General features: G+C 35.0%; 6 protein-coding genes across 10 annotated transcripts; 4 read left to right on the forward strand and 2 right to left on the reverse strand.

Annotated features, from left to right (window-relative positions):
- Positions 1–851: 851 nt before the first annotated feature.
- LOC132635332 (sm-like protein LSM5) lies at positions 852–4,482 on the forward strand. Its single transcript, XM_060351667.1, has 4 exons — positions 852–986; positions 1,083–1,206; positions 3,967–4,039; positions 4,164–4,482. The coding sequence occupies exons 1-4, from the start codon at positions 950–952 to the stop codon at positions 4,194–4,196; spliced, it is 267 nt and encodes an 88-aa protein (XP_060207650.1). The 5' UTR covers positions 852–949; the 3' UTR covers positions 4,197–4,482.
- Positions 4,483–17,734: 13,252 nt separating this feature from the next.
- On the forward strand, positions 17,735–19,827 carry LOC132638227 (lysine-specific demethylase JMJ29-like). The gene is made up of 4 exons (XM_060355182.1): positions 17,735–18,406; positions 18,495–18,636; positions 18,903–18,966; positions 19,043–19,827. Exons 1-4 carry the CDS (start codon positions 18,317–18,319, stop codon positions 19,353–19,355), a joined length of 609 nt encoding a protein of 202 aa, XP_060211165.1. The 5' UTR covers positions 17,735–18,316; the 3' UTR covers positions 19,356–19,827.
- A 146-nt stretch (positions 19,828–19,973) lies between these two features.
- Positions 19,974–21,015, forward strand: LOC132637195 (mitogen-activated protein kinase kinase kinase 20-like). The gene has a single exon (XM_060354324.1). The coding sequence runs from the start codon at positions 20,044–20,046 to the stop codon at positions 21,013–21,015; it is 972 nt and encodes a 323-aa protein (XP_060210307.1). The 5' UTR covers positions 19,974–20,043.
- A 7,992-nt stretch (positions 21,016–29,007) lies between these two features.
- LOC132637196 (mitogen-activated protein kinase kinase kinase 20-like) lies at positions 29,008–29,976 on the forward strand. Its single transcript, XM_060354325.1, has one exon. The coding sequence runs from the start codon at positions 29,008–29,010 to the stop codon at positions 29,974–29,976; it is 969 nt and encodes a 322-aa protein (XP_060210308.1).
- Positions 29,977–30,434: 458 nt separating this feature from the next.
- On the reverse strand, positions 30,435–32,664 carry LOC132635333 (probable calcium-binding protein CML18). Of its 2 annotated transcripts, none has more exons than XM_060351668.1 (2): positions 31,772–32,664; positions 30,435–30,695 (listed from the first exon to the last, which is right to left on the reverse strand). In XM_060351668.1, the coding sequence occupies exon 1, from the start codon at positions 32,280–32,282 to the stop codon at positions 31,791–31,793; it is 492 nt and encodes a 163-aa protein (XP_060207651.1). In that variant the 5' UTR covers positions 32,283–32,664; the 3' UTR covers positions 30,435–30,695; positions 31,772–31,790. The 2 variants fall into 2 exon arrangements, with proteins under 2 accessions (XP_060207651.1, XP_060207652.1); XM_060351669.1 differs by having other exon boundaries at positions 30,435–30,698.
- Positions 32,665–39,073: 6,409 nt separating this feature from the next.
- On the reverse strand, positions 39,074–46,624 carry LOC132635334 (plastoglobulin-1, chloroplastic-like). 4 transcript variants are annotated; one of them, XM_060351670.1, is made up of 5 exons: positions 46,163–46,624; positions 45,580–45,787; positions 40,521–40,716; positions 39,999–40,312; positions 39,074–39,697 (listed from the first exon to the last, which is right to left on the reverse strand). In XM_060351670.1, the coding sequence occupies exons 1-4, from the start codon at positions 46,476–46,478 to the stop codon at positions 40,004–40,006; spliced, it is 1,029 nt and encodes a 342-aa protein (XP_060207653.1). In that variant the 5' UTR covers positions 46,479–46,624; the 3' UTR covers positions 39,074–39,697; positions 39,999–40,003. The 4 variants fall into 4 exon arrangements, with proteins under 4 accessions (XP_060207653.1, XP_060207655.1, XP_060207654.1 ...); XM_060351672.1 differs by having other exon boundaries at positions 39,074–39,771; XM_060351671.1 differs by lacking the exon at positions 39,074–39,697 and adding an exon at positions 39,710–39,847.
- Between the last annotated feature and the right edge of the window lie 8,211 nt (positions 46,625–54,835).

Raw genomic sequence — 54,835 nt, forward strand, 5'->3', positions numbered from 1 at the left:
GTATTGAAAGTGAAAAAGTGAAAACAAGGTTTTAGGTGTTTCTTAAATTCCAAATATAATTATTTGAAATTTTCAAGGCCAAACGCTGATTTCCAAAAAAAAGTGAATTTTCCCCAAAAAAGTGAAAAATTCTCATAGCTAAAGACCAGCCCATTTGAAGGAGAAAAATTATGGCAACTTACATAAATAACTACCTTTTAGGAGCAATTAACCATCCATAACAACTTTTTCATATTTACAATTCGCAACTACATTAGGCATTTTCGCTATATTTGATGTATTTCAATTTATTTGAATACACTGGTCAATTGTATCTGATGTCACATGTATTTGAATGTATTCGAGCTGTCACAAAATTGAATGTATTTATTGTATTTGAATGTATCTCATATGTCTTGTATCTCATATGTATTTGAGTTTCTGAGTCAAAATACATATGACGAAATACACTCAAATACACTCAGATACAAGGAGAAGAAGCTAGGAAAAATATGTAAGAAAAATAATGTGGTTGGTGGGTTCGAACCTAGGCGGGCAGGGGCAGAACCCATACCCAATAACCACTCCAGCCACAGGCGCTTGATGTATTTTGATATAGCTATGAACGATAATTTATAAAATTACTGTAGCTACTAAATATAAATAAATTAAAAGATAGTTATTATCAATAATTACCTTTTAGAGGTAGCAATGCCAAGTAATTATTTCAAAAATTAAAGACCAGGGCAAAATAGGGTCAAAAGTGCAAATGACCCAATTTCTTCGTTTCCCTAGCCCATTGGTCCGACATTGACAATCCAGGCCCAAAAGGCTCAACTCTCTCATAAAATAAACAAAAAACAGAAAGTATGTTGAAGCTTTTAGTCCCTAGACTCAAATTGTTCAATTTACCACCATTACAATTTTGTAAGCAAAACTTTGTGAAATCTGAGTCTTTATCATTGTAACTATGTCTTCAAACAACCCTTCTCAGCTACTTCCATCTGGTAAGTACAACTTTGACCCTTTTGATTTTTGGTGTTAGGTCTAAGTTTTATGTTTCTTGAGATGGGGTTTTTGAGTTTATGGATTTAATTTTGCAGAGTTGATTGATCGTTGCATTGGTTCAAAGATATGGGTAATAATGAAAGGTGATAAGGAACTTGTTGGTACACTTAGAGGCTTTGATGTTTATGTTAACATGGTTCTTGAAGATGTTACTGAATAGTAAGTCTTTTTTCTTCTTTCTTTTTTACTTTTACTGCTGTGTGCCACTTATTTTTGTTGTCAAAGATTTTAACTTTACGGTTTTAGAATGCTATAATTTTGCCATTGTTTTGTCAAAGATTGTTACTTTACGGTTTTAGAATGCTATAATTTTGCCATTGTTTTGTCAAAGACTGTAACTTTAGGGTTTTAGTATGCTATAATTTTGCTATTTTGTCAAAGATTTTAACTTCAGGGTTTTAGGATGCTATAATTTTGCCATTGTTTTGTCAAAGACTGTAACTTTAGGGTTTTAGTATGCTATAATTTTGCTATATTTTGTCAAAGATTTTAACTTTAGGGTTTTAGGATGCTATAATTTTGTCATTGTTTTGTCAAAGGTTGTAACTTTAGGATTTTAGAATGCTATAATTTTGCCATTGTTTTGTCAAAGATTGTAATTTTGGGGTTTTAGAATGCTAAAAGTTTCCATTGTGTTTGTCAAAGATTGTAACTTTAGGGTTTTAGAATGCTAAAGGATTTCAGCATGTTTTCAATTGTGTGCATTGGAGCAGAGATTGGTTAAGTACACCAGTTTTGTATAGTCTTAGGCACCCGTTCAAATTTGCCGAGTTTAGGATTGCAATCTGTGTGTACTAATAAGAGAATTGGGGTTTAGTGTCCTATGTTGTTAAAAGAAGTTTAAGAATAAAGTTGTCAATTTTTGGCGAAGTTCGACCAAATATACCAGTTTGTAATGTGGAATTGCGAAATTTTTAATATCGATGTCAAATCCATGTCCTTCTAGCGAGTTAAGTAATGCATGTTCTTTTTGATGCTCTTGTCCTAGTACATCATACTAGCCATTAGATTTTATAATCATGGAGCTGGCTCCACCATGTTCATGTTGTAAAGTAATATATGGTCAACTTGGTATATTTTTGCACTTAAAATCATCCGTTGGGATTGTGAGTTTAGTTTCATTACTTTAATCATCTTCTTCTAGTTAGCAAAAAACAAGAGCATCTTCTTCTTGCTGTGGTTATTTATATCAATGCCTGCAATAGTCTGACGTAAGTTGCAATAAGTCTTCATTATTGCAAGCTAGTTGACATATCATGAGTAAATTGATAGTACAGATCTATAATTAAGCTTCCCTAATTCTTTGGCTCCTTCATTTTGTATAAATAGTTGGATCTGTATCTATGCACCTTTTATGTGCATGAAGTCCTCGTTCATGAAAATGTAGCTTCTCCTACTTGGAACTTGGGTCTAAATTTACCATGTACTCTTCACGTCCACTTGTTTGAAACTTTTGTTTGTAGTAACTACTAAGTTCTACACAGAATCTTCTTTAATCTGTGAGTTCTGCACAGTTTCTGTCTCACATTCTTTTAGAGAGCATAGGTAGTTATTGAAATTTGAGGTTTTAGGCTGCTTTTGCGGTTTTGCCTGCTGTTTGACGGTTTTTGTAGAAATTTTGGTCTCAAGTTCTAGTTTAGCTCAAGCAGGCGAGAGTTATTCTTTGTAATTTTCCATGGTAGCTCTGGATAAACCTGCCTGCACACCATCATAGTTCTGCTATGAGCTATAGTTGAAACTTGGAAGGATACTCCACTGCTCAACAACTTTCCTATATTTATTTAACTGCCATTTATGTATCACAGCTTGGCAACTTGACGCCTGACCTCTTGCACTGGGGACTAAAATTTAGCTTTGGTATCTCTATTGTAGTGAGGATTTAATTTTATTTTAAAACAATTTCAGATGATAAGAGTTGAAAGTTCTCAGTCTGTCGTCATGATAAGTTCCTCATACAAAAAGAAAAAAAGAAGAAATTTTTAATGTTGTAATTTTTCATGGTCAAAGAAGAAGTAACTTTTAAAACATAGATATTGGATAATAGTAGTATTATTTTGGGGGGCCTGATTTATATTTCCCAAGTGCTGTCAGATAGTTGTCTGTGCCCAAGGTCAGATTATCGACATCGGCATCGGTATTGGGGTAGCAACAAGATGCATTAGCTGATAACATATCCATCGCCCTTCCTCGGTTTAAATTTTTAAACAGAATACTGAGAATGCATTTAAATTATGGGCCTCTTAACTCATCTTATCCACGTGGAGTGGAAGCAGCTGTTCTTTGGTATCACATGGATAAAAGATATAGATCTGGGGGGAGGCTGAATTCTCACGTTTGTTCTGCCTTGTTTTGTCTAGTTGTCCCATCGAAGGTGAATGAATTGAATGACCAGATTCTTATTTGCATGTTCTTTCTGACGAATCAAAAAGAGACTATTGTATTATAAAGTATTTTTTTCAGAAGTTGATACCTAAAACATGTTCCTGAGTGCAGTACTTTGCATTCCTTGTAGCTTCGTTGTTTGTCTTGCAATGTCTGATGCAGACAGATTCATTTCCACATTCTTTTAGGGAGCACTAATAAAAAATATTTCTCAAAAAGAATATAATTAGATATTGGAAATAGAGGTTTGAGGCTGCAGTGATCTGCTGTATTGATGAGTTAGTATAAAATGTGGTCTCTCTTTAAGTCTTCTTTGGCTCCATCAGGTTAAAGTCATCCACTATAATTTTCCAAGTTAGCTCTGCATAAAAGTTAGTAGTCCTGTATTTTTAATGGAGCAGCCTGTCTGTGCAATTTGAAAAGCTCAGTCTCCCCCACCCTCGGATGTAGAAAGGTTTATTTTTCCCTGTAATGAGCTATAGTTGAAACGAGCCTTTTATCAATCCTCTACTCAACAACTTCCCAATCATGTTGCAGTGAGATCACTTCTGAAGGGCGGCGGATAACAAAACTTGATCAGATATTGCTTAATGGAAACAATATTGCTATCGTGAGTATAATCTAGCGTTTCGGAATAAAATCTTTCTTCATTTGTGTCCTCTTTACTCTTTTTTTTCTTTGTTATTCTCCTATCTATCAATCCAGTAACAAACCCCTTTTTTCCCCAAATGCAGCTGGTTCCTGGTGGGTCACCACCTGATGAGTGATAATTGCGAGCAACTTGTGCTGCTTACTGAGACTAGTTGTTGAAGATCTCTGAGAGAAATCGAAAAGTCAAGCAATGTTCTCAATATGTATTTTCAGTTATTTCGTCGTATAATCTTATAATGAATCGGCATTGGCTAGGTTTTAGTAAATTATGAGTGTGTTCAGCTAGGCCCTACTTTATATAATGTAGTTGCATTATATTGAAAACGTTACGGTGATGTTGCAATGGTACTTTGACACTGATGTTGTTAAGCTGAATGGTAAAATCAATTGGATCTTTGACAATGTGCTCTTCATGAAACATTTCATTATTTGCAAGTTGAAGTTTGGCCATTTGTATTTGTCAATTTCTTCAACTTCAACTTGATATAGGGAGTTTGAAAGTTGAAAACTTGTTGGAGGGGTCGTTTCACTTACGAAATCACAAAATTTCAATTTTCCATTCAAGTTTAATTCATATCGGAATACAATTTCAACTTCCTAAGTACTTGTTTCTCGGGGTGGAGGTGATATTTTAAACAGTGAGGCAAATTTTGTGATCGGGATTTATGATTTTATTAGTTGCCAATTTCTCTACACCTTTTCAATATTTAATCTCAAAACTTAGGCCTCGTAATTTAGTCAAGCTTTCATTTGTAATACAACTGAGATCTTCTGCTCTTTAAAAAATTGTAAGACCTATGGGTAGTCTTAATAACAAAACGAGCAGGGGTATTAACATACACACAGACGTTTCATGTGATGCATATTGGCAATCAAATGAACCGACAAATTAATCAAATTGTAAAACGTGACAGACAATCAGAATATATGGATATTAATAACTTTCTCTATTTTGAATATTATGGAAGAGAGTTTGAATACGATTGTCATACAGTCACACAAGCGTGCATAAGAAGATTAAGTGGGCGTTTGGCCATAAAAATTATTCACTTTTTTCCGTATTTTTTTTTTACTTTTTTTACTTTTAACGTTTAGTCATAAAAATTATTCACTTTTTTCCGGAGTTGTACTCCGGAATACTAAAAACAAGAAAAACTTATTTTTTTTAAAATTTCAATTTTTTCCACTTTTTTATCCTACATTTCACTAAAAATTACAATTTTAAAAACTATGGTCAAATACAACTCCAACTTCAACTTTAAAAATTCCAAAAAAAGTAATTTTTTTTTTGATATTTATGGCCAAACGGGCCCTAAATTTACCTCGTAAGGCATGCTAGTACTTTATTGTAAAATCCCGCGCAAAAGGCTCTTATCTATAACTCTTTCACTCTACTTTGCATTGGGATTTGGAAGTAATAGAAGTGATGATAAGCTGAGAAGTTTCTTAGAGAAAGAGGAGAAAAAAAAAATGAAAAACAAGCAAAGAAAAAGAGAGGATATGATCCCAGTTGTGATCATAGAAAGTAGCAGTAGTGAGGAAGAAGAAGATAATGATGTTGATTATATTTGTGATGAAGATAGTTGTGGTAAGTCGAAGAAGAGGAAGAAAATGTGTAGCCAAACTAAAGGTGGAGAAAGCAGCAGGAAAAGGGAATCCAAAATGTGTCAGAGGAATGACAAAGGCAGAGTGGTGTGTTGTTCCAAATGTAAAGTTAAAAGATATTGCCTTCCTTGCATCACTCGATGGTAAGTGAGCATAAATGGCAATGGGGCATGGCAGGTCAAATGACTAGTTAAGCTCCCGTTTGGCCATAATTTTTTTCTCAGTAACAGTGTTTGGTTATAAAAAGTGACCAGTTTTTGGCCATTTTTTGAAGATGAATTATTCAAGTTTTAGAAAGTGGTTTAGACTAGTTTTTGTTGTTTTCTACTCACAAAACTTCAACTTCTTTTAAAATAAAATATATGTCCAAACAAAATTTTAACTTTCAAAATCATTTTTCATCTTATCTTCAAAAACTCTTTTTTCCGAGTTTCAACCAAATCTATATCCAAACGCTAGCTTAATGGGGCAGTGCAAAAAATTATTCAGGTCATGTCCGCCCAGTAGCCCACCTCACTTTTGAGAAGAGCAGCTTACACACATTGGAATTAATTACCAAATCTATGGTTGTGTGCTATAATGGGTAGTAGCTAGTGATATCAAAGAAGTGGCTTTTCTTGTTTGAATAGTTTTTCAATGTTTAAGAATGGTAGGTGTGTTATCAATGATTTTCATTTGCTTCTAAAGTGTCTGCAAATGATAATAGTTTCATCTCTCTACCTCTGTGTGTGTGCATCTGTGCTGCAAAGTCCTCAAAAAAAACTTTATCAAAAAGAAACTTATTATCTGCAAATGATGTTTTGGAGATCTTTTTTTGTGCTCATAATTTTTTCTTTTCGATATGTTAAGTGATCTAAATGGTACTTTGAAGATAGCTGCTTGTGGAAGTTGATGCCAAATCAGTTCTTAAAGTTGATGTGGAAGTAACACTTGGAAAAAGTTTTCACCTGAAGCTATGTGGTACAATGCTGATTTACGTTGTGAGCTAATGAGAATTGAGCTGTGTAACTTTATCGGTATAGCAAATTTGAGTTTAAAACATTTCTTAAGCACTGGTTGCTTATTTTCTAAGCTATTCTCTTTATAAGTGCTCATTTTCAGATTTTTCTAAGATATTCCTGGTACCATATGGTTATATTGTGTTAATTGTGCATGTAAAATCTGTGTTGGTGATATTGCAATGAAATTACAATTACAATTGAAAAATAAAAATGAAAAAATAAAATTTCTTCGGCTGAGGCGCGGATATCTCGCTCTCTTTAAGGAGATTCAAGCCCACTGCAGTAAATTTACTGGTCCAGCAGTAATCTTTCTGACTTGTCCCCTCCAGGATACAACAGCCCGAACACGTCGTATAACTCAACAAACTCTGGACAAGATGTTGAGTCCAAAGCTCCACCAAAGAAGAACACCTTCCTTCAACTAATAAACTCTTTTATTTTTACTTTCCTCACTTTTATGAATTCTCCAAAGGATATATATTTTCCTCTCTACTCTCACAAGTTAAGGATTGGTAACTTATTTTTTTTCTTCTTGTATCTAAATTGGTGGATAATAATTCATCCTTATATAATGGATGAAAAGGTATAGTAGTCACATTTTTTTTACCACAAAAACGTGAGAAACATTTGTACCAAATTTGTATCTTTGTGGCTGCTATCAATATGAAAAACATTGGCTGCTACCATGTGAAATGTATGGTCAAAGGAAGAAGAAAAATACTTTGAATAATATTAAAATGTTCAAAAGACACTTACAATCCCCCACTCATTTTAATATTAATCTAAGAGAGTTTATCAGCTGAAGGTAGATTAATATGCATAATGAAGGTGTGCTCTGCATTGAATCTCCACTTAGTAAAACAATAATCTTTACTCCAGAGCCGTAGTGGTCTCAGACTTGAACTATGACTGCTTTAGGGAAATAAAGAATTACTGCTTACACATAATAATTAAGGTGTTGACATGAGCTTAATAGCCAGCACATTACGGCCTTGTGCTATTCCAGTTTTCATGAGTGCTTTTGAGAACGAGCCCAATTCTCATAGAAAGCGGCCTATTTTCACACTCATATAGGTGAAATCTGTCAAAAGTGCTTCTGTAACTTAACACCCACTCATACGAGCTACAAAGTTTCATTAAGAGTTTATAAACTCAACCTCCACAAATTGTTACAGAATAATGCACTTACACCATAGGGAGGGAATAAATAAAATAGTGCATTTTTCTCAACAAGTCATCATATGATTCGTTTTTTCCCATTGAACCTGGTTATAGGATCTCTAGTCCCCAGGTTGGGTTTCCTCATATATGACTCATGAATTTATGGGCTTCAATCCCATCCCCCTCGATGGGCTCCAGACCTTTTCTCTTGCCAAGGCCTTGGTTAGTGGATTTGCAAGATTATCACAAGATTTGACATAATCAACATTAATTGTACCACTTGTCAAATATGATCTCACAGTACTGTTATAATAACGGTTTTGAACTCTACCAATTACCGTTATAATAACGGTTTTGAACTCTACCAATTGCAGCGATGCTATCACAATGAATTAAAATAGGAGGAATTGGTTTTTCAAAATAAGGAATTTGAAATAATAAATCTCTTAACCAATTCGCTTCTTCACTAGCTGAAGCTAAAGCAATTAGTTCAGCCTCCATGGTAGAGTTAGCAATAATAGTTTGTTTTTTTGATTTCCAACAAATAGCACCACCTGCCAACGTAAAAATATAACCAGTGGTAGAACAGGAATCACCAGATAAAGTGTTCCAATCTGCATCAGTAAAACCTTCAAGTACAGCAGGATATTTTTTATAAAACAAGTCATAGGTTTTTGTACCAACTAAATATTTCATAAATCTCGTTATGGCATGTCAATGTTCACTACCTGGCTTGCTTGTAAACCTGCTAAGTACTCCAACTGCATACACAATATCAGGCCTAGTGCAATCAGTCACATATCTCAAACTTCCAATTAAGCTAGCATATTCCTTTTGATTTATCACATCATTGTCACTTTGAACAGGAAACAAGTGAACACTTGAATCAAAAGGAGTTATAACATGCTTGCAATCAAGAAAGTTATATTTTTTCAAGATTTTCTCAACATAATGTGACTGGTCAAGGAATATTCCATCACATGTTTTAGAAATTTTTATTCCAAGAATTAAATTTGCCTCACCAAGATCTTTCATGTCAAAATGGCTTCTAAGAATATTTTTAGTTTCACCAATACCATTCATGTTAGAGCCAAAGATCAATAAATCATCAACATAGAGGCAAACAATAACATGTGAATTATTCCAAGACTTGTGATAGATGCACTTATCACATTCGTTTGTTTTAAAACCATTTTCAATCATGCAGGAATCAAATTTCTCATGCCATTGCTTTGGTGCCTGTTTCAAGCCATATAGGGATTTAGTAAGTTTACACACTTTGCTTTCTTGGCCTGCTTCAATAAAACCTTCGGGTTGTTCCATGAAAATTTCCTCATTTAGGTCCCCATTTAAAAAAGCAGTTTCTACATCCATTTGGTGAATATGCAAATCAAAAATTGCAGCAATAGCAATTAAAAGCCTTATGGATGTAATTCTGGTTACCGGAGAAAAAGTATCAAAAAATTCTAGGCCTTCTAGTTGTTTAAAACCTTTAGCAACTAGTCTAGCCTTATATTTATCAACAGAGCCATCCGGTTTTAACTTTTTTCTAAGGACCCATTTACACCAAATTGTTTTACAACCCGGTGGTAAATCAACTAACTTCCAAGTTTTATTGGAAATAAGTGATTCCATTTCATCATTTACAGCCTCTTTCCAAAAAATAGCATCATGTGAAGATAAAGCTTCTTGTAAATTGAGAGGGTCATCTCCAACATTAAAAACATAAAAATCAGGACCAAAATCTTTTTCTACTCTAGCTCTTTTACTTCTTCTTAACTCAAAATCATCACTTTCTTTATTTTTCAAAACAGAAGTAGAAGAGCTAGGTAGTGACAAAATATTTTCATTAGTCCTATGACCCCCACTATTTTTAGAATCAAATGGAAATTTATTTTCATGAAAAATAGCATCTCCTGATTCTATTATTATATTATCTTCAAGATTAAAAAATTTATAGGCTGTACTATTTGAAGCATAACCAAGAAAAGCACAAGTAGTAACTTTTTTTTACCCAATTTACTTATTTTGGGATCCATTAGCCTTACATAGGCTAGACAACCCCAAACTCTTAGATATCCCAAATTTGGCTTGTGACCTCTCCACAACTCAAATGGTGTTAATTTAGTCTTTTTATGAGGTACACGATTCAATACATAACAAGCAGTTAAAATAGCTTCACCCCAAAAATTTAAAGGTGCACTAGACTCAATAAGCATGGCATTTGTCAACTCAACCAAAGTTCTATTTTTTCTCTCCGCTACACCATTACATGCAGGAGAGTAAGGTGGAGTAGTTTCATGAATTATTCCCAATGATCTAACAAAAGAATTAAACTCGTTAGACTCATATTCACGGCCTCTATCACTTCTAATTCTTTTTATTTTTCTACCAAACTGATTTTCAACTTCATGGAGATAAATTTTAAAATTTTCGAAAGCATCACTTTTATTTTTCATCAAGAGAACATATGTATACTTGGAAAAATCATCAATAAAAGTAATAAAATATCTTTTTCCTCCACGAGTTAAAATTCCTCCAAGTTCACAAATATCAGTATGAATTAACTCTAATAATTCAGTTTTTCTTTCAACTTGAAAATGAGGCCTTTTTGTAATTTTGGCTTTACTACAAGCTTCACATTTTTCAAAATTCTTTTTTATCATTGGGATTAATCCTAAACTACTCATGATTCCCACATAACGATTATTAATATGACACAAACGAGCATGCCAAAAATTAGTGGAAGAAAGCATGTAAACAGAATTAGTAACTTTATTCATCTCAACATTCAACTTAAACATCCCATCACAAGCATACACCTTTCCCACAAAAATACCTTTTTTCACTATTACATATTGATTAGACTCAATAATTTGTTTGAAGCCTGCTTTATTAAGAAGAAAACTAGACATCAAATTTTTTCTCATGGAAGGAGTAAAAAGTACATCTTTTAGAGTTAACACCCTTCCTGAGGTAAAGCTCAACTCGACATCTCCCTTTCCAAGCACTTGAGTAGTGTGAAAATCACCAAGCATGATGGTTTTGGGCTCCTCAAATGGAGTATACACTTTGAACCAATCTTTGTCATAGCAGACATGACGGTTTGCACCAGAATCAGCCCACCATCCATCAACATTTTCAACCATATTTATGTCTGTTATCATCGCCACAAGTGGCTCTTCGGTAACGTTCGCCTGAGGTGTAGGACCACGTTTTCGAAACTTGCAAAATCGAGCAATATGCCCACTCTTGCCACAGACAAAGCATGGTCCTCTATTTTGTGTTTGTTGATTTTGTGCTTGGTTGATACCACCATTATTTTTCTTGGGAGGTCTACCATTATTTTTCTTGAATATTTTCTTCTTAGGCTTCATCGAAGTATTTTTGTTATCATTAGGAGCAGCATTATTTGAAGTAATTAAATTTACCTTATTTGTGACGGGTTGTAAGTTGCTCTCTTCCGTTTGCAAAAGTGCATCTTGGCCCCTTGCTTCTTCCTCCATGCGGATTCGCATAATCAACGTCTCAAGAGAGGTTTCCTTTTGTTTGTGGCGCATAGTTTTTTGAAACTCCTTCCATGAAGGTGGAAGTTTATCTATTATGCCACAAACAATAAGGTTATCTCCAATTTTTATATCCTCGGACCTGAGCTCTCCAACGATCATTATAAAATCTTGGGCTTGGTCTACCACTGATTTGTTGTCCACCATTTGGAAACGAAAAAATCTACTAGCAGCATATTTTTTCGCTCCAGCCTCCTCGGTATCATATTTACTCTGCAACGCTTTCCAAATTTTCTTTGCAGTAGAGTAAGTTCTATCATAATAATCATAAAAATTATCTGATAGACAATTAAGTAAATAATATCGACACTTGTATGAATCATCATCATACTTTTCTATTGTGAACTCAAAGAAAAACAGAAAGAAAGATGGAGTATTCTAAGGAACAGTTCTGGTGTTCCTGAACAAATACCCAATAGAGAGAAAATGAGAGAACAATGAATTCAGTTTGTTGATTTATGACTTCACCAGTGTGTACAAATGTATCTCAAACTCAGTCTTTATAATCAAGTAAGGACTGAACAGAATTTGGGAGGGAAATTCAGTTGCTAACTAACTCTGGGAACTGTTAACTGTCTAACTAATTCCCATGTGCTGTGCACATGACTATACTCTAACTACTTTAACTACTTGACAGCTAATTAACAGTGAATTACATGTAATTATTAGTAAAACTCATTTGTGATCATAACAATGCCTCCCCCTCAAGGAATCCTTGTCCTCAAGGATTAAAGTCTGGAAATCTGAGCTGAAAATCCTGCAGGTTCTCCCAAGTGCTATCCTCAGGAGCAGCATTGATCCATTTGACTAGAACTTGAGTGACAGCTCTGCCCCTCTTAGGAACCATCCTTCTATCCAAGATAGTTTCAGGTGCAAGCATGACATAACCAGACTCAGAATGTACCTCAGGAAGTAGTACAGAAGCAGTGTGAGTACCAATTTTCCTTTTCAACTGAGAGATGTGAAATGTGGGATGAATTTTAGAGTGGGAGGGTAATGCCAAGGTGTATGCAACCAATCCAACCTTAGCAATAATCTGAAAAGGACCAAAGAATCTTGCTGACAGCTTCTGAAAAGAGTGATCTTTGAGTGACATTTGCCTATAAGGCTGCAATTTAACATAAACCCAATCACCTATGTCATAAGATCTGTCCACCCTTTTTTTATCAGCCTGCACTTTCATTCTATTCTTTGCCTTCTCCAAATTGAATTTCAACCCTCTGATGGTAGCCTCCCTAGCCTGTAAGCTTCTATCCACAGTGTCAATAGCTGAATCAAAAGGCATATATGGTAAAAGAGGTGGTGGATTTTGACCATACACTACTTCATAAGGGGTCAAGTGTGTGGAAGAGTGGTATGATGTGTTATACCACCACTCAGCCAGTGGCAACCACTGAGGCCAGTGTTTTGGTCTCTCAAAAGTCATACATCTGAGATAACATTCAAGACACCTATTGACCACTTCAGTCTGACCATCTGTTTGTGGATGGTATGCTGTAGAGGTCAAAAGTGAAACTTTCTGCAACTTAAATAGTTCCTTCCAAAAAGTGCTAGTGAAAATGACATCTCTGTCAGATACAATGGTCTTGGGCATGCCATGGAGTTTAAAAACATTATCCATGAATATTTGAGCCACCTCCAAAGCAGTATAAGGGTGTTTCAAAGCCATGAAATGCGCAGCTTTACTTAGTCTATCCACCACCACAAAAATAACCTCTTTCCCCGCAACTTTAGGGAGTCCTTCAATAAAATCCATAGAAATGTCCTGCCATACTTTCTCAGGGATTGGAAGAGGTTGAAGCAATCCAGAGGGTGGAGTATTAACATTCTTACACCTTTGACAAGTGTCACATTCTTTAACAAAAGCATACACATCTTGCTTCATTTTCTTCCAGAAAAAATCTTGTTTGAGTCTCTTCAAAGTAGCAGAAATCCCTGAGTGACCCCCAACTGAGCTACCATGATAGAATGCCATCAATTTCTTCCTCACATCAGCATCATATCCCACCATCATCTTGCCCTTTCTGGTTAGAATACCCCGCTGGAAACTGTAGTAAGGTTTGTGATTCTGAGAAGTTTGAATATCTAGTATCAACTGCTGGAGGAGAGGATCCTGAATCCAGGTCTGCTTGACTTCCTCCAAGAGTGGAGTTTGAACCCCAGAAATGAGAAACAATTGGGTTGATTCTTCCTTCCTTGATAAAGCATCAGCTACAGTATTCTCCTTACCCTTTTTGTAGCTGATTTCATAGTCAAAGCCTAGTAACTTAACTAGCCACTTTTGCTGACTTAAAGTAGTAATTCTTTGTTCCAACAGGTACTTAAGACTGTGATGATCAGTCTTAATGATGAAATGCCTTCCAAGTAGGTATGGTCTCCATTTTTGTACAGCATTAACTAAAGCAAGCAGTTCTCTTTCATAAACTGAAAGTGCTTGACATTTGGTTGATAGCCCTTTACTATAATAAGCTATAGGTTTTCCATCTTGAACCAGGACAACACCAATTCCTTCACCTGATGCATCAGTTTCTACTACAAACTGTTTAGAAAAATCAGGCAGTGCTAAAATGAGAGCAGAAGTGATGGCCTTTTTCAACTGTTCAAATGCTGCAGTAGTTTCAATGTTCCATTGGACACTCCCCTTTTTCAATAGATCAGTCATTGGTCTTGCAATACTACCATACCCCTTAATAAACCTCCTGTAATAGCCTGTTAAACCCAAAAATCCTCTAAGGCCCTTGAGAGTTGTTGGCAATGGCCAACTGAGAACAGTTGCAATCTTGTCATCATCCATAGCAACACCATTAGCAGAAATCATGTGTCCCAAGTAGTCTATTTTTGTGACTCCAAAAACACATTTACTCTTTTTTACAAACAGTTTATTGGATCTTAATACCTTGAAAGCTTCCTCTAGATGTAGCAAATGCTCCTTCCAATCAGAACTATATATAAGAATATCATCAAAAAACACTAATATGAATTTTCTGAGATAAGGGTGAAAAATCTTATTCATCAGACTTTGGAATGTTGATGGAGCATTGGTCAATCCAAATGGCATGACCAAGAACTCATAATGCCCATGATGAGTTCTAAATGCTGTTTTGGGAATGTCATCCTCACACATCCTGATCTGATGGTAACCAGATCTCAAATCCAACTTAGAAAAATACACTGCACCATGTAACTCATCTAGCAACTCCTCAATCACAGGAATTGGAAATTTATCTTTCACTGTGGCATTGTTTAATTCCCTATAGTCAACACACATTCTCCATGTCCCATCCTTCTTTTTCACCATGACAATAGGGGAAGAGTAGGGGCTGGTACTGCATCTGATGACACCAGAGTTGAGTAACTCATCTACCATCTTTTCTATCTCATCTTTCTGAATTACAGGATATCTATATGGTCTGATATTTACTGGACTAGTACCCTCCTTCAAGATGATTTTGTGGTCATGTTGCCTGTTAGGTGGCAATTCCTTAGAGGTCTCAAATAACCCCTCATAGTTACTCAATACAGCTTGTAAATCCTTACTCCCTCCATCCTCAATCCCCATAGTCCACAAACTAGCATTTTCATCCAGAAGGGACTCCTTCAAAACACCTACTGACATCATGCATAACTCAGCAGGTTTGGCAAGCAATTTATCCATTTTACCTTGCTGGATCACTTTTACAGAAAGGGGTTGTATACCCCTTAAAGACACCTTCTGACCTATGATAGAAAATTCCATCTTAAGTTGCCTGAAATTCCAAGTGATGTTCCCAAGTGTGATCAACCACTGGATACCTAAAACCATGTGACACTCTCCAATAGGCAATATCAACATGTCTGATTCAAACACCACACCTTGCATTCTCCAAGTGAACCCCTTTCACACATAATTGCTGTTGACCTTACCCCCATCAGCCACAGACACAGCAAAAGGATGAATGCGAGACAATGCACACCCTAATCTCCTAGCTGTGTTGAGATCCAAGAAATTGTGTGTGCTTCCTGTGTCAATCAAGACTTGTATGGCTTTTCCCTTCACAGAAGTAGTTACTCTCATTGTTCTGAAATCATGGACACCATTCATAGCATGCACTGAGACATGGGGCAAGATTGACCCCTCATCATCAGTAGGGAAACCTTGAGCCCCCATAGCAAACATCTCAGCAGGGTCCATCAAACAACTATCCCCCATTTCTTGTTGCTCATCTAGTTCATCTAGCTCCAGGAAAAATAACTGTCTCTTGCTTTTACACACATGGCCTGGTGTAAATTTTTCATCACAATTGAAACATAGTCCTTTAGATCTCCTTTCCTCCATCTCAGCAGGACTCAAGAATTTTGGTTTGAAATTTTTTGGATTTGTGGTTGGTGGTGCTCTTGGGTAACTGGTTTTTGGGGCTGCATAGCTTGTAGTAGGTTGTGAAAAAGCACTATTTCTGAAACTGGTTCTGGGAAAAGAAAAATTTGAGTTTTGGGTGGATTTGGTGGATTGTTGGTTGAGTGTGATTTTTTGTTCCTGGATCCTGGCTAGACTAATGGCTTTTTGCAAGGATCTTGGTTCAAACATTTTGACAGTTAGGCCAATATCTGGGTGCAAACCTCTAATGAAACAACTCACCACATATTCATCTGCTAATTCTACCCTAGTGAGTAATTCATCAAATGTATCAACATAATCTTGCACAGAAGATACCTGTCTTAGATCCTTAAAATCACCCATGGGGTCATCAAAGAGTTCTGTGCCAAATCTGGAGTATAAACACCTCACATACTCTCCCCAACCTGGCCATTCTCTAGTGATTCTGCTTTTCATGAAGGTTTGGTGCCATTGTAGTGCCTTTCCTTCCATTCGACAAGAAGCAAGCTTAACCTTCGATGCTGCTGGGGTCTCATCCACATCAAAAAACTGTTCGCATTGATACAACCAATCCTTCAACCCAGATCCATCAAATTTTGGGAACTCAACCCTGTAATTTCTTGTAGGCAATTGATACTCATCATCCCTAATTCTTACAACTTCTGGTTCGCGCCTCCCATTTGCAGCTGGAGCTTCTGGTTGATTACCAGTCATCATCGTTTCAATCAACTTCTTGATGTCATCCATGGCATTAGCCGCCTTAGCATCGACCATTCTGCCCATTTCAGAAACTGAACCAACTACCCCTTCCATGGAATTCTTCAAAGTATCGATCTCTTTGCGTAACTCCTGTAATCTCGTGTTATGGTCACCCATTTTCACAGGTCGAAGAGCAGACTGCTCTGATACCAATGATGTGAACTCAAAGAAAAACAGAAAGAAAGATGGAGTATTCTAAGGAACAGTTCTGGTGTTCCTGAACAAATACCCAATAGAGAGAAAATGAGAGAACAATGAATTCAGTTTGTTGATTTATGACTTCACCAGTGTGTACAAATGTATCCCAAACTCAGTCTTTATAATCAAGTAAGGACTGAACAGAATTTGGGAGGGAAATTCAGTTGCTAACTAACTCTGGGAACTGTTAACTGTCTAACTAATTCCCATGTGCTGTGCACATGACTATACTCTAACTACTTTAACTACTTGACAACTAATTAACAGTGAATTACATGGAATTATTAGTAAAACTCATTTGTGATCATAACATTTTCAGTCTTTTTTTGAAGAGAAATAAGTTCTTCATCATTCATGGAAGAGTTGTCTACTTTATTTGGATTCTTCTCATTTAACACATAAGAAACATTGAGAAGACTTAAGTAGAAAATTATTTTACCCTTCCATCTCTTAAAATGAGTACCGTTGAACCGAAATGGCTTGTTAAGATCTCCTACTTTGACATCCGCCGATTTTTCAATTGTAGCCATTTGAATCTCCTTAAAATTGTTGGTGATATTGCAATGAAATTACAATTACAATTGAAAAATAAAAATGAAGAAATAAAATTTCTTCGGCTGAGGCGCGGGTATCTCGCTCTCTTTAAAGAGATTCAAGCCCACTGCAGCAAATTTACTGGTCCAGCAGTAATCTTTCTGACTTGTCTCCTCCAGGATACAACAGCCCGAACACGTCGTATAACTCAACAAACTCTGGACAAGATGTTGAGTCCAAAGCTCCACCAAAGAAGAACACCTTCCTTCAACTAATAAACTCTTTTATTTTTACTTTCCTCACTTTTATGAATTCTCCAAAGGATATATATTTTCCTCTCTACTCTCACAAGTTAAGGATTGGTAACTTATTTTTTTTCTTCTTGTATCTAAATTGGTGGATAATAATTCATCCTTATATAATGGATGAAAAGGTATAGTAGTCACATTTTTTTTACCACAAAAACGTGAGAAACATTTGTACCAAATTTGTATCTTTGTGGCTGCTACCAATGTGAAAAACATTGGTTGCTACCATGTGAAATGTATGGTCAAAGGAAGAAGAAAAATACTTTGAATAATATTAAAATGTTCAAAAGACACTTACAATCTGTAATCTGGTTAGAGATGAAAAAATAGTGCTCTTTTAGAGGAGGTAAAGAGGCTCAACAAATTCCAGTTTTCTCTTGCACACAAGTAACATTGAGACGGGCAACTTTTGGACAGTAAATTAGGTTTTGCTTTCTCCTGTCTCATATATTGTTTTTGCACTTGGTACAGAACAGCCACCCCGTTACGCCATAAAAGGATTTCTTGACATGTTCAACAGATGTGAAGGGTTTATGTAGCATCTTGCTTTGATGAATTAACATATTTATATGATCAATTTCAATCCAAGGCCTAGTTTAACTCTGTTAATAATTTTCCTTTACCCAGCCATTTTTAGCTTAGATACCTGTTAAAATTGAGTAATAAGACCTCCTTCTATCATGTTAATTGTTACATGTATAAAATATATATAATTTGTTTTCTATTTGTCCTCCATGTAGGTACCCCGGGATGTCTGAGGAGGACTTCCTAAAAGCTTGCCCTGTATGTCGTAACATTTGCAACTGCATAGCATGCTTGCGGTTAGATGGGTTAGCTAAAGTAGGATTCTTTCAATTCTTCTCTTTGTCTAATGCTCTAAAAACATTTAGTTATAGCAAATTGAGTGGTACCCTTGTTTGCAATACAGCATTTGATGTATGTAGAAGTGAAGTTCGGTGATGAAGAAAAACTCGAGTACGCTAAGCACATTGTACAAGCACTTTTGCCTGCTTTGGAACAATTTAATACCGAACAAATGATTGAAAAGCAGATTGAATATCAGATTCAAGGTATGAAATCTCTCTATTTGATGGTAAGATAGATTTATAAAGAGGTTGCGTCATTTAATAGGTTTTCATATACTGTTGGTAATACAAAATGTTGATGCGAGTGAGTGACTCAATGTGATTTGGCATATGCTGGCAGCATTTGGTGACTTAAGTTGAATTGTTTTCACTTTCCCTTTTTTAGATAAAAAGGCTGGTGATATGTGCATTTTATTCAATGACAAGAAAAAGATTGATTCATTGAGTACCATTTTTCTTTCTTTGGGCAGCATTGCCAGATTCAAAGGTTAATATACAAAAAGCAAAATATGAGAAGGATGAGCGCATTTATTGGTGAGCATTCACATTTACCTTAGACTGCAATTAGTTGATAAGTTCACTGAACACTGAATGTCACTGTTATTTGCAGCAACTATTGCAATGCTTTTATTGTTGATTTTCACCGGAGTTGTTCTATCTGTTCCTATGAACTTTGCCTTACTTGTTGCAAAGACTTAAGGTATGGCAACCTGCAAGCAGATGCATTCGAAGTGAGGATGCAGTATATTGACTATGGACCAGGTTATTTGCATGGTAAAGGTTGCAGCATAACTTCTTCAGCTAAGAACGGAACTACTGAAGCTAAAATAAGGGATCAAACAAAGGTGGTAATGGCATCTAAATGGAAACCCAAAGAAGATGGTACTATTCCTTGCCCACCCAAAATATATGGGAGGCTGTAAGGAACCTTAAATTTGAGACGTATATTTTTTGAGAATTGGATATCACAGCTGTTACTGAAAGCTAAAGAAATAGCAGAAAAATGTAAATTGAAGGAAATGCACAATGATTCAGAACTGCGCTTCTCCTGTTCAAAATCTAAGGGTGCAAATGGTGGCAAGCTACGTAAAGCAGCTGCTAGAGAAAATTCTGATTATAACTATGTATTCTGTCCAGCAGTTGTGGATACTCGGCGTGCAAATTTTACTCAGTAAATATTTCGGTAATATTCATTAAAATCTTTTGAGGTAACTTTTTTAACTACAATTAGTATACCATCTTTCCCTCAAAATAACAATAATAATAACAATGAAAGTAATAATACCGTTAACTAATCCTATCTAAATTATCATAGTTAAATTAACCCTTAGGTAAATAAAAATTGTATCAAGATTTAACTAGGGAAAAGTTAGATTAATGCCCAAGAAATTTAATTAGTGCATTTAGGAAATTACCCTCTCCATGTCAAATATGGATTGTCTTTTGGAAATAAGAAGTTGCCAAAAAACAATGCGGTGGCTAGTTTAGGAAACCTTCTCCAGATCAAATAAGGATTGGAGGATTTACTATAAGAAAGCAGCTACCGTTTGTTATTTTTCAGTCATTCAATTACAAAGTAATTAAGAAGAAAGTGAAAAGAGAAATATAATTATGGAGTGGAAGAAGCTTTACGTTCTTGGTGCGGGCTCTTATGGAAAAGTGTATTATGCTGTGAAGATCGATTCTTTTTCATTATCTGCTTCAGTTGCTGCTGTTAAATGCGCAGATATCAACCGTTCAATTTCACTTCAACAAGAAGCGCAAATCTTGACAACTCTAAATGGTTGTCCTCACGTTGTCCAGTTCTTTGGAGCAGACATAAGCATCGACGACAATAATATCCCAACTTACAATCTGTTTCTTGAATATGCATGTGGTGGATCGCTGCACGATTTGATCAATTCAAAGAGAGGAATAACAAAGATGTCTGAATTGGAAGTAGGTTGCTATGCTTATCAACTCTTGAAGGGTATTCAACATGTTCATAAGAAAGGGTGGGTTCATTGCGATATTAAACCCGCTAATGTTTTGGTTTTCGATAATGCTAATATTAATGAACGTGGTGGGATGCACAAGTTGAAGTTGGCCGACTTTGGATTGTCATTAAGAGTTGGTGATGGAATGGCATATATGACTGGAAGGACGTTGAGCAATCGGGGGACTCTTCTTTACGCGCCCCCAGAATCTTTGACGCATGGTTTTCATTCCAAAGCTTATGATATATGGTCGCTAGGGTGCACTGTGGCAGAGATGATGACTGGGAATCGCGTTTGGATTTATCGCAACAGTACTAAAGATTTGCAGTGGCAGATTATGAATGAAGACCCTATAATTCCAAATAATGTTTCTGAGATTGCTAGAGATTTTTTGTACAAGTGTTTCATAAAGGACCCTCGAAGAAGATGGACGTCCGAACAACTACTCCAACATCCTTTTATTCAGAGATCTTTATGCACTTCGACTAATTCGATGCCTGAAACTCAAGGCAGGACAGCAAGGGTTAATACTTTTGGTTGCCAAGTTCCCCTTCCCGAGAAGGACTTCATCAGTTTACTCTTCGAAAGTAGTTTAAGGATACAATGAAGCGAATAAGATTGCTAAAGCACTTATTGACTGCTGATGATGTATTACTATTATTTTACAGAACACAATTTTTCTGTAATACTACTTGGATATAGAGTTTCTTTCGATTAATAGTGTGTAATAGTTGCTTGCTACTAACTAGATTTAATTACGTTCTTTCTTTCTTTCTTTCTTTCTTTCTGATTAACTAAATTTAGTTATGCTGGGAAGAAAATGTTGTTACCTACGTTTCTGAAAACTTTAACTGAACGACGAGACACTGAATGAGCAGTAACCTTAGTGCTTTGCAGGTGGAATGATTATCGTTTGATCCAGCGTTGCGTGTGTGTGTTAAAGAACAAAATAGATTCCGAATTCCTAAATTAATATTTCTCTGAGGATAGTGCGTTAATATTTCAATAGGACTCAATACTGTGAAATATGCACTGGCTGTGGTTAATTGTGTATGATTAATTCAATTTCACACCGATGAAGGAGTATCTCTTTACAACTATAAATTTTGCCTTCGCAAAAAAGAAAGTACTAGGATCAATTGCAGATGTGTGTCTAAATCTGCCCAAAAGGAAAACATCGAACCACGGTTTAAACTGAAACATGTCCAATGAAAAAACTACTCTTAATGGAAGAACTGGAAATTAATTATCACCCAAACATTATTTAGTCCAAGAAAGTACTACGGTTGCTGCAAGCACGACTAAACGAACTCTGCATCTGAAATTCTGTTCTTCTTCATGGCCAACAAACTCATTTCCATAGGGGCCTGTTACAAGTAGATAATTGAGATTCATTGATCAGAATATATAGAACATAAATCAATCTATTTCCTATTTGAACATTATAAAATTTATTGCATATTAGTATTAAAAAGGAGAGTATAAATTTACTGGCTTGTGATTAGGTTGACAAAGAAGGCTTATTTATCCCTATGCCCACTGTCCAGACTGTTGCAATACATATTCCTTTCTGCTGCCAGAAAATGTTCATTCCATTCTAACTACGTCTTAATCCCATTTTAGTTATGTTGCTATTAGCAAGGACAGTATAAATTTCCTAGCTCGTCGTTAGCTTACCGCCCTTACATACATACTTCTGTCTGCTTCCAGATAACGTTCATTTCCATTACAACTACGTCTCAATCATATTCTGGTTCGGATCAGTTATATGAATCCTCTATATATAACTAGGCTGAACCAAGAGAGCTTAGAGAAAAAGCAAGAGTAATAAAAGTGCTTAGTGAAGTAAATTCCCTTTGAAAACCATTGCACATTGGCTGCTTACTGAGCAGTTAATCATAAATATAACTATTACTGTGCCAAATTACTAAAACGACTGATAAATATAGTCTTGACCCCATTTTCTGGGACAGTGTTTGATCACTTACTCGTGTTAAGCAAAGAATTTTATAACAAAACATTTCCCCCTTCCTATTGACAAATTCAATTTGTCAAAAGGTAAAAGAAACAACATCCAGGATCTAAGTTGTTCACATTTTCATGTTCGTTCAAAATCCAAATTCATCTAGTGAAATTTATATGCTTATTACTCAAATCACAAAATCTAGTAAAACTTAATATATATAAGCTCAAACCAATGGGACAAAAAGTCAGATAATAAGTTAATTTTGTATACGGTTAAAATATTACATTACACGTGGCGTGGGGGTGGAGTAGACTCATGGCAAATGAGAGCGAACAATCACATATTTCATGATAGAATCCGAAGGCAATAATTTCGTGTGAACCCGGTGAAAATATTACATTACCCGTGGCGTGGGGTGGAGTAGACACATGGCAAATGAGAGTGAACGATAACATATTTCATGATAGAACCCGAAGACAATAATTTCGTGTGAACCCGAAGTAAAGATTACAGAGCAATTCCCACAGATTATTTATGATCATCAGGCGTTACACAACCGTGCAAATATATAGCTAAACGTTACGCTTCTACAATTAAGTAGCATTTACTGATACAATTATTAATTATGAGACACAATTTACAACTTGTTGTTGATGATTATCACGTATAAAAGGAACCCAATATCATTGGTAGAGGACGCCCAATTCTAGCTTAACAATTCACATTTATACTTACAGACAAATTATATTTCTTCTGTCCACTTATTGTATTTCATAGTGTTCTTTAAGGCTGAGTGTTCATCAGGAGTTGTCTTCACCGAAGGAATTCCTCTGAGCTCATACGGCCCAGGATTATTTTATTACATTTTTATCTTATAATTACTTGATTTCATTACTTGTCGTTTGCAATCATTCTAATCGATGACAAATCAATTCACGTATCCTTTAAACCACTAAATAAATTAAATGGTACTCCCTCCATTCCATAATAAGTGACTCTTTTAGCTCATGCACACCCTTTAAGAAATTACTTACTCCTAAAAAAATTTTACTTACCCCTAATTAATGCTTAGAAAAAGAAAAGTTATTTAATGATTGTTGATTATAAATAAGGGCAACTTTGGAAGAATAGGATTAATTTCTTCTTGAAATCCTAAAGTGTCACTTATTTTAAAACTAAATAAAAAGCCTAAAAGGTTACTTAATATGGAATGGAGGGAGTACCTTTTTAGGGGAAAGAAATTTCACTAAGTTAAGTGACTTTTCGTGAAATTTACTCGGGAATAGGATCCTGGACTGGATACATACTTCACTCTATATGTGATTTTGCAAGTTTTGTTTATTAAATCCCATTGATGTATCAACACCTATTCAAATAAGATAAACCCATTTATTGGATTTTCATAAAACAAGTTAAATGAAAGAAGGTCAAACATAATATTATCTCCGTCCCACTTTGATACTATTTGATTTGGCGCAAAGTTTAAGAAAGAAAGGGATACTTTTAAAATTTGTGGTCTAAAGTAAATCTTAGATATTTGTGTGGTTATAAATCATTTCATTAAGAGTAAAAAGATGAATTTTAAATTTAAGTTATCCTAATTATAAAAATGTGACATTCTTTTTGTGACTGATTAAAAAGAAAAGAATGACACATAGATTGGAATAGAGAGAGTACACATTAATAGGTGCACATATTCATACATTACTAAATACACATCTACTTTCGTATAGATTCCAGTGTATATGTTGTTTACCCCGAATTTAGCTAATCAATTGAATTTGTAGGTGAGGTATAGGATATGTGGATAAACTTTAATCTATTTTGATTTTTCGTGGAATATATGTATATTATCATGTGCAATGGCTTGTATATATGAATATATGCTTTAATAACTTGACCAAATATGTTGCTATGGATGATCAAGTAAATGATGTTAGAAGAGTAAGCTAAAGACAATAAAATTCCACTGATTCGGGCCAAAGAAAATAATATTGCTATATATTACAATGCTCTAGATACCAAAAAGCTAACCCTTAAAAGTAGGAAAATGACTCCTTGTCACGACCCAACCCCGTAGGCCGTGACTAGTGCCCGATCTGGGCACCCGAACCCATCTATCAAATATTATCTCAAATTCTATCAACTCATTCTAGTATATGGTGGAAGCCGACAAGGCTTTATTTCAGATTTAAGTAATTTCCAGAAAAATTTCGGCAGAGTTTCCTTTGTTTTACGGACTATCCAATATACCCTGCACGCAGAAAATACCAACAAAAGCCACACAGGGCTAACCAAGCAAAATATAAACATATGCGGACCGGCCGCCTCGGCGTATAGGATCGCCCAAACAACATATGCGGACCGGCCGCCTCGGCGTATGGGATCGCCCAAACGACATGTACATACATCCATACAGAAAGACCCTAACCCACAAACACGTCCACAGACCTCTAAACAGACCGACAGAATCATATGGCGGGACAGGGCCCCGCCGTGCCCCTGAACAAATACATATATACATAGCGAACAAATGTATACCAAAATGTGTGCTCTGAAATGAGAAGAGCACTCCAAACAGCAGAAGAGGGTGTCCTAAATGGGTAGATCACCAAACTGTGCGTCTGTACCTGCGGGCATGAAACGCAGCCCCCGAAGAAAGGGGGTCAGTACGAAATATGTACTGAGTATGCAAAGCAGAATATACAGAAAGCAAATCTGAGACATAAACGAAATGGAAGTACCAAACATAAGTGCAAATCCAACATATCAAAATTTGCTTACTTTCAAAAATATGTAAGTAATGCATAGGGTACAGAAGAATATGGTCGCCCACCCGTCGATGGCGCCATAACACAGCATAACACCAGAAAGTTTCAAATCTCCGTATCCCCGTCACATATCACATCACAACATAACGCCATACACAGCATAACACCAAATATAGGTGGAACCCGACCCTCTTTTGCGAGTAGCTCGGTGAACCATAAACACAGCATAACTCCGGAGTATATCAAAATGCGCACGACAACAGAACCGGCCCGGGACTCGGCGAAAGGAATAACAGAATGCACGAGTAGAGTCGTGAGTAGTCATATGCATAAAATCATTATCATAAATTCAAACATAAGTAAAATGATCATATTTGAAATCGGAATAATAATCATACCAAATTCTTTCAAAGATTCTCTGAATTACATAAAGGAAAGTCGCGGGACCCACAGACGGGTATTTACCCAAGTCGGGCCCGCCTATGGAAAACATACGTATCATACATAATGCAAACTTTTATAAAAATATTGGAGCAATCCGAGCATTTATGTGAAATGTATGGCATTCAGAAATTTCGAAGTTCTTTAAAGTGAAACCTTTTTGCGCAAAGTTCGGAAAGCGATTATTTCAAATACATAAAGGTTCATATTTCATCAAATCATACATAAGAGTGCCAAGGAACATATACGGATCATAACATGCTCGGATTTAGAATCATAGGATTTCCCTAATGGCTCGTAATCTAGCCTATCCAAAACTAAGGCATGCCAAAAGAAGGAAGGTTGGAGCTTTACATACCTTTTGCGTTTAGTCGTATTATACTTGTACTTGCTGCCCAATGGTACTTATCCTATATCAAGATATCAAGAGTTACAATTAGTCTACAACGGAATTTCATACGTATTTTGACGCTCACAATCCCTTTCTAACATTTAAACGACGTTTCGTTCGCATTCAAACCAACTAGTGCTACAAGCTAACATTGCTAATCATTCTTTCATATATCAATCCAAACTTGTTTAACATGACTTAGGGGACATAACAAAATCAGCCCCATATGCACTACCTACACCATTGTTATCATTCTTTCTCTTTACATCCATGGAGTACAACAACCACAACAACAAAGTGATTAATACACTAATTCCTTATGTTTATCCAGCCCCTTTTTCAATGTTAGACCAGCCATCATGAACAGCCCAGACTCCAGCAAATACACTACATATATTGTACATAATCATAACTACAATCCCTGCATTTCGACTCAATAAGAGCAGCCACGAAAATTACAACAAACAGCCCCCCAAATGTCACCAAAAACAACCACGAAATTTATAACAAGCAGCCCCAAAACAGCCACAAAATTCATCACAAAACAGCCATGAAATTCATCACAAAACAGCCACGAAATTCATTACATAACAGCCCCAAAACAGCCCTTATTTACCACATAACAATGACCGATAATCTCACGAACATCTAAGAATATACCAAGCAGATCGACACACTTCGCATACGATATTTTCTACGCTTCTTTCCTCCAAGTTTGATGATTCACATCAACAACAACACAGCAACAACATCAACCTCTATATGCAAGAAAACTATCGTACATTACAACAAGTTCTAAAACAGCCCATCCATTATAACACCACAATACAAATCTTAACTATCCTTAGTTCTCCAATTCCTCAAGAACAGCCCCTAACTACGATTTAACCATAATAATGACAACCTCAAATAGCCATATAATCGCATGAGATTTTCCACCAAAAACCTTATCAAAACAGCCCACAACAACAACAACATCGACTATTATATGCAAGGAAACTGCTCTAATTTCACAACAAGTTCTAACATGATTTAAACTTTCCTTTCACCTTTTACACATAATCCATAAATTAATAACAACAACCATCCATGTACAAGAAATTCCTTCAATTTCGTTTCAATAGCAAACCCAAAACAGTCCATCAACACTACAACATCGAAATACAATTTTCGACCTTTATTCCACAAAATTACAAACACATGGAATCAAGTGTAATTTTTACCATTGACAACAGCCCCTATACATGTTAATAACCATATTTCCAGCCCTTCAACATAAACAAATTATCTACAAATATCATACCATAATTATGACAACACTAATCAAACTCAACCCAATTAAAACAACTCCAAATCTGCCCACTTTTAATGCCAACTTTAATCAAACAGTTTTTCTTACTTCCAACTTCACATAATACAACTTAATAGATCCATTACAACATCATTAACTCCAATCTTATAACAAAAAACCGAAATCTTACCTCAAATTAAATTAGGACACTTTAGAAGCTTAAGTTGTTCCAAAAAAAATCTGCCATGGCCGTGAGTTGTCATAACTGTTGTAATCCTTGTTTTCTTCCTCTAATTGGACTTGGAAATCATCAACTTAATTGTGTAGAAGGGGGGAAGAAGAGGAGCAAGCCGTGAGCTTCCTGAAGCTACTGCCATGTCCATGGCCGTGTAGCTCTCTCCCTCTTTCTTTAGTTCACTTTGTGGAGAAGATGAGTGCCTCTCTCTAGATTTTCAGATTTGTGGTTGAAGAGGAAATCCCCCTCTCTCTCTAAATTTCGAATTTAATGAGTATTGGAAGTGTGAGTCATCCACTAAGACCTCACATGTTGTCTCATCTCTCTAAATTTTCAGATTTGGGAATGAAGTGTGGAAGATGACAATGTGATGAATGAATTATTTTAGTCATCAAAGTGTTGTTTATGGGCAGCATAATGCTCCCACACGTGCCCACTATAGAATGTCTTCAAGATCAGATTTTTTTTTTTGTTATAATGCTTGGTGGAGCCCACTTAATACACTAATTAGCCTAATTAATCCTTAATCCCCACGAATATTTCTACACTAACTGCAATTAATTAACAAGTCGTGCACTTATTAAAATCGGGGATTAAAAGTCTTTGTCTCATATCGCAAAGTAATCTTGTCCTTGAATTTATGTCCATTAGCTCACAAATAATCCAATGTACAAAATTACGGGATATAACACTCCTATTTATAGTTTTGCCTTATGGGCCTTGCATACAACATAAAGCCTTTTTAGAATAAAGTAAACCCTAAAAGGATAAGGTTGGGTCGTACGGTCTGACACTCGTACGGTTATCGGTACAATGTGACAGAACTATGTTGACGCGTGGCAATTTCGTAATTGATTAACCGGACTAATGGCCACGATCAACTTGGTCATGGAAAAACCGGACCAACGGCCACGATCAACTTGGTCATAGAGAAACCGGACTGGCTATGATGCGGAGTTTGGTCCGGAGATATTGGACCAAACAGATTTGCTTCACTTTTCTCAGGTCAGCCGCAGCCGGTGCAATTTCATCAGTTCTAAGGGAAGACTCGGTGACCATGCCTATCTCTTTTATCGCCGGTCCCCGGTCTCACCGGTCTTACATATATCCCGGTTTTTACCGTATACATATGTAGTGCTTTTAGACTTAAACTTGGTCCATATATTTCTAAATTGGTGCGTTTAGGAAATTGTATGCCCTCTCCATGTCAAATATGGATTTTTTCTTTTGGAAATACTACGAAGTTGCCAAAAAATTACACGGTTACTTTTAGGAAGTTATCTCTCCATGTCAAATATGGATTGTTTTTTGGAAATAAAAAATTACCAAAAAAAAAAACAAAAAAAAAGAAACAAAGCAGGTGGTTAGTTTTAGGAAATTAAACCTTCTCCACATCAAATAAGGATTGAAGGAATTACTATAAGAAAGCAGCTACCGTTTGTTATTTTTCACAATCATTCAATTACAAAGTAATTAAGAAGAAAGTGAAAAGTGAAATATAATTATGGAGTGGAAGAAGCTTTACGTTCTTGGTGCGGGCTCTTACGGCAAAGTGTATTATGCAGTGAAGATCGATCCTTTTTCGTTATCTGCTTCAGTTGCTGCTGTTAAATGCGCAGATATCAACCGTTCAATTTCACTTCAACAAGAAGCGCAAATCTTGACAACTCTAAAAGGTTGTCCTCACGTAGTCCAGTTCTTTGGAGCAGACATAAGCATTGATAACGGCAATATTCTAACTTACAATCTGTTTCTTGAATATGCAAGTGGTGGATCGCTGCACGATTTGATTAATTCAAAGAGAGGAATGACAAAGATGTCTGAATTGGAAGTAGGTTTTTATGCATATCAACTCTTAAAGGGTATTCAACATGTTCATAAGAAAGGGTGGGTTCATTGCGATATTAAACCCGCTAATGTTTTGGTTTTCGATAACGATAATAATGAACATGGTGGGATGCACAAGTTGAAGTTGGCCGACTTTGGATTGTCACTAAGAGTTGGTGATGGAATGGCATATATGACTGGAAGGATGTTGAGCAATCGGGGGACTTTACTCTATGCACCCCCAGAATCTTTGTCATGTGGTTTTCATTCCAAAGCTTATGATATATGGTCGCTAGGGTGCACTGTGGCGGAGATGATGACTGGAAGCCGCATCTGGATTTATCGCAACAGTACTAAAGATTTGCAGTGGCAGATTATGAATGAAGACCCTGTGATTCCGAGTGATGTTTCTGAGATTGCCAGAGATTTTTTGTACAAGTGTTTCATAAAGGACCCTCGAAGAAGATGGACGTCCGAACAACTACTCCAACATCCTTTTATTCAGAGATCTTTATGTACTTCGACTAATTCGATGCCTGAAACTCAAGGCAGGATAGCAAGGGTTAATCCTTTTGGTTGCCAAGTTCCCGTTCCCGAGAAGGACTTCATCAATTTACTCTTCGAAAGTAGTTTAAGGATACAATGAAGCGAATAAGATTGCAAAAGCACTTATTTACTGCTGATGATGTATTACTATTATTTTACAGAACACAAATTTTGTTAATACTACTTGGATATAGAATTTCTTTCTATTATAATAGTGTGTAACAGTTGCTTTCTACTAACTAGATTTAATTACGTTCTTTCTTTCTTTCTGATTAACTTACTTTAGTTATGCTGGGAAGAAAATGCTGTTATATTTCTGAAACCTTCAACGGAACGAGCATGCAGTACTAACATTAATGCTTCATAGGTGGAATGGTTATCATTTTGATCTCTGTGTTGTGTGTGTTAAAGAACAAGATTGATTTCGAGTTCATCAACTAATATTTCTTCAGGGGATAATGCGTTAATATAAATGCAGATATGTGTTTAAATCTGCCTAAAAGGAAAAACATCGAACTACGGATTAAACTGAAACATGTCTAATGAAACACTTGTATGAAAAAACTACGAAATTATCACCCAAACATTATTTAGTCCAAGAAAGTACAACTGTTGATAAAGGAAATGCATGATTAACCAAAAAAAGCCTCTATCATGGCAAGAAACATTCTATCGGATGCTAAACTAGTGTGCAGCATCATCTCGGATAGAAGCAATACATTAAGATGCAAGCACGACAAAACCAACTCTGCACCTGAAATTCTCTTCTTCTTCATGGTCAACACACTCATTTCCATCTACTTTGCTAATAATAGGGGCCTGCTACAAGTAGATGATTGACATTCATTGATCAGAATACATAGAACATAAGTTGGTCTATTCTCCTATGTGATCGGTACAAAATCTATTGCACATTAGAATTAACAAGGAGAGTATGAATCTCCTGGCTCGTGATTAGGTGAAAACAAAGAAGGCTGATCCCTATGCCACCGTCCAGACCATTGCAATACATATTCCTTTCCAGAAAAAGTTCATTCCATTCAGATTACGTCTTAATCCCATTTTAGTTATGTTGGAATTAGCAAGGAGAGTATAAATTTCTTAGCTCATGGTTAGGTTAAGCACAAAGAAGGTTATCCCCCAACACACCGTCCTGCATACAGATTCCTTTCAGCTGCCAAACAACATTCCTTTCCATCATAGCTACATTTCAATCCCATTCCAGTAATGACCAGTTATATGAATCCTCTATACATAGGCTGAACCAAGAGGGCTTAGAGAAAAAGCAAGAGTAAAAAAATTGCTTAATTGTAAACTCCATGAAACCATTACAAATTATCTGCCTCCTCTCTGTTGACTGCTGAGTTGCAGCAGCTCATCATAAATTTAACTATAATTGTGCTAAATTACTAAAACAAATAACAAATATAGACCTGACCCCCTTTTTGCTGGGACAGTGTTCGTTCTCACTGAATCGTGTTAAGAAAACAAAACTTTTACAAAAGATTTTCCCTTTCCTATTGACAAATTCAAACGGTAAAAGAAACAAAATCCAGGATCTAACTAGTCCAGTTTTTCATGTTCATTCAAAGTCCAGATTCATCCAGTAAAATTTATGCATTTCTCAATAACAAAATCCAGTAAAACTTCATATAGGTCAAAACAATGGGAGAAAAAATCAGGTAGAAAAAGGTATTTCAGTATACATTCCATTAATTACACAGCAAACACCCTTTCAAAAATATACACATTCAACTATAACCTTAACATTCACAGCGAAAGTCCAAAAGTAAACTAACTTTAAAAAAAAAAAAAAAAACATACAACAAAAAGCACATTAACAAACAAAACACATATATCTAAACTAGATGATCAAGAAACTGACAAAGATATACCAAAATTCGTTTTCACATATCAACCCCAAGAGTTATCAAAAGCAGCCGATGTAATCGCCTGAGTAAATTCCTGATAACTGATCCTTCCATCTCCATCAGTATCAGCTTCTCTTATCATCCCAGTAAGTTCTTCAGCAGTCAAAGCATGTCCAAGTTTAGCCATCGAATGCGCCAACTCAGCAGCCGTAATATATCCATTTCCATCTCTATCAAACATCTTAAATAACTGTTTCAACTGCTCTTCCGTGTAAGGGGATTTCGCTGGAAGAAGCTCTGGTGCAACTAGTGAAACGAATTCGGAGAATTCAACAAGGCCGTTATCGTTTTTATCAGCTTTTTGAATCAGAGTTTCAAGCTGATCAGGACTTGGTTTTAAACCGAGGGACCTTAATAACGCGCCAAGCTCGAGTTGTGTTAAACTTCCGTCATCGTTTCTGTCGAATGATCGGAAAATTTCTCGCAGTTCAGCCAACTGCTCATCATCTAACTTCACAGGTGGTCTATTACTCATATTTCTCTGTGAGGCAATAAATCAAACACTTGATGTGCACTGTACAATTCTTGATCTGCAGATTGAATTATTCTTGAAAATCAATATCAATGGATACCCTTTTCTTTCTTTTCTTCAAAAATGGGGTTTGGGTTTTGTTCTTCTCGTTTTTTGCTATTCGTGTTATCCTCTTTCTTTTGTTGGCTACTGACTTTTTTGACTACTCTTTGCTCAATTTTGTGTCACTTTCGTGTAACTTCTTCTCTTGGACTTGGTAATGGCTCTACTAAGTTCGATGGATTATCCGAATTACAAGGAAAAGTTATCCGGATTTGTAAGATCGAGATTGAAAAAAAGATATGGGTGAGTCCCCAAATGAACTGGACATGATTATTTCTCATTTGTCCCCTAAGAGACCTTTTATATTGTTTCTTTAAACAGGGCAAAGTTAGGTTAATTGATTTTGTTGTCTTTTATATACTCTTTTCATTTCAATTTATGTGAATTTTTTCGAAGTACGACAGTTAAATTTTTTTAATTTTAATCGTAAATTTAAACATAAATTTATCAAGTTTGTAAAAATAAAATTTATTTATTTAGAAACTATGTAAAAAGTAAGTAAAATGTGGTCAAAGAACCACTTTGAAGACTCCCCAAGTAGTAATAAGTTCACATAAATTAAAACAGGAGGAGTATTTAAATTAAGTTTTACGTCTTTTTTATGAGAAAGTTTTATTTTTATACATAATAGATCTAAAAATAACATAAAAAGGGTCAATAAAATTATTTTCTTTAATCAAATTATAAGTCGTCGTAGGAGATCATTTCCTTGTGTCGTTCTCTCCCTAGTGGTGTAATGAATATTTACAAAAATAATTTTCTCCATGATGAATTGTATAACAAACAAGAATGTTCAACTACCACATAATTTTATAATAAAGGCTATAGGTTATTAATTGTGATAGTTACGAAGGTCAACCCCTCGAAAAAGTAAAATACTTGTTGTATCAAAATTTGTAACTCAAAATTTACACTCGGGTAATTCAGTTACTCAATAGTAGTGATAAACAATTAGTCAATTACAACAAAATATTGCCAATGAGACCTTGTTAAGATGATAAGGTTAGTCATTAGTGATAATATTCTTGAGGTTTAGTATATTTGTATGCACTAAATTGATACTAATATTAAAAAAAAGAAAAAGAACATGCACGTCAACACATGAGAAGAACACACATGACAAATTTTTAGTTTCTTTTGTACAAGCAACAAAGAAAAAAAGTATAGTCAATATTCCTCTTCTATTTAATTTAGTTTTTGGACAAGTAAAACTATCATGACGATTGATGAACATGAAATGAAAGGATTTGAGAAGAGGAAAAAAGAGGGACAAAAAGGCAAAAGGTTGCGGCACCAAACGCGGGAGTTTCGTGAGGAAAGAAGAGCACGTCGCTATTTTGGAGGATCTTGACGGTAATGACTTTGTCAACTGTTTTTTAAATTTGCCATATTCTTCTACTCTTCTTATTATTATAAATTTCATTTTTTTTTTTGGTCTAGACTAGATTTCTTATTCATTATGGCAGCTTTCCCATGTCGTGTGGGCCTGTTTTAGCTTTTCAATATTTTGTGAAAAAAAGGTGGAGTAGTTGATTAAGTGGAGTATAGGATTTTTACTAAAATATTTTAGAATATAAACAAGTAAACATTTGAAAGAGCCAAAAAAAAAAAAATTCAACATCTACTATATAAACTATAATAAAAATTAAAGAGTAATTTTAACTTTATGTACAGTATAATTTTCTATCAGAGGAGGTTTAGTTTCCCCTTCCATCCCTAGCTCGGCCCCTGATTGGTGGTGTGTTCTTTCCTTTTTTATTTTTTCCAATTAAATAATTTGAAGAAGCCCTTAATGTTCTAATTACAATGACAGATTATCAACAGGGATCAATGGCAAGTTTAATTACGAAAATGTCAATAATTAAAGATTATGCGGAGAATCCAAAGACATTTCGTGAGAATTGCAATAAGCGTTGTGCAATTGGCGCTTGTCTTGGCAGGTTCCCCCCCCTCTTTTTTTTCGGAGAGAATTTTCTAGTCACAAACAACAAACGACCCTGCTGGTAGGACATTTGGTAGTTTGTGAGTAGCCTTCAATGATTCTGAATTTAGAATATAGAGTTGTTGACAAAAATACTAATGCATGATTTTTGGTAGCTTTTGATTGGAATGAAGTCAAGAACAATGATGGAAGATGTGCTGGAGTTGATAAAATAATTGAAAAGCTATAAAAATTGTTGGAAGACTTTCATTTTAACATTCCTTTATGTTTGTTTTCCCTTCTTTTATATGATTAATAGAAGAAAAGAAAAACTATAATCATGTTAGAAGACAATTGAATTCAAACTTGTAAACACTGCATTTTTGTCGTACATCCTGATCGTTGGGTTAACTCCATGGGAGGATAGTAATAACTAATAAATGCCCTTGTGCACATTCCTCTTAATCATCTAAAGTAATACTTCTATCAGAATTTCCTTCGTAATCCTAACTAGTGAATTTATCCGCGCTTCGCGCGGTCATGAAATACCTCATTGAAGTTATGATTTTTTTTTTCGATACCCAAATATTAAAAGTAATCACAAAGCATACTTTGTGAAAAGTAAAGTTGATAAGTTCAACCCTTATGTTTATTTCAAAACTTAAATATTCAATAATTAAATTAAAAGTCAAAATGAATAAAAACATCACCAACATTCTTAGTGGATATAAAAAGAAGTAAACACAACATCATAACAATTATATTTTCCGTGTCAATAAAACATATATTGACTGATCAATTTATAGAAGAATATATATATATATATATATATACACAGAGTTTCCGGTGATTGAGAAATAATAAATAGATTTATGAACCTCTAAATTTCTTTTGCATCGCATATACAAATTCAAGGGATTTTGATAGAGGAATAAGATTGAAACTTATGTAAAACACACAAAATATTATGAACTTAAACACGAAAAAATAATACCCCCTTCGTCTCCTAGCCACAACAGACTTTCATAAACCACAACTTGGTTGTACTATTTTTAAGAATAGCTATTACTACTACATTAGGGAATTCTCTAAAATGCAGGAGTAACTGGTCAGCCCTAAAAAACTATCGGATGAGTAGAAAAACAAAATATCACTAAATAAACTTTATTATTGTCACCATCGCTGCTTAATTCAATGTTGATAGTTGGATGTGTGTACAACACTGATTTCTACTTCCATACAACTAAAAAAATCACTTCTTATATTCACATCATTTGATATGTACTGAATTTCAACGAACTCATCAAGGTGCAAAACTACAACATTGCAAAAAAGGTTACATGTTTATAACCTATAAGAACATTGGTAAATAGATTTAACGGAAAAAATGACAAAACAATAGTTGGTTTTGACAAAAAAACAATATGAAGAGCCAAAACGACATCACAAGTAGTGCCCTCACATATGTAATAAAAGAACACAAAAACGAAGTAAGAAACTGTGAATTTATCATCTGAATAAGAGATAAGGCAAGTATCTAATAACCGAATGCCATGTCTGCAAAGGCATTCTGGTGGCATATTAAAAGTTGTACAAAAAATCTTTTAAAAAAATATGAAGAATCTACGAGAGTCCAAACAATTAAATAATATATAGTTAAATAAATAACAGATTGAGGCCAATCTTAACCATATGAACGGACCTCGTTCAGGGGTCAAGGAAAGAAGATACCTCTGTTGACAAATTATTTTAGAGTATGCTTTCAAGGTGGCATAAGTCAACTATATTCATACAGTGTAAGTTATTTTTCTCTTAGATTGATTAGTACATGAAAATTTGCAGTGCTAAATATGACACCATAATTCTGATTAAAATCAGATCCCTAGGACCACATCTCTAAATTATTTTCATATATATTTTTCCTATTAGAGAAAATTAAGTAGAAACATATAAAAAGAAATTGAAGGACATAAAAAAAATAAGAAGATCGTACTAAAATATGTGTACAAGCTTAACCGAAATATGCGAAAATTTTGTGTAAATATATCTTACCTTACTAATCTTAGAGACCAAAGAGATCAGCATGTAAGGCCTATACCATATCCGTTTCTTCTTGTAATGGCATATATATACATATATATATATATATATATATATATGTGTGTGTGTGTGACTCTTTTAACTTGTGGAAGGTGAGGGATCGGAGGGGAGAGGCTCGTTGGAAGAACTTGAAAGCTGATGGGGCTTTTCAGTTCTCCATTAGCATATACAATAATTAATAATTAATACAGTAACTTATACACAATGAATTGGTGTGGTTATTACATAATTTAATGAAACTCAATAAATAGGTTAGAATGTGGTTAATTCCTTAACTAAAAAATAAGAAAAAATAGAGAAAAATTCAGAAAAAAAGATAAAAGATAAATAGAAATGGTGGCCATAGAGAGGTGACACATCACCTTGTCTATGCCTAGCTTTATATTATATATAGATATAGATATAGATTCTTGGTACTAGTATTTAGATAAATATCAAATTGATGAAATGCATTGGCGGAGTACAATTCTATTTACGGGATCAGCAGAATTCAATATTTTTAGCCCGAACCTTGTATTTTGTGTTAAAATCTACTTGTTGGAAATATTAACAATATTAATCAGTAAAACGAACAAAAGGATTGAATCAACTTATTAGATCACCGCTGCGTCGTGGCAAGCTACTGCCTGGAAAGCGATTTTGGACCAACTACTGTGCAAATCGTTTAGCCCGGTTGATCCCCAAGGTTCCACAGCACTTTCAAACACTTGCACTAGTGGCTGGAAGTTTGGAGTTTGTATAAACTGAATTGCCTAGAAATTGGAAGGAAAAGAAGATTTTTCAAGATAAAGATGAGATGATTTTTTTTGTGTGCAAGTAATTCACCAAGAAGACAGATTTATACAGGCTGAAAATATGATGGGTTCAAAGAGGATTTATTAAACCAGCCATTAAATCAACCATTAAAGGGAATTGAAGGACCATTACTCCGTATGTTACAGAATTGATGAGTATGTTCATATTCTTGTAATGTATCTATATTCTTTGCATTACACAAAAGGATAAAAGGTAAGATTAATTCCTACACTACTTAGTGGGCGTTTGGCCATAAAAATTATTTACTTTTTCCGGATTTTATTTTTTATTTTTTTTACTTTTAGCGTTTGGCCATAAAAATTATTCACTTTTTTCCGGAGTTGTATTCCGGAATACTAAAAACAAGAAAAACTTATTTTTAAAAAAATTTCAACTTTTTTCACTTTTTTATATTACATTTGACCAAAAACTACAATTTAAAAAACTATGGCCAAACACAACTCCAACTTCAAAAATTCCAAAAAAAAGTGAAAAAATTTTTGATATTTATGGCCAAACGGGCCCTTAATATATGTTATAATTTATTCAATACCCAATAAATTCAAAATGATATTCCACTGGCAATACGTTCATGGTTGACTAAATTATGTGAAATCAAGCTGCTAACCAGTGCTACGGCATATGATGTGTGACTTCCTATTTTACTGACAAATTAACGTCTTCACAATGCAGCCGCCAAATGAGCCGTCCGATCAAAGATCAGATCACTAATCTACTAATTTAAAAGCTGCCAATAATTTTCCTGATATCCTTTAAGAAAACATTATAATATTTACTTAATAGTACTTGTTTGGGATTTTATCAAAAAGGCTAATTCACTTGATTGCATATCAAAAGGGGGACTGTTTTTCTGTATCATTTGGATATTGGAAAAAACAACTTCCTTGACAAAACAATCGAGATCTCCAAAACAATCACTTATTTCTCCAAAAAATGTGACTAAGAGCCCGTTTGGATTGGCTTATAAGTTGCTTATAAGCTGTTTTCAGCTTTTTTAAGTGTTTGACTGGCCAGCTTAAAGTCATTTTGTGCTTAAAATAGGCTCAAAAAAATAATTGGGCCTATTTGACTTAGCTTATCTAAAGGAGCTTATAAGCTGAAAATAGTTTATAAGCCAAAAAAATAAATTAGACTACCCAACTTATTTTTTTTAGCTTATAAGCTGCAAATAGCTTATAGGCATAAGCCCATCCAAACAGGCTCTAACTAATCTACTACTGAACGAACAATCATTAACTTTCAAAAAATTAAAATAGGTTTTTTCCCCAAAAATCTCGTTTTTGTCTTTGAATTTCGATCCAAAACAGATCTCATTTTAGGAACTAAGAAGGCATTAATTTTTTTTTTTTTTTTGGTCAAATCTAGCAGTGTTCAAATAAATGATCTCTCAGAGAAAAAATAGGATAATTTGCTGAGATATAAAGGTAAATTTGTTAAAATAACCCTATAACAGGATTTTCTTAAGAAATTCTAGACAGTATTTTTTAATTCTATAATACCAGCTGAAATTTATAAGAAGGTACCGCACCGTACCAACTGATTGTGAAATTCGTTTACTTAAAACAAAACAAAAAAGGCATCAGATTAATAAAACAGGAAAAAATCCAAAGGACCCATCCCAAAACAGTGGCTCTGAATTCGTCAAGTTTCAAATCCACAAGTATAAACAAGACATCAAAGATTTTGATCTTGACTGGAGACGCTCAAGTCTACATTGAACAGCCATTCTTGGTAAAGTGAAGTCGTTAATTTTGACTTAGTTGTAAAGCAATACTACAGTTGACTTATAGAAAGAAATTACTCAACCACTTGAAGTACTACTATCACAAAATTGGGAACAAAAGAAAAGTTCAACTTTCATCAACTAGGCTTTCAAGGCCAACTCTGATAGCAAAGTGCATAGGGTTTAAGTTTTACGCACTCACTGCGTAAAGTTATCTATACAATCTAATCACTTCGACTGCAGATAAATCTCTATAATAAAATTAATTAATAACCCAGTAATGATAACTAACCTGCTATAACAAGTTAATTTACATTAATATGTATAAAAAAATCTCTACACTGTCAGTATATTAAATCCAAGTGAAAGATGAGAAGAGATATATTATGAAAGGCAACTATTTTTTGCAGTCTTCTCTAAAACAAGTGAGAAGGGCATCCTTCGTGAGTAGTTACCAATTATCATGTATATGAAATGTAATTGTAAGTTTTCTTCTTTCCAGATAAGCTGAAATTACTGACCTCCAAATGATGAAATACTCGAAATTTGGAAATCCAAAGCTATTACATTTTATTTCAGCAGCCCTTCAACTATAACAAATTTTACATTATCTAACACTGGATGATGGTGATTCGGGCTTAAACTGTTTAAAGTAATTTCTCAGCTTGATCCTGAGATAATTCAGTACCAATACTCAAGCATTCCAACATATTCCCTCCCCAAAAGAGAACCTTTAACAAAAGTGAGATTACCATTCTGCAATCGGACACAAATTTGACATCAACAGAAAGCAGAGCAATGTAGGCTCTCATAACTGCTCGATCCAAATTCTACGAGGATATCAAAAATATAAATCAAATTTCATGTGGATATTTTTTCTTGCCACCTTCAATCTGCAAGTAAAAGCTATAATAGAATCTTATTAATAAAATAAAGACGTGTATCACTTTACAGCTAAGGTGGATTAAATACTACATTCTGCACTAAATCGATGTAGCAGTAGATACCACTGCCATTGCTAAGAACTCTGTAAATCATAAGACAGGATGATGGGTACCTCTACTAATATAGAAGAGAACTCCCTTCCTTAACTAGTACAAAAAGCCCACCATCTCCTCTGGAGATCCGCATATCCTTATCAAGGTATGTCGTGAGAAGGAAAGATTTTGTCCTTTCGCCTGGAATTGGGATCTTGAAAGAAGGCTGACCAGAAAGAATTCGTGCTATGCCTGCAAAAGCATTTTCCAGAGGACCTAGAGATTGTTGTACTGGAGAGAGACTAATCTTTTGCCCAAACACATCCACAGTTTCCGGCAGATCTATGTTTGATTTTATCTCTGGAGGTTTAAAGTTCCCTTCCTTAAATTCAACCTGCAAAAATAGTAGTTGTCAGCCAAATACGGAAGGAAAATTGAAATATCCCCCAAAATACCCTGCGAAAATTTCTCAAGAAAACAATCTACAATTTCCTGATATTTTACACAATTAGTTCCTCTACTAACTCAACTTCTTTCTCTTTGCGCAGGATATTGCTGTAAGTACCTTTCTAAAGAAATTAGATTGTAGTTGAAAAAGGTACCTGTATTCTAGAGGGGCTTCGAACTTCAAAAGTGGCAGTAGCACTAAAAGACAAGGTGGCTACAGGGCTTGATAATGTAGTCGAATTCTCTATAGTCAAGCTGCTCGAATTTATGTCTTGGCTAATCTTTTCTACCTTCAACAGAGGTATGTTGCCCACAGCAAGAAGAGGTAACAACTCAGAAAATGCAGTGAACCTGACACATTGAGGAAGAAATATAAGATTGTTTGCTGCAAATACATCATTTAGCATTTACTTCAAAGCAGTTTCTGCATGAAATTTCACTACAAGAGATCACATTCTTCAGTGTTAACAGTAAGGTAAGATTGCATTATTTCATTGAAACTATTATCAGCAATGCAGCACCCAGTTAACACTTGGGAACTTGGTACGTGACAGTTAACAAATATGCACCTTTCATATTGAGGCATAGAGCTACAGTCTTCCAGTTCAATGCCAAGTCATATAGGCAAGTCTGGACCTTTCTTCCAACTAAAATCGCAACAACAGAAGCGAAGATCTTTATCTACAGAGATTCTTGGCCCAAATCAAAATCCAGACTACACACTACATTTCAAATTTCATTTTTAGATTCACTATACTGACCTTTTGGCTGTCCAAAATATATGCACTTCCTATGGTGAAACTTTTTTAACTAACACTAGGGCAGCCCGGTGCACTAAAGCTCCCGCTATGCGTGGGGTCCGGGGAAGGGCCGGACCACAAAAATTACTTCAAAAAGCCCTTTTCATATCTCAATAAAATACAAAAGAGAAAAGACATCATTTGACCCTTGAACTTGGCACGAAAACTCAGTTTGGCAACTAAACTTAACTTGTATTTATTTACCCCTCTTAACAACTTTCATCTTAATTAAATACAACCCCAAATGCTGACGTGGCAAAAAAAATAAGAGAGTGAAAAATATAAAAAGGTGGGCCCGCTGATATATATATATTATTATATAATTAAAAAATAAAATAAAAATATATATAATTAAAAAATAAAATCAAAATGCACCCCCCACCCCCACACCACAGCCCCGGCCCTCTTCTTCACCAAACAACCCCGCCCCCACCGCCATCTTTTTCTTCACAACCCCTCACCCCACAGCCCCGCCCCCTCTTCTTCACCCCACAGCCCCGCCCCCACCACCTTCTTCTTCTTCACAGCCCCCCACCCGCGCCACAGCCCCTCCCCCACCACCTTCGTCTTCTTCACAACCCCCACCCCACGCCACAGCCCCGCCCCCACCACCTTCCTCCTCCTTCTTCTTCACAAATTCCTCTGTCTCTCGATATTCTCATCATTCTTTTCTTATCATTTTCACCATTTTTTGGTTTCTTGATTTTGATTTTTGTTTTCTTTCAAAAATAAAGTTATGGAATAATGATTATGGAAGAAATGGGGTTGCTAATAATAATAATAATAATAATAATAGCCAACAATAACAACCAAAATAACCAATCTGGACGAATTTGAGAAGGAATGGGATGAAATTTGGTGGGGTGATGATGGTGGTGGTGGTGGGTGTGGGTTAAAGATGTGGGTGTTGTTCTTATGGGTGGTTATGGTAGGATGAGGAGAAAGAAGAAGAAAGAGAAAAATAAAAAATGAAGGGTAAGTAATTTTTGACATGGCAATGACGTGGTAAGGATGAGCGTCGGCGGCGGTGCGGAGGCGGCAGCGGCAACGGAGGTGTGGCGGCAGCGGGGGGGTTGAGGAGAAAGAAGAAGAAAGAGAAAAGGGGGAAAGAAGAAGAAAGAGAAAATAATAAAAGAAAAACAAAAAATGAAGGGTTAGTAATTTTTGACATGACAATGATGTGACAACGACGTGACAACGATGTGGCAATGACATGGCGCGAGTGTAATACACCTCCCATTGTGAGAGTGGTATTATTTTTTCAGGGTGGTAAATAATTGAAATGAAAGTTGTTAAGGGGGGTAAATAAATACAAGTTAAGTTTAGTTGCCAAACTGAGTTTTCGTGCCAAGTTCAAGGGTCAAATGATGTTTTTTCTCAATACAAAATACAAATTTGTCAAGCAAACTTTTGGCTATGTTACTAAAGAAAGATAAGTTAACTCTCATTTGAATAATTGTACCGGGTGAAATTAGAGCACAGTTCCAGATGCACCAACCAAATATTTGTACAGCTGTTGCTAGGCATTGGCAACTCATGCTCACATAAAAAAGACATAAAGCTTCAGAAGCTACAGAGAGGAAGTTTGATGATAGAGCATAGTCTCTTCTTAGGAACCTCAGATGCCAATATAGATCATTATCTCTTGTCAGGAACCCGAAAGACTACTGAGTGTTCTAATTGTTGTTAAAAATTCCTCTATGGTTTGACAATGAAAGGGATGGTGCAATGGTTGGAAATCCATCCAATGTCAACAAGGCCTACTTAGAAAAAATAGAAGCTCCTATAGGTGGGCTCAAATTTTTACAGAATACTGTCATGGAATGGTAGAAGTTAGAAGCAGAAGGCTGTTTGCAGACCATTCAAAATGTGAATATATGCAATATCGATCATAATTTCTTGTTAGGGTCCTATAGCTCTTCTTTCAGTTTCAAAAGAAGTTTTTGTTAGGATTCATAATGAGGGTTGTAAGCGTTGAGAAGACTTTGTCCATGGTCTGACGATGAAAAGGAATGATGTGAGGCTTGGAAATCCATCCAACATCCACAAAGCCTACTCGCTTAAAAGGTAATAGTAGAAGTAAGCTCCAACATTTTAGAGAAGAGAGTGGTCGATTAGAAGTACAGGCTGTTTGTGGAACCATTTGAAATATGACAATGCCCTAAAGACAGGTCATTCAATAAGAATTTGGAAAAATCCGTTTTTGATAAGGAAAGGGAAAATGATTAGGGATTTGGAAAAATCTTTAAAAGAAATATATGACGCAATAAACTTTTAATAAAGCATAGCAATTCTCTGTCACACAAAGTATCATCGACATTCATGCCCCAATTTGATTTTCCTACTCTATGCTATAGAAGAATAAACTTTGAACAGGAACTCTAGTATAAATATTGTCTTAAAAAGCATATCTTCAACCTTCAGATTTAATTCTGTGATATGTGAACCATGATAGTAAATGTCAGCAATCTTAAGATCATAGATCAAATCCTATAAAATTATACTTCAAAACTATTAGAACCAGTCTATCACCACTTCCCACTTCCAAGCATTTAAATTTTTGTACTTAGTACAACTTTACTTTCCCAGTAGAACTAGGGAAATAATAATAATAACAACAACAAAACATTGGCGATGAGAACAAACAACTATACCATTAAGATAATCCCCCTTTATAGGAAGTTACTTAAAACTTAAAACCCTTCCCTCTTTCGATAGTTTAAACGAAGTTGATTCAAACGAGAAGAAATTTGGGAACTATAGACAGCAGTGCTTTTTTTTTTTCTTTGGAAGGTGGAGAATATGGGGGGGCAAACTGCTGGTTCCTTTCAAAAACTTGCTTCGAGAAGGAAGCTCCAAAAGATGCAGTCATGACCATCTATAAAGTAACAGTATGAGAAGTAAAAGTCATATTATGCAACCAATGCCTTAATGGTTAGGTCCTATGCTTTATGAGGAGCTAATAACTCAGTATAATATAAAAGCAAGTTTGGCCCTAAGTTGTTCCTATGGTATGGTATAAGAACAGATATGGGTATGAGTAGAAAATGAAAAATGTTTAACTTTAGAATAGAGAAAAGGCTTAATAAAGAAAACCTTAATTGTAGGTTTAGTGGTAACATTGTTATTAGTTGTTGAAGAGAATTCTAACGGGAGGAAAGCCAAGTGAAACTTCCCTTTCAAGATAGAAGCAGCAACCGGGAGGCTTTAAACTCAAATGTGAAAACCATAGAATGAATGTGAATTGTAAAATCAAGCTCCACCTACTACTCCAAATTTTCGACCAGTACTCCCTGCACTCTTAAATAGATCCTAGTTTGACTAGCCAAAAGGGCAAGAGGAAAATTAGAATATATTTCATATTACGGTTTGCAGACAATTATTTAGTTGAAATGTGATACTTAGTTGAAAAGACATCAAATCAAGATTAAGATATATTAGAAGCATTGGCTCGTCTTGTCTTGAATTCTTGGAAAATACTTGAGAGAGCAAGTATTTCCCTGCAAAGTTAAACAATGTACATAGTCCGAAGTATCCCAGATTAACAGGGTAAATAGTTATAGAATTCTCGGAATTAAACCCCAAGGCATGTCATTACAGGAAGAACCGAAGAAGATATGGTCTTCTAACTACGGTGGGTAACAACTGAAGGATACAGCTGAAAGCAAGCATATAGACAAGTAACAGCTCACCTCATAAGGTTCTTATTTAAGGCCAATCTCAACTTTCAAGTTCCCTCTTTTAAAGTGTTATGATGTACCTATCCCGATTGTATAATGAACTCCCACCATACAATTCTAGCTTTCTTCTTTACTGCTTTGGTGCAATGCCTACATTTGCGGTTAACTTCTAACCATGCACCTGGAATTGGGGGAGAGCAACTTGCTCTGTGGTGTCAATGCTCAGGATAAGCATGCCACAACCGATACCATCAACCCCTTTTTCCCATAATGAATGAAATCCAGGTAAATTTGACTACCGGAAACTACCAATTACCCTTTAATAGAAGCCCCCTGTGAGACGAATATCAATTTGTTAGAAATTGTAATTCGCACTGTCCTAGAAAACCACTCATTGTTTCCACAAACAAAAGCCAGCATGCTTACAGAAAATATACCTACATAACAATGAAAAGATCATAAATGGCGAAAACAAAGTCAAAAAAAGAACTCCCTCTGTCCTTATGTGGCACCCTTTCCTTTTTAGTCTTGTCCAGAATAAATGTCACATTTCTATAATTAGAAACAACTTAACTTTAAAATTCCTCTTTTACCTTAATGGAATGATTATAGCCACCCAAGAATTGTTTTAGACCACAATTTCAAAAGTGTTTCCTCCTCTGTTAAACTTTGTGTCAAATCAAACGGTGCCACATAGAATAACCAAAGAATCAAGCAGCGAATTAAAAACTCACACTAAAATCCAGTTGCCATCAAGCAACTCAGGACACTCATTTGGTGCTGGAGTAGGATTAGCTGCTTCCAACTGAGAAACAAACTCCAAAGCCTCGGCCCGAACCTCCGATGAAGACCGAAACCCGAAATCCGACCCATAAACCGTATCCACCAAACACCTTTTAAGTTCTAGAAGCTTCTCATCTTCTCCAACACTCACATCAACCCCTGCACTTAGAGATGTTAAAATTAGCCCATGAAAACATAATCAAAACATAACCCACCCAAGTTTGGACGGATTATTAGCCCGCCCATTTATTAGCTCAACTCATCTCATTTCAGCCCAATAAAAATTGTGGTGATATGTAGCCCAAATTACTCACCGAGAAATCTTGTCTAAATATTTTTTATTTGATATGCTATATAAAGCCAAAAATAATAATCTTTTAAGGTAAATTAAAACTTAGTAAGAATTGAGGGGGTGGGCTTATAACCCGCATTTCAGCCCAAATAACGTTTAGGCCAAGTCCAACCCACTTTAGCTGGATTATTGACCACCTATTTATTAATTCAATCCATTTTGACCCGTTTAGTTGACACTACTACCTGCACTGCCGTTACCCCACTCATCCTCATACTGGGGAGGATCCGAATCCGATAACTTCGTAACCGGGTCGGGCTCAGGCTCCGACTTCTCTCCCCATTCATCAACGAACTCAGCCTTTTTATCGTCAGCTTTGTTATCACTGTCCGGTGTAATAAAGGTCGGTTTTTCCGGGTCATTGGATGATCGAACTGAGAAATTGGGATATTTTCGAAACTTAGGGGTGGGAATTGAAGAAGGAAGATAAGTGTGGGGTTTAAGTGTGATTTTGGGGTTTTTTACGGTGAAAATTAGAGGATTGAAGAGAGTGGACATATTTTTGATTTTTGGAGGAGTGTTTTGTGGTGGTGGACGGTGGAGATGATGGTGGAAGTGGTGGATTTGAAACCGTTGGTTTTATAGAATGGTGGAGGTCGATTTGCCACGTTTTTATGTACTTTGATTTGAATTAAATTTGAAGTGACCCATGACTGGTTGCTTTTTTTAGTTTTACTAGTATACGTACCCGCATAATGCGCGGATGGTTTCAAGAGAAAAAAGAGCCTAGATAGATAATGGTAACAATTTAGACTTTAAGTTCTAATCATCTTGAAATTTGCTAACATTAAGAATTTATACTCACACTGTAACACAACATGTTAATAACATGTAAAAGTTGAACCACAAAAAAATTGAATTCATCTTAAAAATTATAGTGATGCCAACGATTCAATTTTCTAATTTTCTTAATATCACGATTATCACGAGGTTTTCACATCTATACAATTTGAAATAAATTTTTTTATAATATTCAAGATTTCAAATTGTTTAGTTTCAAGCACTTATACCTATAAAATAGAAATAGAACTGTTTTACACCAAAAATATAGACAGTACGAAAAACATATTGTTTGTGACAAAAATAATTTATAGAAATAAAATAAAAATCTGACATTTAACTAAATATATTTTTCAGAATCACTGACAACTTCAAGTATTTTCTAATGTATCTGAGGGGTCATTGAAGTCATCGAAATCTAATTTTTCGCAGATCAACTCCACCAATATAGCTGCATATACTAAATCAAGCCCTCAACATCCTAACCAAATTTATATAGTAACAAAAAATTAACTTAAGGATTTTAAAACATTAAAGGATTAAACACTTTATTTTTCAAAATTTTACAATTTGTGTACCTTTGGTATCTCTTTGTCCATCCCATCAACATAAATTTAAGACACACTTGGCATGACAATAATGTTACGTTGATATAATTGGAGTAATTAATAACGCAACACTAACGGGAAAATAAAAATTTAGTAGACAATATTAATGTCTTTAACGAATTAACTAATGATGACTGGGGAGAAAAATCGTACTGATATGTAGAACAATCAAAAGCCAAACAACATAAAAAGAAATTGAAGTTATAAAAATACATAGAATGCTTTCGCTTCTTGTTCAAGTTTAGTACCCCCTCAATACAAATACAATTTCTATGTGCTAGAAAGATTCTAAACTTGCAGAGGCTTGGTTTAATCAAATATCTGATTATCAAAGAAAGGGGTACATCGCTTACTCCTAGTAACACTATTGATGCATGACTGAAGATTAGAAGATAGATGAGATCAAAGAAGTTCCAAGTGTGTGTATTATTCTTCATTAGAAAACAACCCAGTTAGTGCTTCTGTTTGCAGTTTCTTTTAAGTATTAGTCACTATACATCATTTTCTTGCTAACCTTCTGTTGACGCCCAATTTTGTCTCGCCTCTCCTCCGAAATACCTATTTGCGTTTCTAATATTTTTGGGATAATAAAATATATATTATGTTTACTATAATTATTAGCCTCTTATCAATACCGGCATTACATTATTCTATCCTCATCATCATTTACCATTTATCACTTATTATTATTATTATTATTATTATTATTATTATTATTTATTACTATTATTATAATTCACAATTTTCTATCATTTCGACATTTTACCAGCTTACGCACACGCATCGCATTTATTTTTGCATAATTAAATAATAGTATTTATTTTACTGTGGATTTTCGAAATATTATTGCACGGCTATTACACCGCCATTTTTTTTATCTGAGCATTAATGATTGCATATTTCATATTGAACAATATTTTAACACGAGCTATCTAAATAGGTATTTTATTTTGGAAGCCAAACTATTTCATGCACTCAGTCCGTATTGTTGATTTATCGGATCCCAAATCAAAGTCCAATCGACTCATAAATATTTTTGACTAGCCCATATTTTTGACCCAAATTTTTTAGACCAGTCCATTTTAAATTTATTAGTCCATTCTTCTAATACCCGGTCAAATTGGCCCAGTCCAAAAAGGACCGGGTCCGGCCCATTTCCCACTTTAACAAAATAACCCTAGGTTCCCTTCCCATTTTCCTCTCTTCTTCGCCGCATTCCCCATCGCCTCTCTCTCTCCTCCTTCTCTCCTCCATCTCCCTCACCTGCCATCTCCACCACGCCTTGTCCCCCCACGCGTCTGTCACCCCACCTCGTTTTGTCCCTCACGCTCCTCTCTCTCTCCTTCACAAAGAAACCCTAGATCTCCCCTATAAATATTGATTTCTATGATCGTTGAGGGACAGAGCTTTTGGATTCGAAAAACCCCTACAAGATAAACTCTTTCAATACCTGAAATCCCTTACTAAAACTCGGTCTTGGATCCCCAAAATCCCTTCAAGAAACAGAGGAAAATTCGAACCAAGGAGGAGAGGGGAAACCCCCAGAATCTTTTTTTTTTTTTGTTCAAGAAACCCCTTGCAAAATATTTTCTTTTGATTGTGACAGTATCACGAAACATCGAATCAAAAAATATATTCAAATAATTTCTCGTCTGCTCTGCGTTTGTCGCGAATGCAAGTCTCGCGACGTCGAATTTGAAGTGTTCGAGCAGAGATTCGAAAACCCTGCACCCATTTCGCTGCACTCGAAGAAGGTAATTCTCCATTCCCTTGTTTTATTTTTTTTTTCCATTCTTTGGTTGCTCTGTGTTATTTTAGTTTGTTATTTTGTGATTAAGGCATGTTAGTTTAGTTAAGTTTGTTCGTATGTTAGTATTAGTTAGAATTTAATTAGTCCTGTATAATAGTTTAGTTAAACATGTTTGTGTGTTTAAGCGTGTTTACGTATGATAATCAGTCCAGTTTGTTTAAATATGTCAGTTACATTCTTTGCTTAGTTTAGTTGTATCTAAAGAATAGAATTATGTGTGTTGGTTTAGTTGGTTATTAAGCTTGATTAACAGATGGATAATGCTCTTTTTTTTTTACAGATCATCCTGCATAATGTATTAAGTTATAGTTAGATTTATTAAATTCCTATATGCTGCCTTAGGTTATTTTGCTAGTTAATCATGTCTTATTTTTTTTAGTTTAACCAGCCCCAGTTCAGCATAACTTTGTTATTGATCTAATCTGTGGAATCTGTGCTATGTGGTTGACTGCTGGTAGTAGCATGAGTCATAGGGTATTGTTTTTTTTAAAAAAGGATTAAAAGCATTATGAGCACAACCTTAGCATCTTTAGGCTTGTGTAAATGACCTACTAAATCTGGCAAAGTGTTTGAGATTCCTTATTTGCCAAAACATGATACGCATACTATATGATTACCCCTTGAACCTGTTTGAGCAGCCTTGTTTAATCTACCTTCTTGGGAATGAAATAATTTAGTTTCTTTTCTTAGTTTCCTCTTCTAGTTAACAAGCTAGTCTGAAAATTCTTTAAACAAGTGTCATACTTGAGAGGTTATTTTAACAGTAATTAAATTTGGATCTGCCTGGTTAAAATATTTGCGTAAGTGCTTTAACTACCCAAATTCAGTTTTATATCTCAATAATTTTACATCCTTCCTAATGATCATGCACGTAAGTATAAGAGTCATTTGCAAAATGTCTCGGACAATCGAATGTTTGCTGCAAAATTGGCTTTAGAAGATAAGATGTCCTCTTAAACGTGTGTTTTGAATTATCTAGGCAGGATTATATTCAGAAGTTTAAGTTAGGATTGTCACTAGAGCATGGTTAAAATATTGAGCCTTAGCTTCAACAAAGCATGATGTAAATTTGTTTGGCTGCCTACATGTTTACTCTTGTTTACAGAAAGATAAAAAAAAATATAAAATATGTTTGCTGGTTCTAATCAAAGGTTATAAGGTAAGAGCAAATGAAAATCAATTCAGATTCCTACTTGTTTATTGAGATTTAGTTTGAATGTGCCCCTTCCCCTTTCAATCTTGTCTTTCAGCTATTTGAATGAAGCATGGGTGCATTAGTTGTTCCATAAATAACCATGAACATTTGAATTTGAGAATCTGAAGAGGTTTTGAAGTTTGTTTACAGTTCGGTTTACTTTATGTGTGGTTAGTTTGTGTTTCGACAAGGTAATTCATGAGTTAATTATAGTTATCTAACAAAGGTTTGGTAGTTCGTTTTTTTTTTTTTAAATTTGAGACAATGTTCCAAACCAACGCAAAACCCTCTCTTAAGAACCTGTCATTCAGTTATTAGCTAATGTGGTGAGCTATTAAAGTCTGGTTAAAATTTCTATCCTCATAAATGTTGCTTCCAAATGTTAGTTAAAACTGGAAATGAGCTTCAGTGCCTCTTAGGAGTTTTAAGTAAAAGGCTATAAGCTAACAGAGTTAAAAATCTGATTTGGTTATCTCCTCCCAGGCAATAAGATTTGGTATACGCATTCTTCCTTTTTGCATTGAGTGGGCAGACTCTTTACCTTAACACATTTTGTAATTGATGGCTGCTGTATGGTGGATTGGCTAAAATGCTATCAATATACTTATAAGAGTTTTAATTTTTGTTAAGGCAATGAGGCCGTATATCTATATATTCTTGAAGTATACTCAAATATACATAGTATACACCTAATCCACTAGTTTGTTTTGAATTTTTGCACCATATACATCTTAGCCTTATTTATTGTTTATGTACTAATCCTTTTCTTTCGTTTTTATGCATGACCATCGCATACGAGTCCGAGGGACTCGTCTTGTTCCGCATTCGGTGTTGGGCTAAAAGTCCAACGTAATCATCTCGAGTCATTCCCCGTCAGCCCATATCCGCATCAAAATAAAAAATAAAAAAATCTGGGTCGAGGTCCATATAGCAAAAACAGAATTGCAGCCGTGGCCCAAATGGGCCAGATCCATTTTCATCTCTTCCTTCTCCCTCTCCCTTATTTTTATTGTTGTGTATTCTTATCTTGTATAACTAACCTCGTCTTATTAACTTAGATAAATCCTAATGAATTCGTAGATTTGATTTAGCAATGGGTGGTTAAGAAAATTGACAATCAATTCCCCTAATTTATTATCCTTTTGTCATGTTAAATGCATATAATATTTATGAGATTTTACTTTACATTAGAATAATTAGGTATGACAGTAGTTAAGTTAAAGGGAATCATGAGTCATTCTGACGATTTGGAAATTAGAACGTGCAAAAAATATAAATTCTGATATATCTTATATATACTCTTTCTAAGATTCATCAAATTGCATATTTTAGCCGCACACAACTAAATAAAAGTAAATGAGAGGAAGAGAAACTTATGCCCTTCACGCCATTTCTTTTTTTTTAAAAAAAAGAAATAAGTTCGGGATTTTTTACATCACCATGTTGATATACGATCTTGCATCAAATCCATATTTTACTAAAAAATTATTAATTGTAAGCAACTCATTACGTTTTATATTATTATATACATATATTTTTTTAAAATTTCAGCAACATTCATAGTTTTTTTTATTTTCATTTTAAACACCTATTCATATGAATTATGGTATTTTTCTAGAAGTCTTTATTTAGATAGTGTTATTATGTTAGAGCTATATTTATAAATCCCATTTCAAAAATATCATCTAAAATATTCCTTTTATGCAAAAAATATTCTCTACAAGTCTTATTTCAAGATAACATTATTATTTTATTTCAAGTTTTAACAATATTTATAAATCTCAATTTTAAAAGCATTCCTTCTCTGCAAGTTATTTATATCTTCCTACAAGTTAGTTCAAATGGCACTACTATATTTTACAAGTTATTTTCTCAAAATTCAAACACTACATTTAACCTTAATTAATCAACCTAAGTTTGGTCGGATAACCGTAAGTTAACGGATTCTAAAGGATGCCTAACCCCTTCCCTTTAGGATAATATAGAGCCCTTACCTGGAATTACACTGGTTAAGCAGACTATTAATTGAGGTTTAGTTTTTAACTTTGCCTTAGTTAACCTCTAGGTGTCCTAATTCACCGTTAAATTAATTAGGTGGCGACTCCTTAAAACAAAATAAACAGGAATCACCAATACGTCATACTCCTAAATCAACCCGGGTTAAAATGGGGTGCGACACCTTCTAGGCGACTAAGAAATCCATAATATATGAGAATTTACCCACAATACAGATTTAAATAAAATCAAATATAATATGTACACAAATTTCTAGTTTAAACACTTTTGAGTATTGAATGTCTGTAACGAATACGCCTTTACACTTCTTACGTCTTGTAGTCGTAGACGGACAATTCTCAAACTCTACCATTGAAAAGAAAAAGAGAGGAAAGAAATCCTAAGTCCCAATCTTTTTTTGTACTACAACCACTAAGTACACTTAGCCTAAGGCCTTTGTACTAACACGGCAGAACATGGCATTTCCGTATACATGTGCGAAATAGATACCCATCACAAAAACACTTTGTGTACATCATTATGATTCGTATATAACAGACATCTTTTATTCTACAGTATGTGCAAAAAACACAAGCATCGTAATCATGCATAGCACCCAAAATTATCATCGTAAGCTCATTCGAACTCATCATTTCCTATGTCGTAGAAGCTGTAGTCATCAGCTTAGTAGGCAACTTTTACCATTCCATAAAACACAATATTTGGAGAAGTTTAGGACAAAAACCTGCAAAAGGCAAGTAAATCTCAATAAATAAAAGATTGAAATGGAGGAGCTCGAAAAATATATATTAGGAGCTCGAAAAATATATTCAGCTAATCAGAAGGACCGATGTTTGATGCCGTGATTCAGCTAATCAGAATCACCGATGTTTGATGCCTTGCCTTGGGCTACACAGACATGACTATAGTTTGTGAGATGCACACGCTAAATATATGCCACCAAACGATATCCAGTAATGCATATGTTTAATTAGAACATCTATCCTCATGGAAATTAGATATCTTAAAGTGAACTTTTGGGCAAGAAGAAAATATATGATCGTCCATCAAAAGAAAAGTTCAAATTCATAGAGATAAAGATATCTAAATCAGTAATCTCTAAGAAAAATAGAATTAGAAGTACAATTTTCAGAGAGATTCAGAATTTAACCTCCACCTGCAAATAGAATCAACCTTTAAATTGTGAATATCCACATGTATATGGAAATGTCATTTTCCGTCATATTAGTACTAAAGCCTTTGGCTAAGTGTAGTTAGCTGTTAGTAGTATATAAAGATTGTGACAAAAAGTGTCTCAAAACTCAGTATGTTGGGCTCGTATTTAGCATTATCATTTTGAGTTTTTCAACTCCTTGAAAAACATTCAGTTGTCGATATTGATTTTCAAAATCATGTCCATCTAGACCAACCTGATAGAAAAGATGGAAAAAATAGTCACTCCACTTATAATATCTTAGGTTCAAATGAACTAAATAAAGAGTTGAAAGTCTGGGTGGACGGTTTAGCTTAAAAAAAATGAAATAAATGACAACCTCAAGGAAAACAAATTTGAGACATTCAAATCTTATATCTGCATATGCACATACAATGATCCCAAAACACTACAACAAAACACCGGCAACATAAAAACTTCTTAAAAAAAAAATGAAAAAAATGACAACCTCAAGGAAAACAAATTTGAGACATTCAAATCTTATATCTGCATATGCACATACAATGATCCCAAAACACTACAACAAAACACCGGCAACATAAAAACTTTAAAGAACTCTCTTTAATATTGAGAGCGAAACAAATTTAATATTCAGATTACTTCATGTTACAACTTACAACATCCTGGTACATTCCACTTAGATCTAAGAAGCAGAGTAGTATCCATAGTTAAGATATCATACAATGATTTATGCTAGGCAAAATCCTTTTTTTTTTTTTGGTTTCAATAAGTCCTATCAAGTTTAGAAGAGGGATACAATTTTTTTTCCTTGTACGGTAATTTTAGCATCTCTAAGTGTTGATCACAGAATGATAGTACTTATTACCTTCTCTAAAAAGAATCCAAGGTATTAACTTACTCTTGAATTCAAAAGCTTGCTTGAGTACTTTCGCCAAATAAATTTAGAAATAAGCCTTACGGGACAGAACCATCTCCCAAATGGTGGATCTGCTCCAGGACAAAGTGCCTCCTATCCAACAGCGTCTTCTTAGTCTTCTTCACCATTCATCGAATGAGGCAGCGCATAAATCAACCATGTAACGAATTAAGGATAAATTAGACAGAAACTTAAGAAACCATACACAATAATAAATATTGACATCCATTCATTTAATAAAATTCCCATGACACTAAATAGTAGATTCATAACAGACATTTGTTGGTGCGCGCGGATACAGTGGCGGATCCAGGATTTTCACTCAGGGTGTTTGAAAAAATAACTGGACCTAAATA

Source organism: Lycium barbarum, chromosome 4 (genome assembly GCF_019175385.1).
Source record: "Lycium barbarum isolate Lr01 chromosome 4, ASM1917538v2, whole genome shotgun sequence".
In the NCBI taxonomy this organism is placed as follows: Eukaryota; Viridiplantae; Streptophyta; class Magnoliopsida; order Solanales; family Solanaceae; genus Lycium; species Lycium barbarum.

Excerpts from the sequence above, each read along its gene's own strand:
- LOC132637196 (XM_060354325.1), top strand. The coding sequence starts at position 29,008 with ATGGAGTGGAAGAAGCTTTACGTTCTTGGTGCGGGCTCTTACGGCAAA.
- LOC132635332 (XM_060351667.1), top strand. The coding sequence starts at position 950 with ATGTCTTCAAACAACCCTTCTCAGCTACTTCCATCTG. Across the intron at positions 1,207-3,966 it reads CTTGAAGATGTTACTGAATA|TGAGATCACTTCTGAAGGGC; the intron begins GTAAGTCTTTTT and ends ATCATGTTGCAG. Across the intron at positions 4,040-4,163 it reads ATGGAAACAATATTGCTATC|CTGGTTCCTGGTGGGTCACC; the intron begins GTGAGTATAATC and ends CCCCAAATGCAG.
- LOC132635334 (XM_060351670.1), bottom strand. The coding sequence starts at position 46,478 with ATGTCCACTCTCTTCAATCCTCTAATTTTCACCGTAAAAAACCCCAAA. Across the intron at positions 45,788-46,162 it reads GGGTAACGGCAGTGCAGGTA|GGGTTGATGTGAGTGTTGGA; the intron begins GTAGTGTCAACT and ends CTCTAAGTGCAG. Across the intron at positions 40,717-45,579 it reads GATGGCAACTGGATTTTAGT|GTTCACTGCATTTTCTGAGT; the intron begins GTGAGTTTTTAA and ends TCAATGTGTCAG.
- LOC132638227 (XM_060355182.1), top strand. The coding sequence starts at position 18,317 with ATGTCTGAGGAGGACTTCCTAAAAGCTTGCCCTGTATGTCGTAACATT. Across the intron at positions 18,637-18,902 it reads GATTGAATATCAGATTCAAG|CATTGCCAGATTCAAAGGTT; the intron begins GTATGAAATCTC and ends TTCTTTGGGCAG. Across the intron at positions 18,967-19,042 it reads AAGGATGAGCGCATTTATTG|CAACTATTGCAATGCTTTTA; the intron begins GTGAGCATTCAC and ends TGTTATTTGCAG.
- LOC132635333 (XM_060351668.1), bottom strand. The coding sequence starts at position 32,282 with ATGAGTAATAGACCACCTGTGAAGTTAGATGATGAGCAGTTGGCTGAA.
- LOC132637195 (XM_060354324.1), top strand. The coding sequence starts at position 20,044 with ATGGAGTGGAAGAAGCTTTACGTTCTTGGTGCGGGCTCTTATGGAAAA.